General features: G+C 35.2%; 2 protein-coding genes across 2 annotated transcripts; both read right to left on the bottom strand.

Moving 5' to 3' along the window:
• Nucleotides 1–29,161: 29,161 nt before the first annotated feature.
• Nucleotides 29,162–30,621, bottom strand: LOC131875483 (uncharacterized). Its single transcript, XM_059219915.1, has 3 exons — nucleotides 30,512–30,621; nucleotides 29,912–30,192; nucleotides 29,162–29,808 (listed from the first exon to the last, which is right to left on the bottom strand). Exons 1-3 carry the CDS (start codon nucleotides 30,555–30,557, stop codon nucleotides 29,308–29,310), a joined length of 828 nt encoding a protein of 275 aa, XP_059075898.1. The 5' UTR covers nucleotides 30,558–30,621; the 3' UTR covers nucleotides 29,162–29,307.
• On the bottom strand, nucleotides 30,511–51,310 carry LOC131053463 (uncharacterized). The gene is made up of 10 exons (XM_057988074.2): nucleotides 51,284–51,310; nucleotides 51,127–51,187; nucleotides 33,057–37,694; nucleotides 32,917–32,982; nucleotides 32,691–32,809; nucleotides 32,355–32,603; nucleotides 32,045–32,149; nucleotides 31,148–31,891; nucleotides 30,749–31,022; nucleotides 30,511–30,634 (listed from the first exon to the last, which is right to left on the bottom strand). Exons 1-10 carry the CDS (start codon nucleotides 51,308–51,310, stop codon nucleotides 30,621–30,623), a joined length of 6,297 nt encoding a protein of 2,098 aa, XP_057844057.2. The 3' UTR covers nucleotides 30,511–30,620.
• Between the last annotated feature and the right edge of the window lie 20,779 nt (nucleotides 51,311–72,089).

The following is a 72,089-nucleotide window of genomic DNA, read 5'->3' as shown; positions in this document are numbered from 1 at the left end:
AAACTTGATGCCCTCCATTGGAAGACCAGTTGCCTCCACAATCATAGTTTCGGTCACCTTGACCTTCCTATTTCCAATGGTTAACATCCCTTCGTTCTAGCCCTTCTTGAAGATTCTCTTGATTTCGAGCCATTTCTCCTACATATTTTCCATAAAATCCATCATCTTGGCCGCTTGAAGGATAGCCCAGAATTGAGGATGACTCTTCCATTTCTCAATGGTGGTAACCTCCATTCTCTTTCATTTACCCCCATGATCCTATTGATATCAATAATTTGCAGCTCCCACCTGGTTCCTTTCTTCACAATAGACTCTCTGTGATGACCAGTTCGTATTTTGTAGTACTTTCTGATGCTATTGTTGAAGAGGGATAAAAATGCCCATAAAGCATTCAAAGTTAAACCTACAATGATTTTTGTACTTCCTTCTCGGTAGCCTACAGAACCAGTGCCTGCTGCCATGATGTCTACTTACACTTCTGGAAATGTAATCAATTTTGTCCCTGCTTACCATGCAATCTTTCATAAATTAAGATGTCATGTGTTGCACTTGGTAGCTCCTCTTCGTCTTTCCAGGTAATAATTATCTCTCTCTGTACCGCCACATTGGGAGCCCAGTCAACACTCTGGTTAGCCTCTTTGTAGACATGTGTGATGTGGCTTTTTTGAAACCCCTGAATCATCTCTCTAGCTGACTTAATGATGTTCTTGATAGTCCATGAAGGTTGATGATTACCGAGAAGGCAGTTAATGATGTTTTCAGATTTGCCTTCCAACCAAAGCATTTTGACCCCTAAATTAGAAACCAACTTAATAGATTGAAATGCCCCCATATCTTTCACCATATGATTGGTTTGAATACCTAAGGGATAGGCCACTGCTCCAATGTAAAAGCCAACCACATTTTGAATGACACCAAAGCAACCGGCTGGACCTGGATTTCCTTTTTCCGCCCCATCAAAGTTTGCCTTGAACCACTCATTGGGGGGAAACGACCAACAACACAAGCTTCTATTAATTTGGTTGATGTTGGAGCCCAAAGAGGCTGGGATATTGCATCTTTTGAGAACATCAAAGTCCTCCTTGTTAGTACAATTATGCACTCCCCTGACCATTACATTCTCAACACAGTTATTTTTTATCTCGACCCAAACCACTTCAGAGGTGTTAATATCATTCCAGAATATTCTATTATATCTCTCTTTCCATATCCCCCAGAGGATATGGGCAAAAGAAAAATTCCAAAGATTTCTTATGGTGATGTTATTGGTGGAATAATGCCAGCTTCTAAAACAATCCTGCATCTCCTCCTGGAAAACCCAATTCAGCCCCCACATTTGAGAAAACACCCCCCAAATAGGAGTAGTATAAGGACAGTGTAAAAAGATGTGGTCCACAAATTCCTCATTATTAAGACTAAGGTAGCAACAATTAGGGAAACAAAATCCCCATTTTCTTAAGTTGTCAGTAGTAAGAATCTTATTTTGCAAAAGGATCCACAAAAAGATGTTGATTTTGGGAGTCAACCCTAGATACCAAGCCTTGGCCCAACACAGAATAGGATCTTGGGACTATGCCAGTAAAAGGATAGTAGAGGAGACAATAATTTCCAGATGAAGTTCCACATGACACAATATGGTCTTCCCTTCTGGAATTCAAGATCACATGGTTGATCATTAAGTTACCTGCTTGAGTTTGGGATCAATGGGTCTGAGGTCCACCCAAATTTGATATTTCCAATAATCAGCCACTATGGTACCTATCTTCTCCTTGCAATTATGGATGAGTGTATGAGAAACCAACTTATTAAGAGGGGCTCCTCCAATCCAAGCATCATCCCAAAATTCCACCTTCCCGCCATCACCAATGGCCCAGACATTGTCGAGACTAGCAATACCATTAGCCTAGATAACACTATTCCAAATGAAAGACCCACTTGGTATCTGATCTGAGACTAGGAATTCCTCAATGGTGGGAGCTTTCCTTAAGTACTTATCCTTCTAGATATCATTCCATTCTCCTTTTCACTGATAAGTTCTGCAGATTTGTTTTGCCAAGAGAGTTTTGTTCAAAGTTTTGATATTCCTAAGACCCAAGCCCCCCTTCTTTTTAGGTTTACAAACATTTTCCCAGGCTATGAGAGCCATTTTCTTCTTCTCCTCCACCCCTGACCATAGGAAGGCTTTCTGGATTTTCTCAATGGCATCAACAAATTTTCTAGGTATTTTAAATAGGCTTAGAGCATACACTGGGAGACTCTGGAGGGAATATTTTGAGAGTTGGACTTTTCCAACTTGACTACGAAGGGTCCCTTTCCAACCAGCCACCTTTCTGATGAATCTATCAACAAGACTATTCCAGAACAACTCCAAGGGTTTCAATCACAAGGGGAGGCCTAGGTAAATAGCTGAAGGCTTACCAATTTGGCATCCAAGGATCCTAGCCATTCTAATTTTTTTGTCTTCCGGGGTATTGAAGAAAATAAAACTTTTCTCCCAATTGGTGGTTTGACCAGTTGCCTTACTATAAGTGTTGAGAAGGTTCTTCATATTGGAAGCTTATTTGATAGTGGATGATCCCATTAAAATGGTATCATCAACAAATTGTTGATGAGTGCAAGCTCTAAAACTAGAAGAATGTGAAATACAAAAGAGGAGCCCCTCAGAAATAGAGTTGCTAATAAATCTACCCATACATTCAGCCAAGATGATGAAGCGTATGGGGGATATAGGATACCCCTTCCTAATATCCCTAGAAGTTTTGAAGAATATGGAAGGCACCCCATTGATAATGATAGAAAAAGAAGGGGTCGAGATGAGTTGTTCAATCATCTTAATGAATCTCACTCCAAACCCAAAAGCACCTAGCACCTTACTCAAGAAACTCCAGTCCACCTGGTCATAGGCTTTACACAAATCCAGCTTCATCAGCAATCCTTGTTTTTTCAAGTCCACTAGTGAATGAATGTTTTCATCGATAGCAATGATGGGGTCAAGGATTTGTTTGCCTGGAACAAATCCACTCTATTGGGGAGAAATGATCAGAGGAAGAATCCTTAACAACCTGCTAGTAACCACTTTAGAAATTATTCATTATTACACTTACTATCTTCGTAGTGAAGAAAACTTTGTTTAACTTTTTTGTTTTGTTTTGTAAATCAACAGTTTGCAAACTTCTATGATAAGCTTAGTTTTTTAGTTTTAGTTTTAGTTTTTTTCTTTATTTCTAATTGTCGTGTGTGTGAAGTAGCGTACCTGCAACTACAACAAAAATACTCAATAGATCATTACAAGCATGGTTAGCAAAGTGAAATTACAAAGCGACCTATCGCCTCCTAAGAGATGTAAATGTGGATTTTCTCTCAAATTTGGATGAGCAATCCCAGTGACTCGACTACACCTATATGAAGGATTTAAAAGGATGTGATATGCAAGCTAGATAAGTGTATGATTATGCTACATTGATCCAAGAAGCTAATTAAGCTAATTGTATGCATGATTAAGCCAGATGAGAGATGGATTAGGCTATATGATTAGACAACTATGCTATAATATGATCAAATTAAGCTACACCTAAGATGCAAAACATGATAACAATGCTAAACTAGAATGCTAGAAACGATATGCCTATAATAGAAATGCTCTAAAATGATATGAGATGGGATGTGCCTATAATAACAATGCATGCGATGAAAATGAGATGGGATGCTTTGTACTCCAAAATGGGGCATATTTATAGGAATTCCAAGGCTAGGTGTGAGGTGGCAAAAATCAACAGTCAAGATTGAGTCTAAAGATATCAAGGACCAAATTGGAGGAGGTTGGAGAAGAGGTTGGAGGGAGCGACACTTATCATCTCTGTGGTGACAAGTGTCAAGGAGCCTTGCTCATAAGAGGGCAAGTGTCCAAGGGAGGAGACATGTGGCATAAGTGCCATGTGTCTCAAGGGGAGAATATCCAACCCATAGGAGGCTAGGATAAGGAGGTTAGGATGTGCAAGAGGATAGGATTAGTTAAACCCAAGGTTAGGGGATGGTTAGGTTAGGTGGTTAGAAGCTAGGAGGCATGTGAGAAATTTGAATTTAAAAATTAAAATAATAGGAAAACGCTAATTAACTTTCAACAATTCATAAATTGATTTGTTTTAATTAATAAGGGGATTAGAAGAAATGAATTAAATGAGGGATGATTAATTAATTTAGATTAATTAATCAAAGGGGACTATTGAAATGAACTTATTAAAAAAATCTTTAGATTTACTAATAAGTAGATGAATGGGGAAATTCAATCAAATTGCTAATAAATTCAATTAAATTGGGAAGGAGGATTAGTTAAATAATTGCTTATTTAATTAATTATCTTCAGACCATTTTTAGGTGTATACATTTTGCCCTTGTTTGAATCGAAGTGTGATGACGTGTTGATTCAAAGAATATTCTCATTTTGATGATGTTGATGTGATATTGGTTCGATAGGATGCCCCAGACATTGATTCATAAATTGCAATACGATGATGCCCCCTTGGGAAATAAATTGAGATAATTGACCTTTGGAATGTTTGGATCATTGTGAAATTGATTTCTCAATTAGAAATGATTTAACTTCTGCAACATTGATTGATGAAAGTGTGATTTCTTTGATTACTATGATGTGGTTCTTGATGTGATGATTGATAGAGTTTGATTGAATTGATAAGATTGATTATATTGACAAGATCGAGATCTAGTCTGGTTTCAGGAATGACACCTCCTGTATAAGACAAAGATGATCAAAGCGTCTGGTTTCAGGAATGATATATCCTATATAAGACTTGATCAAAACAACTGGTTCCAGGAAAGATACATCATGTATAAGACATGATAGAATGGATTGGATGCTATGGATTGATATAATTGATAAGATTGATTGGATAAATAACTACCATTTTGTTGATATCATGTTGTAGGAAGTGTATATGGTGAAAATGGATAACAATAATAATGATATTGAAAGGCTAAATGAATTCAACCACAAAAACCCTAGCCTAAAAACAACAAAGATCCACCATAACAAATGAAGATTACCTAAGACAATGCAAATCAAACGAAATCACAAAGATTATACCATCACATGTCCAATAGGGTTTTGATCTCCATTCTTCCTATCTCCATTGATCTTGCTTGATATATTTGCTCTCAGATTTTATATGCACAAGAGTTCAACAAAGAACGGAATGTGGTTGCAAGTAGGATCGTAGTGTAGTCAAGTGCATAAAAATTATTAGTTAGCTAGTTAGGGTTTGATAATGAAGGAAGCATCTCCTTATATAGAAGACACTATATGAAATGGAGGGATAAGATTGAGAAGTGTAAAAAGGAGGTCGGCTAGGATTAGAGGGTAGGTAAAAGAAAATAATAAAAATAATGAAAGGGGTAGGTAGTGTATGAATTAAGAGATGAATGACATGTGTCATGGGTAGAAAAGGTTAATGAATTAATTAAATAAATAAAGATTTATTTAATTAATAGAAGAAGTGGGATCAATTAAATAAATAAAATATTTATTTAATTTAGGAAAGGGATAATTTAAATAAATAAATGTATTTATTTAAATGAGAAATAAGGCTAGAAGAGGATAAATGAATTAATTAAATAAATAAAGATTTATTTAATTAATAGAAGAATTAAGCTTAGATAATTAAATAAATAAAATATTTATTTAATTAAACTGGACAATTTTAGGTGTCTACATTTTGCCCCTCTTTGAGACAATGCGGCTTGTCGCGTTGTTTCAAAGAAGATAAGATGAACTGATACAGAGTTGCCCCAAGATGGGAATGATATGCCCCCTCGAGAGATTGGATGAAAATGTCTGAAAAGATTGCAGACAATCTCTCGATAAGAAAGAAAGGCTAGAATGGATTGACTGGATAAAGTGACAGAGTCATGGGATAATGAAGACTGACTCGAGAAACGAGGGCTAGGGCCAGGGTAGTCTATAAGATAGATCACGGGGGAAAATACATCCTCATTGTCATCCACACATCCACGAGAGCAAAGTGCAGAGCGAAAATAGAGTAGCAATAGTCAGAAGCGATGGTAATGGCTCATAGATTCGATCGCGTTTGCCGATTCCAGAGGCCAGCAGAGGTAGGAGAGCCAGTAAGTACCACAAAACCTCCTTGTACTTTGATGCATTTATTGTTGTCATTAATGGATACTAGGTAATGTAATAAATGCGTGTTTATGTCAAGAAAGCGCATTTGTGTCCAAAAATGTGAATTTGTGTCTCCTAGGTCAAATCGACAGTTCTGTAATGAACATATGCTGTCGATTGGATAAGCTGCTGAGAGGATACACTCAAGCAGGTCCTCTAGGGAAGAATAGGATAACAAATAGGGCTAGGATTGACAATTCTGTGATAGAACATACATTGCCAATTAGGAAACTACTCAAGAGGATTCACTCAAGCATAGGCCCTAGGATAAGATAGATCAAGGCACTTTGTGATGAACAGTGAGTACCAAGATATAGTACTTTGTGATGAACAATGAGTACTAAAATATGAGCAGCACTTTGTGATGAATAGTGAGTGCAAATGTGAGCAACACTTTGTGATGAACAGTGAGTGCAAATGTGAGCAGCACTTTGTGATGAACAAGGAGTGCAAATGTGAGCAGCACTTTGTAATGAACAGGGAGTGCCAAACACGTAGTACTTTGTGATGAACAGGGAGTACCACTAGAATAGAAGCAACACTTTGTGATGAACAGTGAGTGTCACTAGGATAGATAGCCATTTGCATTTAGATAAAAAGTAGCATTTTGTGATGAACAACAAATGCCACTATGACTGACATGATTGATTTGCTTGACTGCAGGAGTATTTGCCGATGTTGGAGTCACGGGAGAGATTCCCATCGACACAGAGATTGTGACCTGAGTTGACATTCGAGGACTGAGCTGCTATTGAGGCTATGGGTCTGATACATGTTCTATATGTGCCTGATTTTTGGGTGAACATGGGATTGCTGACTGCATTGGAGGAGAAGTGGCACTCCGAGACATGTACATTTCATTGGTCAATGGGTGAGATGACAGTCACCCTTAAGGATGTATATAGGATCCTAAGGATACCAATCGACGAGGAGCTGATTCCGTACGATCGAGATGGAGATAGGGAGGCCCTAAGATGAGTATTTCAGGATCTGGGACTAGAGATGAGGGTAGGGCATGTGGCTTGGGACACTATGACTGTGACAGGATTGGCGCTTCCAGCAGTGATAGGAGGAGCGATCAGTGGGTTCCTGTGTCCTGATAGAGCGACACGGGGGTTGGTTGTGGGCTGGGGAGGTGCACTGGAGACATTGGTGACATAGCACACCAGATATGCCTGGGGACCATGTGTGTTGGCACACCTTTACTATGAGCTACATCAGTTTGTATACCACGGGTCAGTGGGATTGGGCTATGGGGTGACATTGTTATAGGTGTGGGCCTATGAGCATCTGCCAGTTACGAGACCGATCCATTTCAGAGGCAGAGGTCACAGGCGCAGTTTTGTTCACTTGTATGACATGATCACGTAGCAGCCACGGATTGGTAGGTTAGAGCATTGGCGATGTGTGATTGATGATATTGACATGGTCATATGGAAGCCATACCTGGGATGCGAGCAGTGGGAGGATGATGCTGTAGAGCTTCCCTACATCTTCCAGAGCAGGTACCTAATTGGGCGGATGCCCTATGTGCTGGAGAGACAGCTAGTGGACAGGGTGGGCAGGCAGTTTGGCAAGATTCAGCGGATGCCACGGGGTTCAGGCATGTATGCACGGACAGTCAGGGATCAGGCGTAGTTTGGACCCTTGCTATCATATGATCAGGCTGTGACGCAGCTAGTAGAGATGATGCCCCTACCTTGGGACATGTGGCCAGAGATTGAGGATGCTGGCATGGATGCCGACTACACAGCTTACTGGGCAGAGCATCCATTCCCATGCTTGATAGATCCAGGAGAGCCATTAGATGGAGATGGTGGTGGGAATGATGATGATGATGGAGTTGATGGAGGCAGAGGCCGATGGAAGAGGGGAGCAGTTGGAGAGAGCAGGGTTGCACCGCGGAGGGAGCGTGGAGAGGAGAGACAAGCTCGGGTGGTGAGGGGTCGTGGTGGATTATCACTATAAGTGCCAGCAGCACAGGGTCCTAGACAGGTGTAGGTACAGGGAAAGGTACAGGGGCAGGTACCAGTATAGGCACTAGGACAGGCATAGGCACAGGGGCAGGCACCTGTACAGGGAGAGCCACAGCAGAGCCACAGGGGGCCAAGGCAGAGGAGGATGAGCTGACTGAGCTGAAGGAGATCTACCAGGGACAGGCAGATGAGATCCAGGACCTAGAGAGGGAGAGGAATAGACTCAGGAGGCAGCTCAGAGATACTGAGCGGGAGCAAGATCAGGCCAATCAGCGCTACACAGAGGCTGAGACAATACTGAGGGCTGGAAGACAAGCAGCAGAGGATACAGGGGCCAGATACGCCTATGTCCTGCGGGCAGGGGAGGAGATTGCCTACTGGCGGGATCTCTATTATGGTGCAGTGCCAGCGGATCAGCGGGTGAGGAGCTTCCATAGACCATCGCGGACAGCGACAGCTATGGGAGGGAGCCGAAGGAGACAGGCATCTAGTGGTGGGGTTATGGGTCCTCCACCACCACCAGATAGAGGAGGCAGGAGGGATGATCCTAGGGTGGGTCCTTCGGGGGCTCAGATTCCATCGAGGCTAGGCGGCTCCGAGGGAGGGAGTTCATCATAGCCATAGAGGGCTCCCTATGTATCAGTATTGTACCATTTTTGTATGATGATGTAGACACCTTCGGGTGATTGTAGCCATATATTTTTGACATCATTGTGTCATGACACTTTATATATATATGAGATGATTCATCTTTATGTGGCAGCTATATGCATGTGTACCTATGTGATGAGATGTTCTTATGATATATGTTGTATGTGATGCTTATGACATAGATGTATATGATGCAATGCAATATAGTTTTTTTCTTTTATGTTTTATATGTGTATGCATGATGCAAATATGAATGTATGTAATGCAGATGAATATGACAATGCAAATAACTATGTACATGATGAGAATATAAAATGTGCTAACATGTGTTGTGTGCAGGATGTGATGCAGTTGTGGTATCTATATGTATGTATGGAATGCTAACATGTGGTAATGCAGGTGCAACTACATGAAATGCAAATGTTTTTGGCATGTCATTATACTCAGTCATGTGATAGTAGGTTATGCAGATTCAAGAAGGACGGTGGAAGTCAATCAAGAAAGGTGGATGAAAGATAGAAGATATGAAAGTGAAAGAGCTTCTTGTGCATTATTATCATTGAGCTTTATAATGGCAAGTAGGTTATGACAATCAAGGCATATGTTTGAACCAGAAAGTCATTGTACCTATTTGCATGGAGATAAGACAGTCACAAACAAGGAATGCCCCAGTTCATACTAGACTCACAGTGTCCTCATATCCTTGGACAAGTCATAGCATTACTAAAAGACAATCCACAGACAACAAATACAAATAGGTGACGATACCCCATCCTCGCCTTTCTAGTCAAAGACATCCTGGAGATAGAATCTCTAGTTAGAGACATCCTGGAAAAGCTAAAAGACATGTCACCAAAAAAGATGAAATCAAAAGAAAACCAAGACTCGACACCAACATCCACTGTAGTCCTCCAGTTTAGTGTCTCTTGTCACTTGTATAAGTCTTATTTGACTGTGGTCACAATGTTTACTTTCACAAAAATGATAGATAGCACTGAACCATATGTTGTCTGAGTCTGTTGAAAGATTTGATTTGTTGAAGCCCATTGTTGTTGCTATGTCTCATCTGAAACTGACTGAATCCATGAAACTGATACTTTATTGCGGAGAAGATGAAATTTTATTGCAGATCTGTGATGCAAATGTTGCTTTATTGCGGAGTGTGCGCGGATAGACTGAAGGAAGCTGGAAGAAACTGTACTCCTCGAAACATGTGATGTTCTTAGTTCCACACCCATTACTAGACGTAGGATTTGCCTTAGCCACAGATAGGATCTGATTTATTATGGATGGAAAGGGAGTGAAAAGGGAGGTTTATTATGAATGGCTAACCAATCTTGGGTAGATCAATAACAAGCCATGATGGGAATGGGTAAGTTTACTATGAACGAATAGGTTGTGAGTGTGTGTAAAGTGAAAGGATGAAATGGAATCCTGAAGGAGGGAGGAGCAATGTCTCTACACATGGCGCTGGTGACCTATTTTTCACCATGGTACTTGCCCAGGGCGCCACCAAAGTGGTTTTCACCATTGGACGAAATTATTTCTCTTTACTTTTTTCGATTTTTCAATGTTTTTTGTGTCACAAGGTGCTTCTTTGCCAGGTTTTCACCAAGTAACGATTTTCATGTTTTTATAAATTTTTTTTGTATTTTTTATTATTTTTTGTATTTTTGAAATTTTTTTTTTTTTTTTTGGATTTTTGAAATTTTTGATTTTTTTGTATTTTTTGAATTTTTTTATTTTTTTGTATTTTTGAAATTTTTGATTTTTTTTGTATTTTTTGAATTAGGATATTCCAAAGAGCTATGTGTAGAACTTGTGAAGGTGCATGCTGTTGATAGGATCCTCCAAAGGTTCACCCTCTGTAGTTGAGAGCTGATATGCCCCAGATCCATACGCTGCTATAATGATGTAAGGACCAAGCCAATTTGATTCGAACTTGCCCTTCTCTCTGTCTTGCTAATTTTTAGGATTTTCTCTGAGAACCAAATCACCTACCTCAAATGTGTGAGGCTTGACCTTATGATTGTAGCTGCATTGTTGCTTGACTGAATGACGTGCATCTCGAGTGATTGTCTTCCTTGATAAAGGAACTGAGATAGAATTACTAGTGTGTGGACTACATAGGTCCATATGCATGTCACCTAAAGAAGTTTGGGCACCTTTGATAACAAAGTCCCTTGAGGAAGCTCCATTAAAGGTCCATGATGTATCTCCAGAAGGGAAAGGATGTGTGGAACAAGTGGATGAGTGATGAAGGCTTATGATTGCGAAAAGAAGTGAAAGTAGGATAGCACGATGGAGACTTAGGATCAACAAGTATACTTTTTGACTTGAAATTTTAGAACTTTTGCCCCCAGTTATTTTGGTATTAGGGGAGATCGTCTCAATTCTTTTTGCTTCATAGGATTTTTATCCTTGACTTTGATCTTTGCAGAGTCCAATAACTTTTGATTTTGATATGGACTAAAGGACTTTCCTTTATTTTTGAGTTTTATATTTTTCTTTTCATAGCTTGATTTTTGATCCCCAATGAGTAAGGGCTTTTGTAATTCTTGTTGATCCAAGTCTGGAAGTGGAGTGGAAATGGAATGAGTGGATGATATGGTAAGGCTATTTGATTTCTCAAGAGGGCTAGCAATATGCTCAATAGATTCTTTGCTAGAACCACTCTTAGGACTATTGATATCAAAAGTTGCTTGCACCACTAGAGGAGATTTGCATTCAAACTTAGTAGCCACAACACTAGGTGGTTCACACCCAATTCTTTTGCATTGCAAATTGTTTATAGATTGTTCCTATCAACTGAATGTCTTAGAAGATAGTGGGAGTTGATCAACATGAAAGATATACTCACCACATCCCATGTCTTTAAACTTGAAATTTTCTTTGTGCTTTGCTTGTTTTGATGTAGAAGCTTTCAAGGATTCTGGATCCACATATGCCGATGAAGGAATAGCTTCTCGATTGACTGGGATTGTTATTTCTGATCTAGGTAGCAAATTGTTACAATATATGAATGGATTTGGGTCAGCTTTGATGGTTACTTCAACTCCATTGTGTGGAAACCTGATGAATCGATGATATGTAGATGGGACTGCACTCATCTCATGAATCCATGGACTTCCTAGCAATATGTTGTATGTGAGATCAAGGTCTAGGACTTGAAAAACCACATCTTTTGTAACTGGCCCAACTCTGAGAGGTAAGGTGACTGTGCCCTTGGATGAGCGCTCTTCATCATCATATGCCTTGATGGTGATTTTGTTTGTAGAATTCATAGCTTTATCAGAATATCCCAATTGTTAATAGTGCTCAATGTAGAAATGTTTAGACCTGCTCCTCCATCTATCAGGACTCGTTTGATTCTATGTTTGTGTATGAAGGCTTCAATGTGTAATGGTGCATTATGTGGTTGACTTATGGAGGCGTCATCAACTTTTGTGAATGTAAGGGAGTGTGGAACAAAAAGGTATCCCACCATGGCTTGAAACTAGTCCACGTTCAGATCAGTAGGAATGGAGGTGTCTCTCAAGATTTTGTCAAGAATGGCTTTATGTGCAGGGGATATGCGTAAGAGCTCAAGGATGGAGATGAGCGTGGGTGTCTTCCCTAACTGTTCTATAAGGTCATACTCAAGCTTAGTTGATGAAGAAGCGATGTTCTTGGCTGGAGCACCTTGCAAAGTGATTTTACCTCGACGGGTTGTAACATGACATTCAGAGGTAGGTTTAGAAGAAGATCCAACACCTTTTAGGATGATCTTGGGTCTTTGGGTAGAATTCTCAGGGGTTTTGTCCTTGATGATAATGGTAGAGACATAATTGTCCATCGAGATGTGATTGATGGTTAAATCATAGTTATAAGATGCTCTAGTATAGTTGGTCTGGTCATCTGTGGCTGCAGCTTTTCCCTTGTCATGCTTTGGGAATGGTTCCTTAAACATCTCATGTTCTTGATTGGAGGAATGTCCCTCAATCTCAATGTCACCTCTATCAATGAGATCTTGTATGATGTTCTTCAGTCGATGGCAATTTCCTGTCTTATGACCCTTGCTCTTATGAAATTCACAATACTCATCATCATTCCACCAATTTGGCTTAACCTTTGGTTCATATGGAGGAAAATCCGGAATAGTGATTACCTTGTTTGCCACTAGCTTTTTGAAAATGGACTCAAGTGGTTCTCCCAATGGGGTGTACTTCCTTCGTGATCTGGAAGTTGTTTGAGTATTCACTTGATTGTTTGTAGAACTTGATCTTGAAAAGATGAATTTGGGTCGCATTGTGTTGGCATCAACAACACCATCATTGACTGTGTTCTTGTTTTTATTCCAAAATCTTGTCTTGTCTTTTCCTTTAAAGTCATCTTTGTTTTCCTTGAATATCTTAATGACTCCTTGTTCAATTAGAACCTTTTCTATCGCTAAGCCCTTTTCAATGACATCCTTGAAGGTGGACAAAAAATCTTTCCTTAAATCATAACCAATCTTTTTGTTAACATTTTGAGTGAACATTTCTACCATTTGTTTTTGTGGAATTTCACAAGAGCATCTGCTAGCTAGATTCCTCCATCTTTGTAAAAATGATGCAAAAGAATCTCCCTCTTTTTGCTTGGTGTTGCACAAAGTAGTGACTGATATGTCTGTCTCTATGTTATAGGAGAAATGTTGAATAAATGCCTCTGCTAAGTCACCCCATGACTTAATACCAGGTGGAAGTTGGGAGAACCATTCCATAGCTTGATCACCTAGGCTTTGTGGGAATAATCTCATCAAATATGTCTCTTCTGCTGCTACCTCAATGCAAGCTATGAAAAACTATCTTATGTGTGCCTTAGGATCCCCTTTTCCTCTATACTTATCAAATTTAGGCATCACAAAGTGTGTAGGAAAAGGAGGCATTGGAATGCTTTTGTCAAATGGATAGGGACATATGTCTCTCATTGTGTATGTTGGCTTTGGTGTATTTATGTCCTCCATTTTCTTTTGTAAGTCCCTAATTTGTTGCTCCAAATTGCTCTTAGGTGGAGATTGACTTCTTGGACCATACCCTATGCTTGAGGCACCAATTGGAGGAGGAGCATGTTGCATATATGGATGATATTGATCATACACATGTTCATATGGAGGAGGTCTATAGTGATGCTGCGTATATGGACCACTTGGTATAGATTCATATTGAGGAACGCCATATCTATTTTGTGCATGTATACCATATTCTACAGGCATGTCATGTTCTAATGTGTTGCCCCCAAATTTGACACGGGGTTTCCTTGTGTCCAAATTTTGAACATGCCTTTGAATATCCAATTGCTTTGGTGGTTGATCTTTAGCATTGTTATGTGATTGAGCATGTATTTTTGCATAAGACTTCCATAATGGTCTGCGAAGGTGAGTATCAGATGCTTGACCATGTGTATGTGGGACCTCTGGTTTTTGAAACAAAGATGATGGTGATTCAGGCACCATATGTGGTCCTCTATTGCCTCCACTATTAGGCCTTCTTTGATCCATGTTGGAGTGAGTTTGTTGCAAAGGTCTATGTTCCATTATTTGAGACATGTCGAAATCATAAGGGATCTTGGCTCCACTTTGTACCATCATTTGTAGGAAGTATTGTCTATCCCTCCTCATTATTTCCTCAACCAATCGATTGAAATGGGGATTCATAATGGATTCTTCCACATCTGCTGAATGTACTGAAAAGTTGTCCATATCATCATTGTGTGTATCATTGTTGTTTGTAGTCTCCGTGTTCTCAACATTTGGAATGTTTCTATAGGCATCCATGTCATGTAATGTGTTATGATCAGAATTGAAAAAGACATCATTATCATACTCATAGACACTCATGTTTGCGGACTCTTGAGCCTCTTTAGTTTCTCTCCTAGATTTTTGAAGACGGGTTTAAACCATGAACTAGGTATTGACTGAGATGTGCGAGACTAGATGAAAATGGAAAAAGTATGGAAGACCAAGAGTTGGATGGAATGTAAATGAATCTGAGGTGTACTTGAAATGTCCAAAGTGTAAGACCAAGTATGTATGTAGTAGAGTAGGTGTGGCTTCCAAAGAGAGGATAGTTTCTCTTGATGAGGTAAGTTGATCTTGACTCTAAGTAAGACCAAATGAGACCCAAAGGTAAGAGACCTTAATGAGGGACCACTTAGCAAAGTATTGTTGTATTTAGTGTGTTGACAAAGTATGATGAGGACAAGAAAGTGACCTTTTGACTCAAGTTTAGACAAATGTAAATGTAATGTGAGATGTAAAGCAATGATGGACTTTGTGAGACCCAAAGATAGGTTGAATGCTAGATGAAACCTGGAAAAATAACCTAGGAAGCTCAAGAATTTTGAAACTGACTGTGTTTGTTTGTTGGACTGTAAAAGTTTTTTTTTTTTCAATTCTGATCACAGACGCGCCTGTATACTTCATAGACGCGATTTCCTGACACATACATGGTTCTGTTTAACACAGACGCGGTTCTGAGATTTTTGCAAAATGCACTATTGATTCTGGGAACACAGACGCGTTTTTGCCTTTCACAGACGCGGTTTAGTGACATAGACACGGTTCTGTTTGACACAGACGCGCTTCTAAGGTTGTTGTAAAATGCAATGTTGATCTTGGGAACACAGACGCGTTTCTACCCTTCATAGATGCATTTATACAACACAAACGCTATTATGTCAGACACAGACATGTTTCTGCAAAATTTGTGCAATTTCTTCAAATCTGTGAAGTTGCTTTGTTGTGACCAAATCTAACTGTTTGACTATTTTTCGTGACAAGAGGACACAATGTTGATGAAGACCCAATGTTTGTAAGTGTCTAAACTCCAAAAATGACTCAAAAAAAAAAAGTGTGTTGTTTGATGTAAAAATGTTTTGCATACACTTGAAGACACAAAAGACACAATGTTTTGTTGTTTGGTTTTGAATGTTTGAATGTTTAACATAAGTCAAGCACAATTCTTATGGCTGGCCAAGACAATAGTTACTGATCCCACATGGGGTTTTACCCCCAAGGCTACGCTATTTAGAGCGGATACTTAGATGCCTGACCTCACTGGCTCCACCCTCGGCACACACTTCTCGAGTCAGCCAAGCATCAGTCCCCACGAAAACTCCCCATGGCGAACTTTGTATCTTTACTAAGAACCGTATGTGTGTGGGCTGCTACCAGAGGTCCGACCTCCTGCCCCAACAACTAGAAGGATTTGAGCTTCTAAAACAAAAAGGTGCTAGTAAGGGCATCCGCTCATGTGGCCATACATGTGGCACTTTCAACTCTGTAAATACAGAAGGCTCCCAGCCAGTAGGGGTTACGCCTACAAATGATCAAATAAATTTGATCAAACGGGTTTATGGGGAGACATAGTGTCGGTATGAACTAATCAGCACACGTTATGCATAGTTTTCACCATGAATACAATTGTTTATAGTGGTTCAGAAGAGGTGGGTTTTCCTCGCTACCACTTGGGTCGTTCTCTTCTCACTAGTGGTCCTAATGACCACACAGGAAGACAGGCCCTCTAAAGATTAAACAAAAAGAGCCTATTGCTCAAGACACAAAAGACAGTGATTCAATTTTAGTGCACCAATTGAAGTGTTTGCTAGTCTATGAAAACAAGGCACACAATAAAAAAATAAAATCCAAAAACCCTTGCCAAGGACCTGCAACAAAGAGTTGTTAGTAGTTTGGATTGCTTCAAATAAATCACCCCTTCCTGCAAGAACACAAGTTAGGTAAATTTTAAACCCAAAAGACTTTGTGAAATAGGGGCCTTCAACCAAATGATTTTGCTTACAAAACAAGCTACACCAATTTCATTAGCTAGATCTGAAAATGTTAGCTCAAAATAAACTAGATCTAAAACCCGAAATGTAAAAACCCAAAACTAAATCAATAACTTCAAAAAATGAAACTAGTAAACACAGATGTGGTTACCCTAGACACAGACGCGCCTTCGTGATGCAGATGCAGTTTTGTGAGTCATAGACATGGCTCCAGAACACAGACGTGACTTCTGGACACAGACGTGACTTCTGGACACAGACGTGATTCAAGATCTCGCAGACGCGATTTGGAAACATAGACGTGATTCCCAAAACTTGCAAAATAAAATACTACCAATAACACAGATGCGGTTAGGAGGTTCACAGACACGATTTGGGAACACAGACGCGGTCCGAAAGTTCACAGACGTGACAAAAAGCCAAAAACGTGATCTGAAAATGCGCAAACGCGAAAAATATCAAAATGCCGTCAAAAATGTCGAATCTACAACTTCAAAACACAAAATCTGCAACAAGGATGTTAAATGCAAAAAGGGACAAGAGTCCCACCGAGCATGCCAAAATGTATATGGTGAAAATGGATAACAATAATAACAATATTGAAAGGCTAAATGAATTCAACCACAAAAACCCTAGCCTAACAACAACAAAGATCCACCATAACATATGAAGATTACCTAAGATAATGCAAATCAAACAAAATCACAAAGATTATACCATCACATGTCCAATAGGGTTTTGATCTCCATTCTTCCTATCTCCATTGATCTTGCTTGATATATTTGCTCTCAGATTTTATATGCACACGAGCTCAACAAAGAACAGAATGTGGTTGCAAGTAGGATCGTAGTGTAGTCAAGTGCATAAAAATTATTAGTTAGCTAGTTAGGGTTTGATAATGAAGGAAGCATCTCCTTATATAGAAGACACTATATGAAATGGAGGGATAAGATTGAAAGGTGTAAAAAGGAGGTCAGCTAAGATTAGAGGGTAGGTAAAAGAAAATAATAAAAATAATGAAAGGGGTAGGTAGTGTATGAATTAAGAGATGAATGACATGTGTCATGGGTAGAAAAGGTTAATGAATTAATTAAATAAATAAAGATTTATTTAATTAATAGAAGAAGTGGGATCAATTAAATAAATAAAATATTTATTTAATTTAGGAAAGGGATAATTTAAATAAATAAATGTATTTATTTAAATGAGAAATAAGGCTAGAAGAGGATAAATGAATTAATTAAATAAATAAAGATTTATTTAATTAATAGAAGAATTAAGCTTAGATAATTAAATAAATAAAATATTTATTTAATTAGACTGGACAATTTTGGGTGTCTACAGGGAGATTCAGATGTGTTGATGTTGGTATATTTGAGGGAGGCGCATAAGATTCATGTTGGGTCGACAACATCTTAATAGAGATGAGTCATCATTCTTATTGTATATACACTTATGATGATACATTGATTATTCATGCGATAGATTTGGCCTTGGATAAGATGAGCTTTGTGATTCTATGCAAGAATGAAATGCAAGCTAAATGATAATGCAAATGCAAATGAAATGCAATACAGCGATCGGACCAGTCACTAGGTTATTGCATTTGTCATCATTGATCTTTTTAAAATGTGGGAAGTGAGTGCAAACATCGATGGTATAATTGAACCATGATGACCTGAGCACTACTTTCCTAGATTTTGATACTGTAAGTTAGCACAAGCATCAAGGTATAATTAAACCAAGATGACCTAAGTGTTGCTTGCATAAAATAGGCAGTATTAATCATTTCTATATGCAAATCAGAAATGTCTTCGATGATACTTCGATGATCATGTCCTGATATATTTTTACATAGTAATGATTAATTTACAAATAGCAAACAAGAAAATATCATGTTTCATCCTTGTTCCTCTAGTCAGAGACATCCTCGAGTCACTTAGAAATCATGATAGTGAAAATGAAGATATAAAAGTTGAACCAAACTGTTAAAATCATTAGTCAAAATATATCATCTATTGAAAAGTGTGTGATGTGCATAGATTGACACGTGATTATTGATGGTTTACAAAATTGATCTTGTGTTAACATTGGATGTGTCTCAGTTTTTGTTGGACAAGAGTTGTCTGACTATTGTTCTACCTTTTTGATGAAGCTCAAAATAATGGAAAATTTTGCCCCCCAGCTAGGTGCAAGATTTTGCCCCAAGCCTAGAAACAAACTTATTATGATATACCCAATGATCCAAACAATGGTGAGAAACCAACTGCAATGCCTGCGTATGTACAAAGGCTTTATTGGTGGATATAAACAACACTGATGGAAAAATGAATGCAAGTGAAATGATGCATGAACTAATAGATGGAAGAGCTAGTTGACAAATAATGTTTGTTTGCCAGGTTTTCACCATCTGTTTTTATTGCACTTTTTCTCATATTTGATTTTTTTTTCTTTGTTTTCGCTATTTTTGTATTTTCTATTTTTTCATTGTTTTTTAATTTTTTCTACCTTTTCAATATTTTTTATTTTTCACTGTTTTTTATTTTTCTGCTTTTTCATTGTTTTTTATTTTTTCTAATTTTTCACTATTTTTTATTTTTCTAATTTTTCTAAGTTTTCATTGCTTTTTATTTTTCTGCTTTATCACTGTTTTTTGGATTTTGCTAATTTTTCAAACATAAAAGTTCTTCAGATGCATGTATTGATGGGTTCCTCGAGCTAATCACTATCATGTGTTGATAGGTGATATGCTCCTGACCCAAATACTATTGTGACCACAAACGGACCCAACCAATTTGGTTCAAACTTCCCTTTCTTTTCTCAATCTGCCTATTTGTGTGGATTTTTCTTTAGTACTAGTTCTCCAACTTGAAAGGCTCGTGGTTTGACCTTGTGATTATAAATTAAGCACATTCTTTGTTGACACACCTTCAAATGATCAAAGGAATTTTGTCTTTGTTCATGGATCAATTCTAACTCTTGCAATCTAGACACTCATTGTTTTTCATTGAGGATAATTTCTTATAATGATACTCGTAGAGAAGGTATCTCTACTTCTATTGGCAGTATTGCTTTTGATCCATAGACAAGAGTGAAAGGTGTGGCGCCTATTCATTTGTGGATACTGATACGGTAGGCCCATAGAGAAGGGTTCAATTGAATATGTCAATCTCTGCCAGCATCATCCACTACCTTTTTGAGGATTTTCAGAATAGTTTTGTTTGATTCTTCTTCTTGCCCATTCCCTTGTGGATAGTATGGTGTGGAAAATCTGTGTTGGATCTTGAATCTCTCACATAGCTCTTGTACATCTTGATTCTTGAACGACTGCCCATTATCAGTGATAATGGTCAATGGTATGCCATAGCAACATATGATGTAGTTCAAGATAAATGTAGCAAGTTGTTTTCTTATGATATTTATGAGAGGTACTGCCTCAATCCCTTTTGTGAAATATTATGTAGCTACAAGGATGAATTTGTGACCATTAGATGGAGGGGTTATTTTTCCTACTAGATAAAGACCCCATTGGCAAAAAGGCCAAGAGGTTGCCAAAGCATGAAGTTCTTGTGCTGGTGCATGAATTGAATTTCCATGGATCTGACATTGTTTGCATGTTTTAGCTATTTGAAAAGAATTGCATTCCATGGTTGGCCAATAATAGCCCAAGTGTATGAGTATTTTGAAAGGGTAGGACCACTTGAATGAGTGCCACAAATTCCATTATGGACTTTATTTAAGGCCTTAGATCAGATTCTTCTTTATCGATACATCTTAAGAGTGTACTGTCTAGATCGCATTAAAAAGAGTCTACGACAAGAGTATAATGGGAGGATTGGTGGATAAAATTTCTCTTTTGATTCTTTGACAAGTCAGGACGGAGGAAATTATCTTTTAAATATGTATAATTTTGGCCATAGCAGGAGGAATCATGCCCAACAAGGTGACAAATAGTTTGGGAATTAGGACAACTATGTGCAGGGTAAAATAACTCTTCCACTAGGAATTTGTAACGCTCTTGATTTTCCTGTGTCTGAAGGAGAGAAGCAAGTGTTTCCATGGCATCTGTTTCTTTTTTGTCATTCCTCAGAATCCTCAAAAGTTATTTCGAAAAAGTATTTCTTGAAATCATCAACCATCTTCTTATAAGCCATTAGCTTTGCATCATTTGTTTGATAATTTTCATTGATTTGATTGATGAGGAGTTGAGAGTCTCCAAAGACCTGAAGTTGTGTAATGTTTTATTCTATAGCCATCTTTATTCCTGTGACCAAAGCTTCATATTCTGTTGTGTTATTGGTGCATGGAAAGCTCAATTTGTACTCTTTTGGAATTATGTGACCTTGTGGCGTGATGAATAGAATGTCTTCTCCTGATTCATGTTGTGTATATGAACCATAAAAATATAATTTCCATGTCTTTGTGGTGACCGTTCGGATATCAGCATCTAGGAATTCAGTGTGTAAAGGACGATCATCATGAAGCGGTGCCTCTGCTAGTTGGTCTGCAATGAGTTGTCCTTTGATATAGTTTCTGTCCACATACTCAATATGAAACTCATTTAGGATCATGATCCATTTTTCTAATCTTCCTATTAATGTCGCCTTGCTAAGCAAATACTCCAATGGATCAATTTTAGCAATCAAATTGATGGAATGAGATAGTACATAGTGTCTCAGGTTTTGAGAGGCAAACACTACCACCAAGCATACTTTTTCTGTTGATGAATAATTGAGCTCATATCCCACTAATGTTCTGCTGATGTATTAGATGGCTAATTCTTTTCCTTCATTATCTTGTTGTGTAAGCAGAACTCCTAATGATACTTTTGTGGTTGATACATATAGTAACAATGACTTTCCTCGAATTGGTGACATTAGGATTGGTGGTTGCATGAGATAGGCCTTGATCTTGTTGAATGCATCTTCACATTGAAGGTCCCACTTGAAAATAACATTTTTATGCAAGAGATGAGTAAATGTTTGACATTTATCCACTAGCCGAGCAAAAACTATTTTGATTGACTGTAGTCTTCCTTAGAGTGATCTGGGTTGACTGATATTTCTGGGAAATGTCATTTCCATAGTTGCTTTGACCTTGGCTGGATCTACTTCGATACCCCTAGCTGAAACAATGTATCTCAATAAGTTACTTGAAGTAACACCAAAGACACATTTCTTGGGATTTAGTTGAAGCTTGTACTATTCTAACCGATCAAGGATATTTTCCAGTACTCCCATATGTTCTTCTGCTATATGATTTGGCCAATATGTCATCCACATAGTCTTCCATGAACATATGCATCATGTCATGGAATATAGTTGGCATAGCTCTCTAATATGTAGCACCTATGATCTTTAGTCCAAACGGCATGACGTTCCAGCAAAAAGTACCCCATGGACATGTAAAAGTTGTCTTTTCTTGATCTTCAAGTGCTATTTTAATCTAATTGTACCTGAAGAAACCATCCATTAGAGAAAACATGGAGTGTCCAGCAGTTAAATCCACAATGGTATCAATGTTAGGCAAAGGAAAGTCATCCTTTGGACATCCATTATTAAGATCTTTGAAGTTTTTGCATACTCTGATACTTTTATCTGGTTTGGAAATAGGAACAATGTTTGATACCCATTACAGATATGCTACAGGTCTAATGAATCCTACATCCAGTAATTTCTTTAGTTCTGGTTTGACAAGAAGAGCGATATGAGGATGCATCTTCCTTAATTTTTGTTTAACTAGTTTGGCTCCTGGACTGACATTTATGTGATGCATAATAAGCTCTGGATCCAATCCTGGCATGTCAGCATATGACCAGGCAAAATTGATTTGTCATCATTTGAAGAAATCCCTATATTGCTGCATTTCTAGTTCTGATAGAGAAGTCGTTGGATGTAGAATCCTTGGTTGCTCTGTTGTCCCAATGTTAACTGCCTTTGTTGGTTCCATCAAAATGGACGACCTTTCTTGATAGCATTCAAGTAAAATGTCAAATCTCCCATCTTCCGGTGCCTCGAGGAGGTTTTCACCATTAGATGCATCCTTTCTTTTTACTTTTTCTCAGTCTAATGTTGCCAGTAAATGGTCTTTCAGCATTAGACCTGATATTGTTTTCTTTATTTTCACTTTTGTGACTGGGAGATTTGGCACCCACTTGATTGGAAGATGCATTATTGAAATTATTGGTGAAAGTTGTTGTGGGTTCAATTGAATTAAGATATAAGGATATGGCATGGTCACTAGGAAAGGTATTGATGGTAGTATGTCTTTAATTTTCCCAGTCAATAAGTTTAGGATGGATTAGAGGTAAGGGGTCCTCAGGTTGAGATGCTTCAAGGGTATTTAGGGTCATGATAGAGATGTCAGTGTTTTTGATATATATTTCAATGTCTAGAACAATACTCTCATTAGAATGACCTCTCGCAAGTAGCTCCTAATTGTCCTCAATTAAGTCCAAGTTAACTGAATGTGATTCTAATTCAAGTGACCTAGTTCCTAATGTTTTCCCCACATACGCATGAACCACATCGATACTTACATATTCTTCAAAGAAATTTTCTTCAATTGAGTCTTTAGAATCATAGGAATCTCATTCCCATTCATTAGAATCTGTGTCACTTGCTGCTTGCAATCTGAAAATTTGTTCATATAGCGTTTGATTTGTGTCTTCTATTTTTCTTTCTATATCTTTTCTTCTCTCATATTCAACTTCTTCTAGACTGAGATTGAGTTTTGTCAACCTTGCTATGAGCTCTCCTTGATTTGTAGCACCTTCTTATTTGATTTGATTAGGAATTAATGTTGTTTGAGAGGTGTTATAGTTTGTTTTTCCTATTGAGTAGAAACTTTCTTCATTTTCCATTTCATGTTTATTTGTGCTTGTTGTGTAGCATATGTTTCTCCCTTTTAATTGCAAGTTGTTCTTGTCTTTTTTCATGTTCATCTTGTTGTGGGCTAGAAGATGCATCCTCTAGTAGAGTAACTTGTCCATACCCTAAGCTGGATTTATCTGTAGCCTCCTGAGTATGAGGTTGGATAGGTTCTGAGATACCTTCTTTTCTTTTTCCTACAAGACCTATTCCATTGTATCCCATTTTATGAAGAATGTTGAATCCTTTTCCATATTTTTTAGTGGGTATTCTGACATTGTTGATCTTTTGTTGGACTTCTTCGTCCTTGTATAGCTTTTGGAGCACATCTTTGTCTTTTGTTTCCTATGATAAGGTCCTAGCACTAACAAATGCTCCATCAAATATTGGAAGATGTTTCACAGTTGGTTGTTGTTTAGAGTTTGATGGTTTTCTATAGGATTTAGGAGAAAGTGGTAATTGTGATAGTGAATATTCTTTGTTCCCTCAATCTCTTAGATGTGTTTGTTTTTCCATACTTGACAAAATTGAGGCAAATGATTGTTCTTTGGATTGTATGTTTGAAGATGATGCCTCCCTATTATGAGGAACAATGACCTCTTGAGCTGGCTTTAGATTACTACAGTATTGAAATGGATTTGAGTTTGTTGAGATCATGATTTCCTACCCGTTGTAGGGAAATTTCAGGCACTGATGATATGTTGATGGAATAGCTTGTATGTCATGTATCCAAGGTTATCCCAAGAGTATGTTGTATGATAAATCCAAGTCTAGAACTTGGCATGCTATGTCTTTCTGCAAAGGTCCCACTCTGATGGGTAATATCACAATTCCTTTAGAGGAACACTCTTCTTCATCATATTCTTTGATTGTTATCTTTTTTCGGGGATCCACTGCCTCTTCAGAATAACATAGAGCATGGACACGACTCATCATAGCAAATGTTTAAGCCATCTCCCCCATCTATTAGGACATGTTTAACGTGCATCTTGTGAATGAGGACTTCGATATGTAAGGGAGTGTTATGGGGATGTTGTAAGGATATGTCATCTTCTTCAGTGAATGATAGGCAGTGAGGAGTTGTGAGATGTGCCACCATGGTTTGGAATTGATCTATATCAAGATCTTTGGACACTGTGGTATCTACTAGTGCTCTTTCAAGAATTTATTTGTGTGCAAGTGAAATCTTTAAAAGTTCTAAGATGGATATTTGCATAGAAGTTTTTTGTAGTTGATCCACTAGACTGTATTGTTTTGCAGTGGATGACATGTTAGTTGTAGGACCCGACAAAACAACTTTGGCTTTGCTTCTTGTGATAGCATGAGCAGGTTCTTGATGTTGTTTTTCTTTAACCACAATCACATTTACCACATTGGCATATGCATGAGCATAGTTCACCTTTGCTTTCCCCTTACCATTATGTGTTGTTGATGATTCACCCTTCTCATAGTTAGGAAGCGGAGTTTTGAAATTTGTATGAGATTCATTTGTCGTATGTCCATCCACAATTATCACTCCATTATCAATCAAATCTTGGATGACATGTTTCCACTGCTGACAATTATCTGTGTTGTGTCCCTTATTTCGATGAAAATCATAATAATGGTTATCATTTCACAAAGAGGGTTTCACTTGGGGTTCAAAGTTTCTTCCTTCTGGCAAAGTAATCAACTTGTTTGCGAGAAGCATCTTTAATGCTAACCCAAGTGGTTCACTAATGTTTGTAAATTTCCTTCGAAAGAAATTGTTGAAAGTTGATTTTTGGTGATTGTTGTTTTGTTGAGCCGTTGCTGAGCAAGTGGATAAATTGAAAACTAGTTGCTTTGGTTTTACATTGTTGTTATCCACTATCCCATTGTTGATGAAATTTTGATTTCTATTCCAAAATTTTGGCTTATTATTTTTGTCGTTAACATTGTTGTTAGGAGGATTAACTCCTTCTTTGTATAGCTTCAACCCACCCTTCTTTACCATGGCTTCCTCCATTCTGATTCCATTATCAATCATCTTTCTAAAAATTTGATGGCATTGCATTTTTAGATGATAACTCATTTTATCCTTTAGGTTGTCGATGAATATGTCCATTTTCTCGTATTCTGGCACTGTGCAAGGATATCATGAAGCTAACCATTTCCATCTCTGTAGAAATGTCATGAAAGGTTCTCCAGTCTTTTGTTTAGCATTACATAGGTCAAGCATTGTAACCTCATGTTGTATGTTGTAAGAGTATTGTGAAACAAACTTATCCACTAATTCTGAGAATGATATAATTCCAGGTGGAAGTTTGGAGAACCATTCCATAGCTAGTCCACTTAAGCTTTTTGGAAATAATCTCATCAGGTACGTATCTTCATGTGCAAACTCCATACTCATCATGTAAAATTATTTTATATGATCCTGGGGATTAGTTCTTCCATCCTATTTATCATATCTAGGAGTTTCACAACTTATAGGAAAAGGTATCATGTTTAGATTTTTGTCAAATGGGTAAGGACAGATTTCTTGAAGCAAATATCTTCAAGTAGTTTCTCTCTACATATCTTGAATCTATGTTTGTAGCGTTTATATTTGTTGTGTAAGAGTTGTGATAGGATTATCAACATGATTTGTTCTTGTATAACCATGAGATTGTGTTCTAGAATGATCTTCATCTCTTCTTATATCATCTCGACTCTTTCTTGTGTCCTCATTAGATTTAGCCTTGTTGAGTATTTCTACATCATCCTTTTTGGGAACAGAAATTTCCCCATCAGTTCTTGTATTATCAGGGGTTGATGTATCATCCTTTTTGTGACTAGAAATCTCCTCATGACATTCATTATCATGGAAAGGGTCACTTCTCTTTTGTCCTAATTTTCTCACATCAAAATCTTGGGGGAGTGTAGCACCAGATTTTGCTAACATTACAAAGTATTTTTCTTTTTATCCCTCCAATATTTTCTCCATAAATTTATCAAATTTAGTATCTTGTTTGATTTCTCTCATATGTTGTTTTGTTGTGTCTTCTTCTTGTATTTCACTTTGGTGTTCCATGTCCCTATAATCTTCAGTCATTTCAAATGTTTCTATTTTTGCTTCTGTGATCTTTCATCTCTACACTCTAGTTAAAACGGGCATACATGTGTGTTGAATGTTGTGCAATGATTCAATTGTCTAAGATGTGCTTTGATAAGTGACCAATTGTCAATGTAGATATGATAGAGTGATATGACACGAAAAGATAATTCAAGTATTTGTAAGATTTGTAAGTTTTTCGATCTTCGGTTTTGGAGTGCAATGATGATGATTTTGATAAAACCAAGTCCAATAGGAATGATATATCCTATGGTGTGGAACAATGTTGTCCTGACCAAATATTTTACTTTCATGATAAAGGATGATATATCCTAATGAGAAATTATGTTTTGAGTGATCAGTTTATCAAAGAGGTGATGATGCACTTTGAGATGTTTAGATCTTGAACTTATTGAGGATGAATACTTGAAAATCTTGGGGTGTCTAGTTCTAGAATCAGATTTGACAGAAAATAACTTGACAATGCGAACCAAGAAGACAATCTAAGCACAGAATGACAAATATCAAGTGTTTATGCTCACTATAAATTGACCAAGCAAACATGACAGATCTGGAAAAAACATGCAGTAAGACAACTCTGGACTGAAAGAGATAGAAATTCGTACGACAGTTTACACAGTCCTAGATGACAATTTAGATAGTTCCATATGACAAAGGCATAATCTCGTATGACACTTCCCACAGAACCATACGACAACTGATAACAAAAATCTTACATCAATTTACACTGAACAGGGTGATAAACTAGATTTCCCATAAGACAAACTAGAAAGCTCATACGACTGAGGACAGAACGGAGATAAAAATTGACTTTGACAGAATTTTTATCAATGATGCTTGATATTTTGGTTCTATTTTCCAGTTTTAGATGTCTGCATTTCTATTTCAAGGATGAAAACACAACAAACACATGATATGATAAGTGACCTCAAGCACAACATGCTAAATCCTAAGGAAGTTGGCTGAGAGAGAAAACTTTTGCTTGCAAACTTACATAAACACCCAATAGCTAATCAAAATATGGCTGCTGAGTCTCACGCAATGGATTCTGAATGCCATATTATCCGACTCCAAATACTAATGGGGGGGTACGATATGGCAAGTGTCTTGGGAGAGTTACTATCTCTCTTGAACAAAGATTATCCCCCTTTCAAAGGTGAATCGGGTACCTTCTATCTTAGGGTTCATAGTACGGATTTTCGTTTGGAATTAGCCCTTGCAGTTGTGCAAGCGCGATTGACGCCTATAGCCCAACAAGGTATTGAAACAAGAAGTAGTCACGCAAGTGTGATTGAAACCGCGAAGACCTACTAAATGTATGATATGAGAGATATCAAAAAAGAAAACTCAAATAATCCCATCCTCCAAGACTTTAATCTCGAGAGGCCTATTTTTTAGAGTGAGTCAGAAAGCTTAGGTCTAGTTGTACTCACTTGGGTCATTCTCATAGGGTGCTTACCTTTTCCCACTGTGATAGGCTCACTAAAGGTATTCAAATCTCAAACATAGAAGCACTTCAAGGGTCGAGATTTCTGATTGTCCAAATGCACAAGAGCATACTCTCCTACCTTTTAGACACCTTCTCAAGCATAGAAAACAAGATATTCATTAACCATTAGAAAATTAAGTGTTCCTAGAAAACTTTAAGAATAAACAAAGTCTTGTTCATTTTCCTTAGGCAACTTGCAAAACAAATACATTAGTAATCATGTTGTTTTGATGAATTGAATCTCTTTGCCAAGCGTAATCTTTAACAATCGTCCTACAAAAACCAATTAGGTTGCTCGAAAACTCAAAATCAGGCAAGGGTTAGCATTAGTAATTTTAAATTTCAAGCACAAAAACCCTTAAAATGCAAACTGTTTTGAAAACCTAGAAGCAGAAAATTATACGAGTTTTCTCACCTGCTAGTACGAGTATTCCCACATACCCATACGAGTGTACAAATAAACTTGTACGATAATGTAAAGGTACTCGTATGAGATTTTGAAGAAGGTCCGACTAGAAACCCATGAGATTGAAGATTGGAAGATGCAAGAGGCCAATAACATATATTTTCAGCCCCACAGTGGGTGCCAAAATTTCATGTGTGTGAAGTAGGGTACCTACAACTACAACACAAACACTCAATAGATCATTACAAGCATGGGTAGCAAATTGAAATCAAGTGAAAGATAAACCATGATAAGGCAACCTATCACCTCCTAAGAGATGCGAGTGTGGATTTTCTCTTAAATCTGGATGATCAATCCCATGGACTTGACTACACCTAGATGGAGGATTTAAAAGGATATGATATGCAAGATAGATAAGTCTATGATTATGCTAGATTGATCCAAGAAGCTAACTAAGCTAATAATATGCATGATTAAGCTAGATGAGAGAAGGATTAGGCTATATGATTAAACAATTATGCTATAATATGATCAAAGCAAGCTAGATCTAAGATGTGAAACATTATATCAATGCTAAACGAGAATGCTAGAAATGATATGCCTATAATAACAATACTCTAAAATGACATGAGATGGGATGTGCCTATAATAACAATGCATGAGATGAAAATAAGATGGGATGCTTTGTGCTCCAAAATAGGGGATATATATAGGAATTCCAAGGCCAAGGGTGAAGTGGCAAGAATCAACAGTCAAGATTGATTCTGAAGATATCAAGGATCAAATTGAAGGAGGTTGGAGAAGAGGCTATACAATAGAGCCTAAACCATCCCAATCTTCTTCAAATGTTACCATGTTCACTCTGCTGACCAATCCGTGGGAGATAACCAGCTATACAATAGAGCCTAAACCTTTGAAAAGCCTGAATACCATCCATTGACACATCGTACTTCTCTAGTGTTGATTTCATTCTCTCCCAGTTTTCACGCAACTGTCTGTTCTTTTCATTCCATTTTTCTTCTTTCTTCCGACTTTTCATTTCGGCTATCCGCTCTTTGCCTGCTTTTATATCTTCTTTCATCTCATCGGACACGTGTTTCTCTAATTCTTTCATTTCTTTCTTCAACTCATCAGACACGACTTCTAATTCTTTCATTTTTTTCTTCAGCTCACACAACGATTTCTGTAATGCATCAAGTTTCTGTTCCATGGAATTGGCCAGTTTCTCTGCGCTACCATTCTCACTATTTTCATAGCTAGCCGCCTTCGTATTCATTAAATGATTTACGATCACTAGCAGTGAAGGTGCGTTTGTTTTAAGATCACCAATCTGTTTCCACTTCTGCAAAACATGGGATAAAGATGCCTTTTATCATCTCTATTGTCGATACGATTTTAAATATTAATTTCGCATAAAACATAAGTAAAATTGCAGACTAGCATACCTTTATGACAACATTCATGTTATCCTGCCATTCCCAACAAATAAAAATCCAGGTGATCAACTGTACTTGCCATCCAACCAAATTCTTCGCTTCTTTGCTTGCAGAGAAAATGTACCAGACCAATCTGTGGTAATTGAGAAGGCGCTTCCACTCGCGAGGATGTTTTCTGCAGTCTGTAGCCAACCCCTGAAAGTACAAAAAGGCATCCTCCTCTCCTTTGCTATTATACCTTACGAATAACATCTCTCTAACAAGAATAGATGAGCTGGTTTTTTCTTTCCCTGGATTAACATGTGAGTTCAAACTTAATATCATTTATTGTTGAATGGCTAGAAACAAAATGAGTATGAAAGCAATATAAAATATGGAAGCAGTTATTCAATTTTTAAAATGTAACCATACATAAACTATGATATATGAAAATAACTTCATCATTGATACATTCTAAAGACCAGATAACTATTTCCATAAAACACTGCCAGTCAATCTCATTAGTCTTTTTTTTCATCTGCTTTTGCACAGAGGATATCACGCACTCCTACTCACTAGCAATAGTTGCCATTTATAACTTCAAGCAATACGTAATTGTCAGATTCAAACCTAAAGCTTCAAATCTCATGCTTGCGAATTCCGATGAAGTCTGCATATTTATAGTGGCTTGTTCTGCATTGTTTTGTTGTACAGCTTCTTCTGCCCCGCCACCGTTGCTTTAGCTCCCATCCTCTGGGATTAGAATTACGGATTAGATATTTATAAGAGTAGCAACCTAAGATAAAAAGCAAAGTTACAGCATTTCCGAGAAATTATCTTGGTAATTGTACAAGAATCTGTCCTCACCGTTCGTAAGAGCTACATTTTCATTATCTAATACACCCAACTCTCCTCTCAGAAAACTCCTTGATTCCTCGTTGCGAGGATCAGGAAGGTCCAGTGGCAGTTGTATGATCTTTTGTAAATACATGTCTGCGAATTCTTGATTAGCTTTCACAGATTTCTTAACATTTATGTCTTTATATTTCTTTATTATTGCTCTTTCTATTAATCTTTTGTCCATTCCTATCACCACATTGATTTCGCACACTGCTAATACAAGATTAACAGCTGACAGAACCTGTAAAAAGTATAAAACGTGTTAAAAGGGAACGGGAATAAAAGATAATTTATCAATTGAACACTAACAAATTTCACTCAACACGAATACAAGAGTGAGAAATGAACAAATTATAGTTAATATACCTGCAAGATCACAGATTCCTGGCATCTATCCAAATCGTCCACAAAAACGATTATTCGAAGATTGCTTCCTGGTGCAGGGGCTATCTTTGGAGCTTGTATAGCCTTTTCATGGCTTCTATCATGTAATAGCAGTGATTTTATGAATGATTTACTAATGAGGTCCCATAGGACTGTGAAGGCCGTAAAGACCCAAGAAAAGACAATGAACACCCAACAAGCTTTTCTACCAATTTCATCTTTCAAAAAAGAAATGTCTGAGATCACCCGTTCCTGATAACCCAGCTTGTTGCTGTGATCTGGGAATGAAATATACTGCATTAGTTGAGTACTGACAGGCTTTAAAATGCCCATTGCTGACTTTGTTAGGGTCCACACTATTATGACTAAGGCTGCTGGAGGCCATGCATATTTTGCTTTTCCCCATTCCTTTAACTTGTCACTATCGAACACCACCCATGCAATCCAAGTAAAGGAACTTGCCAGAACCAGTGCGAGGAGAGAGGGAAAGAAAATTTCAATCCATAGAGTATACTTCTTCTTTTTCCATGAATTCCGCCAACAGGTGTTGAGCCATTGAGCCTGCGTCATGATTCCTTCCAACTCTTTGGTAATCTCAACTGCTATACCTGCCAAAGCTTCTGTATCGTTCCTATACTTCCATGCATTATACTGAACAGTTAAAACTGCGGGCACGTTTTCCTCTACTGAAAGATCTGCTTTTGGCCGCGAGGCATAGCTTTGCAACTGCCAATGACAATGAGAGGCGAAGAAAATATAGCTCTTTAAAAATAAAATGCTTAAAAACTCTTTTGAAATGAGGTTGAGTAAAATTTTGGTTCACCTTGAAGGGTAGTAAATAAAGCTAATATACATAAATAAATTCGCGCCAACTCTTACCATGTCACCACTGTCCATAGCAGCGAGAGCTTTAAAAACCTTTAAATACTTAATGTCGTACTGGTTTAGAAATTTCTTCTCATACTCGTTTAGCAATTTCTTCATCTAGTAGACAAACATTTCATTTAATATTTAGTTGCAAATATTTTTATCTATACATTAGACATTTGATTAAAAATAGAAACGTTATACCGAGATACGGATTAACCTGTTCTTAAATTTTCTGTTCGCCATGGTTACGGATAATTCTTATCTATATACTAGACGCCTGATCAAAACAAGAAAGCAATATACTGAGATAAAAATTTACCTTTTTCTGAATTTTCTCTTCGTTGGTTTGTTTTAGTTTGCTTCTAATGTAATCCCACAAGATTATAAATATGTTTCTATTAGCTCGTTCTCCACGCTTTAGCTGTCTGTAAATGTGTTCACATTTACTTATCCCCCTGTTTGATAGTTTACATGGTTTAATATCAGGCAATTGTGAAGCTGAGCGTGATAATTTTGAGGATGGCAACAATGCCATTTGAGCTGCCGTTGTCATTAAAATGCGCTCAGTCTGCATTATGCAGAAAGAAAATACAATTTAATGTCCTTCACCTTAAAGAAATATTCGTTACAAGTTAAAAATCGAGTTAGATGATACCTGGAGCATCAGGCTAGATTTTCCCGTACCCCAAGAACCTGTGATACCGACGGCTATGGGGGGCTTTATGTAAGGATTCAAAAATAATGCAGCAAGGCCTTGAGCATAGTCCAATCTCCCTGTTTTTTATATATGAATGAATAAATAGTAATAAAAGATTTCTATAACATCACTAAATTTATGATCAGTAGCTTCTCAGCAAAAGGAGTAGAAACCATTTACTTACCAAGACTATCAAATATAGTCGGTTTGTCATTTCCTTGCTCTTTTATCATCTTAATCTGTCTTAAAACTGCAAAGATAGTTGGCGCATCATCAATAAATGAAATCTATGATGTAAATATGCAGGTGGAATTGATAGATTACCTCTATTCACTGTCTCATTTACACTCTCTTTGTTTGATTCTGGTAATCTTGGATCACAAATGTCCCCAATTTGATAACCTCTGCTAATCAGCTCTTTGGTCATTTCAACGTTTTCGAGGGAAACAGCTATTTTCAACAAATTACCTTTTTTCAACCTTTCCCTTTCATCTAAAAGAAATTTGTGAACTTCTTCATCTTCTGGATTTCGTAGATCTAGATCTTGGTCAGCAGTGCCTAAGCCTGCGGCAGAGGCCCATAAAAGGAGCAATTTCTCTTCGCCTAATTCACATCCCTGGAGAATCTTACGGACCAATTCCATTTTGTCTTCAGTTTTTACTCGGACTGCGTAATGAAGAGTCGTTCTGCCATCACGATCATGTTCTCTGAGAGGGTGGGCACCGTGCTTCAATAGAATTTCTACTGTATCTATGTGTCCATTGCTTACTGCCTTATGGAGTGCTGTCTGTTCGAGGAAATCTCCTCTGCTCAAGTATTTTTGTCTGATTTTATCCCTGGAAAGGAGCTCTTCAAGAATCTGGACATTTCCTTGTGAAGCAGCAACATGCAATGGAGTTAGACCGCTGCGGTCCATCAGATCATCATTTGGCCTATCCTTTTTCAAATATGCTGTTAACAATTGCTTACACAGAACTTTGCCCTTCCATTTTCCTTCAACTGCATCGTATAATGGGTTTCGGCCGTCTCTATCTTTGGCATATATTAGATCAGAATTAATGTTAAGAAGACCTAGGCAGAGCTCCTTATGCCCATTCAAAGCCGCGTCATGGAGTACAGTCCTATCTGCTTTGTCGCGCTTGGCGATCATGGTTTTAACATCCAGCGAAAATTTTTCGCCTATTATGACATAAATAATTTTAATTGCTTTATTTTGATCATTGCACATAGCGGCCAAATGCAAAGCTGTTTTCCCATCTTCATCGGCAGCTGGCTGCTTTATTCCCTGTGTAAACAGCTTATTGACGATATTTACGGAACCAAGAATTAGAGAGTTGCGTAGGAGTTGTTCCTGATCCACTTTATTAAAATAAGCTTCTGGCTTTTTTAACTTTGATAGCAACTTCGCTGTTGACACAGAATCCATTTGGGGAAGAGCTATATCCAAATAAGCTTCTGGCTCTTCCGGCTTCAATAACAACTTCGCCGTTGTCTCATAATTCATGTTGGTAAGAGCTTTACCTAAATCAGCTTCTGGCTCTTTTGATTGCAATAACAACTTCACTGTTGACTTATGATCCATATTGGTAAGAGCTACACCTAAAGGAGTGTACCCTCTATTGTCTTTCAAATTAAGTGATTTAGTAGCATGCGAACTTTTCAGCAGTGCGTCTATGACTTCATCAAACCTTCCATCAAGTGCGTAGTGCAGGGGTGTCATATTCCTTTCGTCTTGAACCGTCACTGAAGCACCGTGATCAACAAGCAGTCCACAAATGCGTGCGTTTCCTTTCTCTGAAGCACTGTGAAGAGCAGTCCTCCCTCTCTTATCTACCGCATTGACAAATTCATATAGATTTTGCTCATTACAACTGCGTAGCAAAGCTCCTGCGATATCTATCCCAACATCTATATCTTTATCAAAACCTCCTTCAAATGCATAGTGCAGGGCTGTCATACCCTTTTCGTCTTGAGCAGTCGCTAAAGCACTACTACCAAGCAGCAGTTCACAGATACATGCGTTTCCTTTCTCTGAAGCTCTGTGGAGAGCAGTCCTCCATCTCACATCTGTAGCATTAACAAATTCATAAATACTTTCAGCGGGACACTTGCCTAGCAAAGCTTGTGCAATTTCTGTAGCCACATCTATATCTTTATCAATCCCTCCTTCAAATGCATAGTGCAGGGTGGTCATACCATCTTTGTCTTGAGCAGTTACCGAAGCACCACGATCAACAAGCAGTTCACAGATAACTGCCTTTCCATTCTCTGAAGCACTATGAAGAGCAGTCTTTCCGCTCTCGTCCACGGCATTTACAAACTCATATACACTTTGCTCGTCACACCTACTTAGCAAAGTTTGTGCAATCTCGATACCGACATCTAATACTTTATCAATCCGTCCTTCGAATGCATAGTGCAGGGCTGTCTTACCATTTTTGTCTTTAGCAGTCAATGAAACACCGCAATCAACAAGCAGTTGACAAATATATGTGCTTCCATTCAATGAAGCGAGGTGAAGAGAAGTCCTCCGTCTATTATCTGCGGCATTGACAAATTCATATATACTTTGCTCATTACAACTACTTAGCAAAGCTTGCGCAATCTCCTCCACCACATTTTTAAATTTACCAATCCCTTTTTCAAATGCACAGTGCAGGGCTGTCATACTATTTTTGTCTTGACGAATCACTAAAGTTCCGCTATGAAGCAGCAATGCCAAGATACGTGTGTTTCGTATGTGTGAAGCCCAATGAAGAGCAGTCCTCCCTCGAATGTCTGCGGCATTGACAAATCCATATATACTTGCCTCATCACACCTGTTTAACAAAACTTGTGCAATCTCTATACTTCCTGCTTTTACTGCATAGTGCAGGGCTGTCATACCCTTTTCGTCCTGAGTAATCACTGAAGCGCCACGATCAGCAAGAAGTCCACATATTTGTGCATTTGCTTTCTCTGAAGCGCAGTGAAGAGCAGTCCTCCCTTTCTTATCTGCAACATTGACAAACTCATACATACTTGTGTCATCACACCTCCGTAGCAAAACTTGTGCAATCTCTATAATCCCTCCTTCAAGTGCATAGTGCAGGGCTGTCGTATCCTCTTTGTCTTTAGCAGTTACTGAAGCACCACGATCAAGAAGCTCTTCACAGATACGTTTGTTTCCTTTCTCTGAAGCGCCGTGAAGAGCTGTCCTTCCTCTATGACTTGACGCATTGACGAACTCATACATACTGTGCTCATCACATCTGCGTAGCAAAGCTTGCGCAATCTCTATTCCTACACCTTTAACTTTTTCAATCTTTCCTTCAAATGCATAATGCAGGGCTGTCATATTCTTATTGTCTTGAGCAGTCACTGAGGCACCATGACCAGTAAGCAGTTCACAGATACGTGCGTTCCCTTTTTCTGAAGCACCGTGAAGAGCAGTCCTCCCACTCTTATCAGTGGCATTGACAAACTCGTATACACTTTGCTTATCACACCTTCGTAGCAAAGTTTGTGCAATCTCTATGCCCACACCTATAACTTTATCGATCCTTCCTTCAAATGCATAGTGCAGAGCTGTCATACCCTTTTTGTCTTGAGCAATCACTGAAGCACCCTGATCAACAAGCAGTTCACAGCTACGAACGTTTCCTTTCTCTGAAGCGATGTGAAGTGCAGTTCTCCCACTCTCATCTGCGGCATTTGCAAACTCATTTATAGTTTCCTCATCGCCCCAGCATAGCAAAACTTGTGCAATCTCTGTCCACACATCTTTAATATTATCAATCCTTCCCTCAAATGCACAGTGCAGGGCTGTCTTACCTTTCTTGTCTTGAGCATTCACTGAAGTACCGCGATCAACAAGCAGTCTACAGATACGTGCGTTTCCTTTCTCTGAAGCGCTATGAAGAGCAGTCCTTCCTCTCTCATCTTTAGCATTGACAAAGTCATATACACTTCGGTCCTTACACATGCATAGCAAAGCTTCTGCAACCTCTGTTCCCACATCTTCGTTTCGAAATTTCGCAACTGAGTGTAAGACCGTTTTGTTTTTGTACTTACCAATTGCATCGCATCTTGCAGGCTGGGCACCGCATTGCAATAGGATGTCTACAACAGCTAATTTCTCTTCTTCTTCAATATCATAATATTTCTGCTTTGCTACAATAACTAAAAGCTTGTCTAGGACACCGTAATTACGCGTTTCATCGCTGTAATTACGCGTCTCATCATAGCACCTACACATTGCGTTATTTTTCAGCATCTCGTTAAACTTTTGTGGGTTGTCAGCCGCCGTATCCGCAGCATGACGTAGAATATGATTGGCGCAACTGCCCTTGCAATCATGCGCAAGTGGTTCGTGTATGATATCTGTTCGGAAATCGGAGAGATGTAACAGAATGGAGGTGGCAATCATCAAGGCATTCTGACTGGTGCTTTTTGCCTGCATCTCACGTATGTCTAGAAGGCTTGTAAGAGCACAGGTTTCTACAGCATAGCCCGCAAAACTGTCGCACACAAAACACCAGAATGGCTCAGCAACATCTCCCATCTTTGCAGAAACCGGAAGAAAATATTCGTCACCTTCATAGTATGTAAACTTCCACTTAGCACTACCCATGAATTGCACGACGTCCTCTTCTTCTGTTACAATTTTAATCATGCCTGATAGCACTTCTTTGACTGAATCTTTCCCATAATACTTCGTCTTTCCTGAATTTTCAAGTGCTTTTCCTCCCTCTTCCCCAAGTCTTCTCGCTAAATGACCCATCATTTTGTTCATTTCTTCAAAATTGGCCACATCACTGATAGGTATGTTTCCTCTTCTCACATCCCCGACGTTCATGGTCTCATAATTTGTCCAAGAGTTTAGCAGCCAGTAAACTACTTCATAATTCCAATCATCCACGCACAAAAATAATGCTACTTCTTTTTCTCGTTCGCTGAGAATAACGCCAGCGTACGGATCACCTGGAAACACTTCTAAATATTGTTAAAAATAAACGGAATTGTATGCAACACTTGAAAACACGTCTTGAGTAATACTTGCACGTAATACCGTCTCTAGGTATTAGATGATGAGCTTTATATTTGCGAAAGTTTTGTTGAATTCAAATTTAGATGTTTTATTTCCCAAAGGTATTTTAGATTTAATTTGTGTTAGGTTCATCATTATTTTTATTAGAGATGATTTCTAGTTAATTTATTGTTCACTGAATTATGCAAGTGAATCTTGATAAAATGTCATAAATATTTATTCCAATCATCTTTCGTTTAGACAATAATGACAAGTGACTGTAATTGTGGTGTTGTGATTCTTGTCACTAAGATTCAAACTCCTACTAGGGTGTTACTGTTGAGTGTGCTTGTCTAGAATGAGGTCCTCTGTATATGGTCTCATCTATTCATTGCTGCAATCAAAAGCCCTCAATTTAACAATAATAATAACCTTCTTTTATTAATGAATTAATATGTAAATGTGAGGACTGTGAAATTAAATTTATAATAGGTTAATGCACTTAAGTATGAATGTTTCAATATTTCATCTACATCATTCTACTCTTTCGTGTTTCAAAATCCAAATAATTTCTAAAAGAGTATTGATAAACATAAAATTGAAATTGAAATCAGGATGGTTACTAATGACCACAAATATCCACAAAGGGTAATAGGACTAAAGATAAAATCTATTATATTAGCGTTGATGAAAATACCTAAAAAATCTCTAAATAAAAAAATAAAACAAACTTTATAGGAATAAAGATAAAAAATTAAGTTAGTTGTGAAAGAAATCCATAGGCAATTTTGTGAGGAAAACTATGTCATACTATGCATCTGCTTAATTTTGACACCTTGTGTTCATTGTCACTAGCATGTGAGAGCCTCATTTTTTGGTGAGGTCTAGGTATGTGAAGAACTATAAGATGCATACTTCAAGCCAAAAAAATGCTTGGTTGAAATGAAGAAATAGGTTATTGTGAGCTACCATCAAAAAGGAGTAGAATGTCCTCTGGCATCAATGATTTGAAAGGAGAGCTTCTATTAAAAAAAAAGGAATTTTCTTTAAGTTTTTCAATAAAATGGATCTTCTAAAATGAAGAACCCTACTGAAGAGAATTATTAGAACCTCTTGAAGAAGAAACATCTAACTTTGATGCAATAGGAAAGGAAGAAGGAATCGGGTTTACCTCCAAATACGATGGGGCATCAATGATATCCAATTAATCGGGAATCGACACCAACGCCAATTAATTCCCCCCAAAAATTGCATTTTCCCCGTAAACATTTTTCAATGAGATTTAGTGGGGAAATAATCGCGAACCCTAAAACCCAATGATATGGCATGAAAAGCAAGAAAAAAACCGCGAAAATGAAATAAAATGTCGGGAGAACTCCATAAATCCCGTCGCATGGCCAGGAATTTATGCTACGCGACCCGAACAGACCACCATTAGCCAAGTATAAATGCTATGCCATCACCAACTGCAAATTTAATATCATTTTTTAAAAAAAAAATTGCAAATGTTAGAATTTTTTTTGAGAAATTGCATATTATTGAGTTCTGTTATAAACATATTTGTGATTTTTTTTTTTTTTTTTAATTTCATTTTTATATACGGTATATTCATATTAACAGTTAATATACAATATACTGTGAATTTTGTTAATATACTGTTAATATACAATATTACAATATACTATTAATTGTTAACTTACTGTTAATTTAGTGATTGTATATTAACAGTATATTAACTATTAACATGTGTTGTTATACAATATACTGTTAAGTTGTCAACTTAATAGTTAATATACAATATATATATATTGTATTTACTATTAATATTAACATATATTTATAGTATATACTATATATATTGTATATGATATTTATAGTATAATAACAGTAATATTACTGTATTTTTTTAAATTTAATTATTAACAGTAGTATTACTGTATTTTTGTAAATTTAATTATTATTATAAATTTACTGTTAATAATTATTAGCAATAGTATTACTGTAATTTAATTCACTGTATTACTGTAATTTAATTTACTATTATTTAAATTTAAATGTCATTCTTTCTGAAGTTATTAACATTTAATATTCAAAAAAATGAAAATCTAAAATAAATGTGTTCAAGTGTCTATTTTATTTGCGTACAATATCGCTATTTTATGAAAATGCCCTAAATTATTTTTAAAAATAGTTTTTGATTGTTTTTATGCAATTTTTTACGTTTTTTGTAAATCCGATTTTTTGCCAATTTTTTGAAAAAATCCTATTATTCTATTTTGCTGAATAATTCCCCAAATGATTATTTCTTCTTTGCTCCATACAACTATTGGAAGATAGTCAAAGAAGTGAATGGTCATTCTATTTCATCTACATGCATTATTTTATTCATAGCCACTTAACTTAGGAACAAGTCCAAGGAGGTAGAGTAGTATATTTTACTCAAGGTAGTGATTCTTTATCCATTATTTAGAGTATAATTAGTTCTTTTAGTTTAGACTTATAATATAATTATTGAATTTAATTATAGAATATATCATGAAAACCCATAAAATGGAGATTTAATTTAGTTCTTGATTACAACAACCCTATCCCATCAACCCTCTTTCCAATCAATATCTAGAATCCATCAATCCATGCACCCACCTCCAAATTCAAAGCTATTAATTCACCAATTAAAATCCCAACCCTTACCTGCAATATTACAAATTCATACACATTTATCCTAAATCCAACTTGACACCTATAATCCATTGCATCCTAACAAAAACACATTACCACAATAGTCATAATGGTATTTTATCAAGATATTTATATTGAGACAAGAGGAACCTAACTATCAAAGAGAATCATCATATTTGTATATTGTATACCAATGCAAATATCCTAGCAAATAAACTTTACAAGGCTATGAGAATATCATGACTAAATAATCTAGTTTGGATACATCATATGTTCATTTGCACGATACCTAAAGTAAAATAATTCAAGATTCACCCAAGAAAATAAAAAATTCTAAAAAACAAATTTAAAAAAAATCCATAAAATAATAAATATAATTACCATCCAATGGAAAATCCCATTTCTTATGGTGCTTTGTTCAAGCACCCTTATCAAAAAATCATTCATGGACATCATATGAAAGTTAATTAGCTATGTGAATCTTACAATTGGGGTCAAGTTATCTCATCTAGTCCACCATATCCACACTACCCAAACTAATTATCTTGGATCAAAACAGGTTAATCCTAATATGGTGTATTTCTTAAAAATATCTCTTTAAATAATTTGGTAAATATATACCCTCTCTACACCATCAAATTCATCAACCATTTAATTCAACCCACCTTATCATTGTCACTAGGTTTGGTTCATCCTCAAAATGACAAATTAAATCAAACCATTGTCCAAGCAAATTATCAATATATAGAATGTTCCCAAAGAACTCCATCCATATGGAGGAACACAGATTCTAAAATTCCTTAGTTATAATATTTCATCCATATAAAAACATCCATTATATTTGTTTCTTATCTTTCTATAATTATTGTATCTCAAATCAGTCCAATCAATCATATTCGGGATATGTCTTTCTCAATCCTCTCATTATTCTTTGTGATGCATCTTTTCCACATCAACAATTCTATCATCATAAAAAATTCAATCCTCATCATTAATCCCTGGGTCCCCACCAACCAATTCCACCCACCATCCCATCTTCCCACACACCCTTAGCTTCAACATTTCATTGGATACCAACTTGTTTTTTGTGAATGTTTTATTTCTTGTATGTAATATTGTTTTGTGTTTTATTTCCTCTAGTCCTCTAGCACTCAATCCGTCACATTGTCACAGTCTCCCTCATCCTTCATATGATAGAATGCCTTAACAATGTGTCTATTGGATAACTCAAATTATTTAAATGTTTTTGTGTGTATAAGCCTATGCACATAATGCATCATTTTTATGATCCATTATGTCATAGTACATAACAGTAAATATTAGATCAAACTAAAAGGTTTTTTCTTGCATGCGAAGTTACTCTATCAAAACTTTATCCATCATCTATTTTCATAATTTATTATCATTTATTCACAGTCCAAATTTCATGTCATTTGCTTGTATCATATTCTTGTGAGGTTTCATCGTCCAACATGTAAATCCTAAAATCTAGAATCCTTTCATCCAATTCTCCAAGTGGCATCAATCAATGCCCTATACTTATCTATCATCATATCTATATACATGGCATGTACAACATAATCCCAACATGGTTTCTCTCAAGTTATATTTTATTACTCTCGGCACATCTTTTTATCATCCTTTATCTTTTTGGAGACCTCTTGAAGGTTGTTTTTTATACCATCTCTCTTGAGGGAGCATCACTTTCATCATCATCCCTAAGCAACTCAGGTAACCTCCCACCAAACCTTTACTTCACCCTAATTTGTATTCTTCATGGACATGACATTTTTCCAACATTATACAAAAGAGGGGCAAAATATAGAGACCAAAATATTTCCTTAGTGTTCCTAGTCCTAATCAATCAATTACATCAGTAAGGCCAAATGCCCTTCACTCAGGGTCTTCCACACTTAATGAAATAATGGTATTATCTAATTATCCTAATTTTCCATTCCATCTCATAAATAAGTAAATAATTTTTATTTTTGAACTATTTTCCATCTCAAAAAATGATTAAAAAAATTAATATTGTTAATATCTAATTATGTCAATGTTCCATTAACCTATTCCAAGAATAAAGAGAACCTAAAAAAATTATCCTTGTGATTTGATTAAGCTATACACCAAACCAAATAATAAACTCCTCCTAGATGTGTAAATGTCCCTCATTGCCCTCATTGTCACAACCACTTACTAAATTTAATAAGTCTATCCTAGCCATTCATAATCCAAAATTTCTATCTCAATCCTCCATTCTCTTCCTGATCTTGGGAAAATCCTTTCAAGCATCCTCCAACGTTTATCTAACCACTATATCTCAACCATCTATTGTCCTCTCAAAAGTTTTATAAATTAAGGTACATCCTCATCCATTTCATATCCATCATCACTTGAGCTAAGTAAATGTTGTCAAATAAAGATACTCTTAGAAAATGAACATCTACGAACCAACTAGCTATTGGAGCAAATCTTTAAAAATTATATTCATTTGTAAAACTTGGTTTCGTTTTGACATTTCTAACTAAAGTAAAGTAGGCTTTTGATAGTGCCCAAAACTTGGTATAGAAAAAGGAGGTTATGAAAGGGGTACCTATGACAAACAAAAGAGAATCTAAAATAGAAGCATTAATTGCAAGAAAAAAATAAAACTACATAGAAAGCAAACTAACTACAACAACTATGGAAGATCAATTGAAATCAAAGTTGGAACTAAAATTAACCCTAAGAGGAGCAATTGGGAGGGAGAGACCTTTAAAGAATGACGTTTTCATGTGACAAAAACCATCCAAGGAGAAAAACTTTTACAAATAGAAAGTTTAGGAATAGGGGAGGAGGCATCATTAGAACAAACCAATAGTGGCTCCACTCAAATGGGAGGTAGTTTTTGAGGGAACAACATCATACAAGCAGGACTAAGAATCTATAACAATTGAAGAACGAGGAGAGCCACTTGAAACATAGGAAGCTTGGGAAATAGAAGAAGAAACAATACCCATGGTCATCAATCCAACCAAATCACACACTTGAGACTGAGAGTTATAGATGACTGAAGGGGGAGGAGAGTTTCTCAAGTGGCAATAATTTTTGGTATTAGAAGAAGAAGAAACATCCAGGGCCACCAAACTAATTGAAGCAAGTGGGGAGGGAGATACCAATTTGGTTGAATTGTCCAGATTATCATCTAAGTTGTCAGGGAAAATTGTGAGATGGATCAAAAGAGCACTCTTCTACTAGGTAGAGGAAGACTTGAGATGAGAACCACAAAGACACATATAGGCCACATATCCTTTATCAAAATAGAAACTATAGATGAATTCATAATAAATAATTTAAGTTCAAGGATGCTCATTCCAATATAGAATACTCTCACTCAACAAGGGCTTTAATAAATAAATATCCATGAGTATACAAGCATATGAGGTACAAGAGAAGTTATTGGTATTTAGGTCCACCTTAAGAAAATAGACTAGCACATTACCAATAGAATCATAGGATGACATACACCAAAATTGAAGGGGGAGATAGGGAAGTTTTTCCTAAACAAAGGAAATATCAATAGATTATTATAATAAGTTAAAGGAGAGTTACCAAGGATGAATAGAGAGTGGATGAGGACTCCATTTTCAATATTTCATGATTAGGATGACATCATGATCTTTAGGAGAGGCAAAACTTACAAAAAATAAATTATGAGCACAAGGGTAAATATCAATCTTACCTTAAATCGTAGGGGCCTAATTCTAAAAAATCTATTTATGCAAGTCTGATAGAGTTGTTCATAAGTGATAGAAGCTACAAAACAATCATTTACTTTTAGAACAAGGGATAGTACCAATCACCTCCTAACTGAGAACCACCACAAGGGCTATGGAGGCAATGGGAAGGCATTTTTTGGTAGCACATTTTATTGTCTAATGAAAACCACTATAAGGGTTATGTAGTAGCTCAAGAGAGGAAGTTGTAATTGTAAGGGGGATACCAACCTAGGCAGAACAATTGAATTATAGAATCAGTGTCTAAGAGAGCAGCAACCATAGTAGGGTTAAACAACACTTTCATGAGGGAAGTATTCTCCGTAGGACAAGAAGAAGGTGTTGTAGAGGTGACCACACTAAAACGAAAATCAAGAAGATTCACCACTGGGTTGCAAGTAGGGGCATTGAGTGGGAGACAACAACTTGAATGGGGAGAGAGTGGATAGCCATCAAGAGATTATTTCCTATAATTTGGTTTTGATGTTATTGTGTTTGTTTGCACTTCATTTTTGAGATCTGTTTAGAAACATTTCATCTTGGCTTTTAGATAGGAACTTGCTTGCTTGTTTGCTTCCATTGGCATTTCCAAGCATAAGCAATATAGTCCCCATAAAAATATTTGAAATTTTCCCTTAACTCTTTCTCATCATCTTCTCACCTCTACTCTTCATAATGAAACTATTTATGCAAAAATATTGATAATTTATTTCTATTGAAAAAATATTGATCTTTATTAAAGTATAGATGCAAATTTAATAATATAAAAAAATTAAAAGATGAATTTTCTACAATGTCATTGGTAGAATACTTTTCCTAGACACAATAAATTAATAAGGAAAAATCAAGTTTTTGAATTATGATAACTTTAATATTTATTTGAAATATTATTTGAAATTAATATTAAAAAATGGGAATACGGGAATTCATTGAGTTGGTGGAAATTATTTTGGGGTTGTCTATTTCTATGTTTCTTTGTATAAAGTATGGCATACTAACAACCTTATGGAAGCCCTTGTTATCCTTTATGATTTGGAGAGAAGTTGAGCTCTTGGATGGAGAAGAATCATAGGCGAATCTGATTCAAATATTGTGAATAATATGATGAATAAGTGGCAATTAGAGGGATCAAATTGGAAATTGGCTTTTGTGGTCAAATAGATTGTGAGAATTTGTACATTTTTGGACTATTACATTTCTCCATGTTCCTTGAGAGTGGAACAAGATAGCAAATTATTTGGTGAAATGAGCTTCCGAGCAAATGGGGTTGTGGAATGTCAACAACTAGGGACACTTGTGCTTAGAATACTCTCAAATTTTATAAAAGCTTGTTATGGAGGACATGAGTGATTATTTGGGGTTTCTAAGTGAGCCACGATTGGTTTGTTCTTCTTTGTTTTATTGTTTGGATAATTGTTGAGATTGCCAGCTCTTGCTATTTTTTATTGTTCTTAGTTGATTATTGTTGAGATATCCACTTTTTTAGAAGAAAAATACATTTGAAAATTTTATTCAAAAAAAAAAACCAAATTCATTTTCAAAAATTTGATAAAATTTTAATTAAAATAATTATAATAGAAATTATTCTTGATTATTCTAATTATTTTATAAAATATTTGTAATGATAATAGATCAAAAATTTAGTGTTCCTTAAAAGTATAGATACAAATATTTTAACAAAACATATTTTAATTTTTTTTGTAATTTTATTGTATTTGTCCAAAATGTTAAGTTACATGGGATACATGCTTGTGGTATGTTCTCTTGTATTTCATTCTCAACATTGTGTAATGCTTACAATAGCCACTTGCCCTATAATTTTTTATGTGACAAGGATACAATTGACTAATTAATTGCCCATTTCTCATGTTTCTTGTAATCTAAAGATATTTAAACTTAAACAGAAATTTGATATGATTTTCAATGTTGCTACATTCATGACATATACTTTAACATGTTCAAAATAAAATCATTTGTATATAACATAGACATTTGTCTAACTCTTTTTGACTACTATTTTCACATAGCACGTTAACTTACAAGGACATCTATTCTCACCTATACAGAAAAAGAGGCCCAATATTTGAATACCTACTTAGGTGATAGCTCCTTTTTCTCTCCTCATGTGGATGATGAGTGGATCTAGTGGTTCAACCCCTCTTGGGTCTTCTCAATAAAGATGGTTTATCACAACTTGGTTTAAGATCCTAAGGACAACTTCTGTTGGAAAAGAATTTGGAGTAAAGGCTTCCTACCTAAGATCAATTTCTTATGGTGGGCCATTTCTCATGGAAGAATTTTGACAATCGACAATCTAGATAGAAGGGGTTTCTCATTGGTAAATAGATGTGTTTTATTCTATAAAGACCTTGAAAGCATTACCCATTTGTTCCTGCACTGTCAATTAGCTAAGAAGATTTGGAATGAGTTGCTTGAGGATGTTGGGATGTGCTAGACCTTCCTAAAGAATATGAAAGACTTTATTGAGAAATGGTACCTCAATCCCTACACCCACCCAACTATCAGAAATATTTGGCTTCAAATTCCACTTTTCATGGCCTAGAATTTATGGAAGGAACAAAATAACAAGGTGTTTAGAGATGAAGCAAGGACTAAGGTGTTATTTCACATCATAAAGCATTAGTTTAAGGAGAACATAAATGCGACTCAAGTGGGGAACTCTAAAGTGATGCCAAGCTCACTAAACCTAAGACTAAAGTAGAGATGGTGAATTAAGCACAGTCTTCTCAGAGTGAATTGGTAAAATTTGATCTTAAAGAAAAGATGCATCTAGAATCCTCCAGATGAAGGCTAGCTAAAGTGTAATTTTGATGGTTGTTCAAAAGGAAACCCTAGTTTATCTAGTATAGGTGGTATCATAAGAGACTCCAAGGGCTTTATGTTAGAAGGTTATTGTGTTAATCTGGGGAAAGGATCAACTAATAGAGCGAAGGCAATGGTTGCTTATAAGGCTCTCTCGTGCCTCCATTTTCACAATGGATAAAATGTTATCCTTGAAGGAGATTCAAAACTTGTTGTGGATTGCTTGAAAGGTAATACAAAGGCTCCTTAGGAGATAAAAGGCATAATAGAAAAATGCAAAAGATTATTGGGCCTTTTTAGAAAAATCAAAATTCAACATACTTTCAAGGAAGGAAATTGAGACTCACATGAAGCCGCTAATTTGGGCTTAACTCATACAGACTAGTGTTTCTTTAACTATAGAGAGAGCTTAGTTGGATTAAAAAATATTCTGGCCAAGGAATGGGTTAAACCTTTCTTGTGTGACTCAGTCAATTACTTGAGGACTTAATGACTCTGTGGCTACCTCCCCCTTACCCATTTGTAATGCATGCCAATATTTTTCAAATTCAAATTTTTGGCCTGATAATGTATGAGAGGGTGACTAGGGTGTTGATAGGTTGGATGATTCGGATGATGTGTTGGATAACAATTAGTCAAAGTAGTAATGAGTATGTCATTAATTCAATGTGCAAAGTTGAAATTACGGTGCCTTTTCCTTCTCGCCTTATTTTAATTATGAAAGAGTAAAATTATTCATTGGAAAGGCGACAAGCTAGCTTCTCAATGTGGCATAATTTACCATAATGTGACAATGAAATCTATCAAGCCAAAGATAGCCTTTTTAATGTATATCTTTTAACGAATAAGGAAGGTTCTAAAATTTGTAGTTTGTTTCTCAATTGCTTTCAAAATTTCAATTTTTTCACTATGGAGAATACTACCAATATGGGTGACCCTCTAAAGAGAACAAAACCGAAAAGTTACAAAGAGGTGTAGAAGAATGAAGAGGTTTCAGATCTCTTTCATAGAGCGAGCATTACTTCCTTATTTTTGGCAATGAAAGGCTACAACATGGCTTTATCAGTGAGATTCTATAATTCCTGGCCGAATGGCGAGGTTTCTATTGGTTGTATCTCCTTTGTTGTGTCACCTGAGCTCATTGTTAAGCTTACTGGATTGCAAAACGAAGGAGAGAAAGTGGAATGAAGAATTTCTGGAGATTACAAACCCTACATGAAGAAATTCTTTAAGGAAGGTGAGCAACCAGTGGTGGTTCAAAATGGGGGTGGTCGTTATGTCATCCCTAAGCCCTATCTTATTACTAGCTACTTTTTAATGAAATGTTTCACTTTGGAGGTTCGCTATACTTTTGTGAATCCTACCATTTTTCCATTTTGAATCATATCAGGCATGGTGATAGAATTAATTTATCCTATTATCTTTTTACTTCTTTGGAGTATAGAATTGCTAATGGTGCAAATCCTTTGCTGCACCAAGGGCTCATCTATATCATGCAAAAGGATGCCTTTGACCACTCCCCTAAAAGCAACCATTTACTCTCCCTTCCTATTAAATCTAAACACGAGGAAGAAATTTGTGGGTCCTCTATAAAAATTGAGTTAATTGAGACCGATCCCCTGTGCTTGCCTGATAGTACTCCTACGACCAACTCTAAGGGAAAGAAACCCACAAAGGAACATGAAGTAGAAACCTTAAGGTTTCTCTTCTCAAAATTAACCCTGATAATACGAAATTTGAAACCCTTGAGAAAAGACCTATTAAAGCTAGAAAGATTGACAAAGACTCTGTCAAGAAAAGCATTACTATTGACCTTGACCTACAAGACTCAAAGAAGGATGAGGAGAGGTTGAATGAAAGAGAGAAATAGGAAATTATCTCTAGATACAAAAGGTTTTCTCGGCTATTGGCCAAGGATAAAAAGGTTCAAATTGAACCTAAAGTGCCTACCTATGAACTGGTGGAAGAATTCAAACTTGAGGAGGACGATGAATCTTCAAATGAGGATACAGATGATAAGGAATATAATGTAGAAGAGTAAGAATAGCAGGAGCAATATAAGGAGGAGATGGAAGCAAGGAGTTATTCCTCAAAGGATAGGGATGATTTTGAGAAGGCTTCCCTGCCTCTAAATTCCCAGGATGATATTGATATGGTACCCTTCTCGTAGGAGTTGCTTCTTGATGTGGACAAGGACAACAATAAGAAGCTGCAAAATCAAATTATGGAGCTGCAAGTGAGGATTCTAAACCTGGAAGCAAAAATTGAAGACTATAGGCAACAATACAACCAAATAGGTGACTCTTTTTTCTCTTTGTGCACCATCAGTGATGGCATTACCAGTAAGGTGGCAATGGGGTTTGTTTTTGAACAAAGCAAGATGAAAAAGAAGGCCAAGAAGATATTAAAGGAGGGGAAACTAGACAAGGAGAATGAAAAGGAGATCACAGTAGTGGAGATCTGGTATGAACAAGTGCAAAGGCTGAAGTATAATTGCAATCTTATCAAGAATGATTGAGCAATTTGGTCTATTTTTGTGGTTTTTGATTATCCTTAGTATAGTGAGTAGTAGGTATTTTATGCATCACTTAAGGAATTGTCCCGCATGTTGTAAGCATCAAACTCTTATTACCATTGGTTATATTGTTAAGGTTTAAAACTTTTTATATCATCTTACTACTAGCAATATGTTAGGTAGATGGTGGTTAGCTCAAGCTAGTATGTTTAGTTACATGAACATGATGATTTTTTACTATTTTTTAGGGAGGTTGGATGGTGTTCTTATGTTGGTTGTTTGAGGCCAAACCATATGTCGTTGCTCTCTAATTATGCTATGTTGTAGGATTCAAAGCATTCTTTCTACTATCTTAATAAATAAAAAAATTGTGTCTTTTAGACATTTTCTTCCTACAACTATAGATTAGGCCTCAAAGTAACTATTTAGTGTTAGAAATAGATTTTCCAATTAACAAATAGCGAGTTTTTCTATAAAAGACCTTAGTGTGTCTGCCTTGTTAAGGAAATTTATTGGTGTTTGTCACCTTAAACCTAAGAACTTTATATATTATACTCCAATAAATCATAGTGCTCAACAATAGGTCCTTGTTCACTTTTACGAATTATGGATTAGGATAATTATAAAAGGTTCATTATTATTCCCAACACATGTTTTTATTGAAGATTCATGTGTTGAATTTTGAGTAAGATATAGACTTGTGTAATAAGTATGCATGTAGTAGATGGCTTAGTTTTCACCAATCAAACTATAATCAAGCCTTTCCAAAACTCTAAACTTTTTATTTTACTAGACCTAAGCACTTATTTGTCATTTATACATCTAGAGTCTAGTTACAAAGCAGGATGAGAAACTACATGTAATTTCTACAATTGTCTAAAGAATTTTTCTCCTAAAAAATGAAATGAATTATTCAAGGGGAAGGATTATTTTGAAGTATTCTTTCCATTAAAATTTATTTCATTTCTAAAAGATCTTGAACAACTATCATTTTAGCTTTTGAAATAATTTAATAATGAAATTAAATTAAAATGAAATTTCAAATACAAGATATACAAATAGACATAATAAATAAAAGATACGTAAAAATATATTAACTTCTTTCCAAATACAAACATATAAATTATTAATAATACAAATATTTATTATTACTTACTTTCTAAAATATATATTAATATTTAATTAAATTAATATTATTTATTTTTCCTGCTTTACCAAACTGAACTATATCAATATAACAAAGATTCTTATTGTTATGCATCCTTGATCTAGGTAATAATTGTGTTCTATTATTTTAGAAATTAGTAGCTTAACAATTAACTAATAATTTTAAAAAAACCAGATGCATGTTTTCATAGAAAATTAGTCTTAAAGAAAGAAAGAGTACCAGAAATTTCAGTTTGAATGAGAAGCATGTACCCCAGACACCCTTTGAAGTTATTTCCCATTTCATAATTATAACCCAGACCAGTCATCCGACCATCCAGCAGACGCACTCTGTCCCATCTTTTTAAGAGATTTTTCTTCTTGATCGTCCCCAGTCCATTCTTAGCTTCCTCATAAGTTGCCAGGCGCCAACCATTTGGAGTACTATGATAACTCCTTTCAACCTACCTACTTTCTCCAAAGACTTGGCAGTTCCCAGGTCGCCTTGCTTGGCTGGATCAAAATCCATCTGAGAGCTAAACGTTGAAATTGTAGGAACCAAAAAGAAAAATTAAGATAAAATACACGTAAAGAGAAACAAATCCAACTTTGTTGTAATACAAACAGCAACAGCATATTCTGAAACAAGCATGTCGTAATTGATATCATTCTATTGGTTCAAAGGCATCTTTTTATTATAAATTCGAAGTTGTAAGTCTATTAAACTCTCATTCAACCAAATTTGAGTTATATAACAAAACAGTCAAATGAAAGTAGAAGATAATGTAATACACCGTGATACGTAAAATTTAAATAAGAAAGATTAGTGCTTTGAACTTCTTTTTGTCTACCTTTCTATGGATGCGATTATTCAAAATAAAGAGGTGCTTAATAAGCTATAGGTAAATGATTTCATCTATTTTCTCTTTTTCATTTTTATGTTATTCTTTAAAGTATTTACTTTTACTAAAATTTAATATCTTTTATTGTTTTTCAATGGGATATATTTAATATATATTTTTTAGATACTATTTTATTAGTAAATATAAGTAATGGTGAAACTAGTATATTTACATCTATTATCATTTCTCTTTATATTTATTTTAATCAATTAATTTAATATTATTATATATTGGTAAGTGATAAATTCATATGTTAAGTTTGATCCATCTCTTTATTTTTATTTGTTTCCACTCATTCTTATACTTAACATCTCATCAATTTTACACCTATCTTCATATATTCATCACACAATTTCAAACATCTATTCTCAACCAAACTCCCATAACATTGATTATCATTTCTTTGTCCCTAACTCAAGATTGACGTTAAACTCCCAATATCATTTCTCTACCCCTAACTCAAAATTGGCCCCAAACACCCAAATTTTGGTCCATTTTTACTAGCCATTTGTGAATTGACATGCTACACATTTGTGCAACTTGATGGGATATTTTGTATTTAAAGACATGTACTTGTACAATTGGTTCCTCTGTAAACACAAAGAATAAAGGTCAAGTTTTCTTCTTTTAAATCTACTAAATATCTAATTTTATTATTTTTGTTATAGAACATTATTTTCCAATCAAATCTTCCTATGACCATTTTCACTAGCAATGAGACATCTTTCAAAAGTCATAAATATTTTATTCTAGAAATTTCATAATGAACAATATTTCTTCTCTCAATACCATCCACAAAGTATTGAAAAAATTAGAAAACGCATAACAAATTAAACAAATATAAAAAAAAATCTAGTTGCTTCACATTTTTTCTTGGCTTACTATACAAGAATTCATTTGGTCACAAAGCATTTTCTTTCTATATTACAATAGTTTTTTGAAGGCATAATGCCTCTATATTTAGAAATGCATTCCTTACACTTATTTATTCTTAGTATGATTGTTTATAATACAATTTATTTCTAATATGGTTGATTATAATACATAGTAGAAATTACGAGAAATGGAATCACTAGATGAATGATGTGAGAATATGTTGGAAAAATTAGGGTCTATAAGAATCAATTAAAAGGAACAATTCCTCAACACAATTTAGTCCTAAAATAGAATCTAAAAATTCTATTTAGAAAAAATAAGGTTGAAGACATATCTTATCCTAATTTCTTGGCACTTTAGTTATTAAATACTAAGGACTCATTCTTGGGTTGGATGTTTCTCTAATTTTATTAGTTTTTATATGTATTGTTAAACTCTTCTTATGATGCTTTTTTTAAGGTTTGTTCTCTAAATCATGTGATAATTTTTCTATTTTTTTATATAAATGTATAATAGATTGGAAGCCCTTGTAATATACTTAAAAACAATAACTAAACAATGAAACCCCTAGAAAAGTGGAGTAGGTACCTATTATGTCTTCAATGAAGATATGTCCTCAAGATCTTAAACTGAACGGTGAAAACCCAACTTCTTTTTTGTTTTGTTTTGGTTAGAACTGAACCATGAAAACTCAACTTTAAAGTGACTCCCTTTGCATTGCTTTTATGAAGAGTACTATGAAATCAGAATACATTATTTTTATAATATTACTGGTATACTATTTATTTTAACAACCTCATCGCTTGGATGAAGTCTATTTGTAGCCATTCTCGGGCCTCTGCCATCAATCACGGCCTGCGCCTCAGCGTGACAACACACAACTCATTTTGGACTGACTCATGCCCTTTCCTTCTTGTTCAGACTTTGAAAGGTATTGTTTTCGGGCATTTGCTGAAAAACGGAATCCATTACAGAGCTTTCCTACTAACTCTCGTTTTGCCAAATTATCTCAAATCCAATTATCGCTTCTAATTTCTTTTGATATTTTCTCGATCGCCCAATTTGGAAATCAGCTTAAGTTTCTCTCAGCTAACGACTCAGTTATTTATTTATTTATTCTTATCAGAAGAGAAGAAGCGTTGCAAAATTTAAAAGATCTCATTTCTAATTTAACTCTAATGTAGGGATTTACAGTAGAGAAATAGACATGTGATGAGTTTTATATTTCACTTATGGCATAAATCATACATATTAAGTTTTGTTTTTTCCGTTTAAAAGTGTTAAACATTCAGAATTGACTGACATTCTTTAGACTTAATATGTTGTTTAATGTCTCTGATTTAAGGCTGGTTCAAATAAGATAGGCCTAAAGAAAAAAACTGAAATTAAATTAGACATAATAAGATGACTGGATGGACTTAATGAATTCCCTAAGTGGATATCAAGAGAAATAGTAAAAAACTGTCAAAAATTTGGAGATTGTTCTAATTTCGTAGTTTAAAATGAATGTTGTGAGATTGCATGTGTCAAGATGTCAAGAAGTTGCTGAAAGTTATGAAGAAAGATTGTTGTTGTGAAAAGGCAATTTGAAGGAGGAGGAATCGGGTATAGAAAAATAATTAAAGAAGGTTAATCAAGTTTACAAGGTGAGTTAAAGTTGTTTGTTTCAATGGGAAAATTAGGTAAAAGAGTGTTGAAGGAAATTATAAATTTAATTTCTGAAATAGATCTTTTAAGAGAAGAATTAATAAAAGTGAATAAAAGTAAAGCACAAATACAAACAGAAAAATATAAGTTTTCAAATAAAATTAGTAATTATAAAGAGCAAATTGAAGATCTAGAGGAAAAATTAAAGTGGTTGGAAGAAGAACATATCTTGCACATGAAAGAGTTGATTAAATTTGGTGAAAAAAATAAAGAGTTAGTACAAAAGTTAAAACTGTTTGATGAGATTAAGAAAAGGAATGAAGAACTAGAATAATGTCACGAACTGTATTTTTGATAATGTGTTATTAAGAGATATAATGTAGGTTTTTATTTATGAATTGAAATTGAAACATATATGAGCATTCATTTTGATGATAATTCAATTGTATACAAATAATAAGAAATGATGTATGCATTTTACTCATGCAATATGTAATTCGATATTTAGTATTATCTTAATTGGGGATTGTCAGTGCTGACGAATTATTGAGTGCAAGTGATGTAGAGGCAGGTGAACAAAGTTGAAGGCGACAACACGACTCAGGTCGAGTTGTTTTTAACTTATGACTTCGGTAGACTAGGGGAATCTCACACACCACAATAGAAAAATTGTTTGTGCAAATATGACTTCGTCAATGCATCATTGTTTGAATTGTGACTTCATCAATGCTTATTTTTAAATTTAAATGATTTGAGTAAAAATTAGTCGTTACGTTGATTTCATATTTGAAAATGTCTGAAAGTTGGAAATTTAGGGTTAATTACTTAGCGACTTAACATTTTTATTTAAATTTGATTTAGGATGTAAACTTTATGTCGACATGATTTCAATAGTATGAAGTTGATTATTGTTTTGTTCATTGGAAAATGAGTATTATGGTCTTGTCGATTAAGTAATTGTATGGAGTTTGTGTGCATTAAATTTGATGATTGTTTATAAGTTATGTTATATTTGAAAGTGAATGAAATGATCATGTTAATTCAAAGTAATAGTTTATAATTATATATTAGCATATTTATTTTAAACCTTTTCATAAATGAAATCGAACGTTATATATATATATTATTAATTTATTAAATATCTTAAAAGTTTTAATTAGTTTTTCTTTGTATTTAACATTTAATAATTAAATGCAATGTTTATATTGTTAAATATAATAACTTGTTTAGGCGTTATATATCAAAGTTTATGCAAAAAGGTCACAGATTGGTTATCGACTGTTAGAACTCGATAGTCGATTTGCAGTCAACTCCACCACACGGTGGCTCATGACCTTTGGGGGAGGAAGGCAACTTGACACGTAGTGCCATGGCAAAATAAAACCTACAGATTCCTTCACTATCTCACGGTGACAGTAGTCGATGTGGCACGTAGTGTTATCTGTAAGAAAAGATTGCAGTTAACTCCTTGTTTCCACGATGATAGTTGTGAAGTCCTTCCACGATCTATGGATTGTAATTGCGGGAGGGAGGAGTTAATAGGCACATGGTGCCATGGAGATTAGAATTGTAGATTGTCCGTGATCCATGGAGTTAAGTTAGAAAACTGCAAACTCCATGATGATGGAGGAGAAGACCAACGATTTCTCCACTATTCGAGGTCGATCACTGTAGAAGATATTACTTAGCCTTCCACCTCTCCAAGACATGTAGACAAGAGAGATCAGTAAACTGGTAGCACTATGGGAAAAGGAAGACATGGAATACTTAAATCTTTAGACCTGTCGATAATGCATAAAAGACTTCAAATTGATAACAATAACCGAGCCTTAGACGTAGCAAATATCATAGGGAAATATAGAATAAATACAGGCATAGGTTCAATAGGTAGGGGAGGAGAAAAGATAGAAAATACCAAGTGGAGCAGATAGAAAGATATTAAGTTAGAAGAGAAATTACAGAGAGAGAGCAATTTTAGAGCAGAGATAGAAGGAGAATAGAAGATCTGTGAGAGAACTTTTGAGACTTCAAGGAAGAAGTAGACCAATTTAGAGGAGGCATGAAAGAGTTCATTCCAAACCAATCTCAAGCATAAGGAGGTAGGAATTTTATTTCATGTTTGTTATTTTGCAATAAGGAAGGTTAGTGAAATAAAGCTATGGTTGTAACATAAGATTTCATTTATGATATTCCATGTTTTGTTTGTTTTATTGAATATGTTTTATTATTCCTTGAATAGATAAAGAAAGAAATCATTAGGTGGAATATATATTGAAATAGTTAATATATGCAATTTTATTGTTTAAAAATAATGAATAATGTCAATGGGTTAGGATAGATTTTCAATTAAAGAATGTGTACTCAAATTTTACTGATTTATATGAAAGAAAATCATACTTGCATTACACCTTCTTATTTTATATTTATTCAAATATTTTTGGATGAAAATATATTGGCTTATCAAATTACGAAAGATTGTATTCATTTAGGTGAAAGTAATGAAATAGTGTTTAATTTATGAAAGTGATAGGGAAGATGTTATATCAATTAGTCAAAATATTGTATTCTTAAAATGTATTCTCATTTGTGAGAACCAAGCTATAGATAGTCTTGTGTATAGAGAGTTACCTTTCGAGACAGGTGCCGAATATGGAATCTTAGAGAGAATAGTTACTTTTTCCAACTATTTATTTTTGCTATGAATTGCATTATACTCAGTCGAGTAATGAATTGAATTATCCATTGAAATAGATGGAATTCTTTATTTTATGCTCTCTACCATATCCTTGAATGATAATGCTTGTTTCTTAAAAGAATTAGAAAAATGAAAATGTTTGTATCATCTAGGCACGCACCAGATTCCCTCTTGTCTTTCAAATTCTTTGGTTAAAATAATTCGTGCAGGGTTAGGTATTCTTGATTGACCAAGAATTTCGGGGAAGCATAAGCTTCAAGGTTGGGTGGGAAAAGCGCCTGAATCTTGTTCTCGTCTTCATTCGATGGACTTAAAGGAAGCCATTCAGATTGGAGATCGATGGATAGATCTCACCTTCTTTATGTTTGTATAATACTTAAGGCAATATGAAAGCCTAAGTAGGGTATAATGATATGTAATGAGAAATTTGTACCTTCCAGTGTATATGAAAATTGTATTTAACTCTTTGATATCTATGATTGTTTTATCAATTTATTAAACTTGTTTTATATTATGTATGAAATAGACTTCTTAATTGACCTATGAGTTTATTTATGATTAAAGAGTAGATTATGTGTTATAGATTAATTTACGTCTTTATAGTTTGGTATCAGAGCCACAGGTTGTATAACACTAGGACCTATGAGTCACTTCGCAAGTTGAGTATAGAGAATAATAGTTTTGTGTTGAAACTTACAGAGATGGTGCAAACAAAAAAGATGGCTCATAAGTTAGTAGTTGGGTATGCTCACTATCTAAGGGTCAAGAAGGATCCTATATCTCCTGTCATGCCTATTATGGGTAACCATCCAAGTGGAGGATGGATTAGTGAAGAGGAAAATGTAACTCCCGTAGTGAAACCAGTTTCTGAAGAGAAAGAAAGTGCTGAGATAGGAGTAGGCCCTACTGAACCCCTCGATGAAAAGATTATCCCTATAGAGGAAATGGAGCCTGAGTTAGAATATTCTTTGATTAGGCCAACTGTGATTAGCTCCAATGAGTCAAAGGAATATTCTCCACTCAGTGATAATGAATCTGAGGGATATACCCCACTCAGTGATGATGAGTTTGAAGGTTATACCCCCCTAAGTTGTAGTGAGTCTGAAGGATATACTCCCATGACTCCGCCAGAAGAGTGATGTATTATATAATAACACTTTTATTATCAATAAATAAAGATGTCTTTCTTTCTATAATAAATTTGAGTTGAATGTTATGTTTTTGTATGATTCCTATGATGATAAATATGCACTTTGGACCTTAGTTTATATTATAAACTTGGATGAAATAGATTTGCAAATTATCTAACTATGTCTTATTATAGTTCTATATTGTTTCCTTCCAGTAGTAAATATGGATATTAATCTCTATAGTTATATTGTAAGGGTAGATTTTAGGAAGCATTGATTAAATATAAGTTATGGAAATCATAACTTTGCAAATATTCTTCTTTTTCGCTAAGAAATATTAACATTTCCCTGATGCAGAAATTGTTGAATAACAATGGCCTCAAGGACCACAAGGGCTGGGTCTAGTAACGGAAATGAAAGACTGGACCAAATCCTTGATTTATTGAACCAGCAGAGTGCTAGAATGAATGAACTCGAGCAGGGGGTTGGAAGGGTTAGAGAAGTCCAACATGAAGCTCCAAGGGTTGAAAAACAACCTGATAACCAAGCAAGGATTGAAGAAGAGCTGGCTAAGGAATTGAAAAGAATATCCCCACCAAAGTTTGATGGAAAAACTATTGGTGATAGTGCAAAGGCATGGGTGATAGAAATGGAAAAGTATTTTGGTCTCTGCAACATGTCCAATGAAACCAAGGTAGTTTGGGCTGCTTACCAACTTTCTAACGAAGCTGCTACTTGGTGGGATAATGAAAAGTCCAAAAGGAAGTTGCAACCAAGAGATATCACTTGGGAATTATTCTTGCAATCCTTTAGGAAGAGGTGGCTTCCTCAATTATTCTTCGATAAAAAGATGACTGAATTTCAGAACCTCACACAAGGTGGCATGTCGGTAACTCAATACTAGGAGAAGTTTACCAACCTCCTTAAGTATGTTCCACAATATCATATGGATGAGCGATTTCGCATCCGAAAGTTCATCTTGGGTTTGAGAACTCATATAGGAGCAGAAGTGGATATTCATAATCCACTGACCATGGAAGAGGTATTTGATAAAGCAACCAAGCAAGAGTAGAAGTTGCAGTAGTTGGGGAACTTCTGTAAAAATGTGAATAACAGACTGAATTTTGGAAATAAGAATTTCCAAAGGAACAACAATGGCAACAATCGATAAATAAGGAATCTAAAGAGGTGACCCAACACTTAGGAAAGAGGAAGAGTGAATCAGGATGGTAAAAAGGGAGCAAATAGTAACACCAACTTCAATGCCCAACATAACATGGATAGAGGTAGGTCAAGTGGCCATTCCGGACCTAGGGACGGGTGTTGCAATTGTGGAGGAAGTCATTATGCCTCAAATTTTCTGCAATGTACCCCTGCACAAAGAGGAGCAAATCAGCAAGGAGCCTCTCAACACCAGATTCATACTGCAGTCGACAACCGTCAAACTGATTTCCAAGCCTCACCTATTCAGATGACGGGTAAGCTTTTTGGGCAATCAATTTCTATTTTAATAGATATAGGAGCTACTAAATTATTTATTGATCCTAAAGTAGTTTCTAGAATATATGTTAGACCTGGTTATATTTCAAATGCATGGATGGTCCAATATGGAAATCAAGCAGAAGAGAGGGTAGATACTTGTCTATTTTGCAGTGAACTAGAACTTTCTAGTTTCCAAACCCAGGTTAACCTTTATGTGGCACCATTAGGATCATATGATGTGATCTTAGGTATCAACTAGTTAACTGAGCATAAAGCCATAGTAAACTGTGAGGATAAGGTCATTAGTTGTATTGATGATTTTGGGAATTCAGTTGAAATTTTTGGGTCTCAAAAGCTTCTTGAATTAATACACATTTCAGCAATGCAACTCAAGAAGTCCCAAAGGAAAGGATATTCCATAATTGTTGTCATGGTAAATGATTTGGATAGTGTTGAGAAAAATGCTAAGGATTATCCTATCCTTGCAGAGTTCGTGGATGTCTTTCTAGAAGACCTTACTAAGTTACCACCTAAGAGAGAGTTTGATTTTTCTACAGAACTCTTACCGTGAACGGAGCCGCAATCTAAGGCTCCATATAGAATGATAACAACAGAATTGCATGAGCTTAAGGCTCAATTGCAAGAATTGCTCACGCAAGGATTTACTAGACCAAGTGTATCCCCGTGGGGTGCACCGGTGATCTCCGTAAAGAAGAAAGATGGCAATTTAAGGTTATGCATTAATTATAGGATGTTGAATAAAGTGACTATCAAAAATTTAGATATCCTTTACCAAGGATAGATGAATTGTTTAACCAAATGAATGGTGCAACGGTATTCTCCAAGATTGATCTTTGATTAGGATATCACCAGTTAAGGATTAAAGATGAGAATATTCCTAAGACTGCATTCCGAACACGGTATGGGCATTATGAATTCACAATCATGCCATTTGGTTTAACCAATGCCCCAGCAGCATTCATGAACCTCATGAACAGTATTTTTAGACAATACTTGGCTGATTTTGTTCTAATCTTCATTGATGACATTTTGATCTATTCTAAGAATGAAGAAGAACATAAGAAGCACCTAAGGATAGTTTTGCAATGATTGAGAGATCATAAGCTTTATGGGAAATTTTCTAAGTGTTCCTTCTTCCAAGAAAAGGTGCATTACTTAGGTCATATCATATCTACTGAAGGAATTTTATTTGATCCTACAAAGATAGAAGCAATAGTAGATTGGCCAACACCTCAGAATGTTTCAAAAGTTCAGAGTTTTATGGGACTTGCAGGATATTATAGAAAGTATGTGGAAGGATTTTCTAGGATAGAAGTACCTATTACTTTACTTCAGAAAAAGGAAAAAAGGTTTGAATGGACTGAGAAGTGTGAGGAGTAGGTTTCAACTTTTGAAGCAGAAATTGACAACAACACCAGTCTTAACTATACTAGATCCCAATGGACATTTTATAGTAATTACAAATGCCTCAGGTGAAGGTGTAGGAGCAGTGTTGATACAGGAAGGAAAGGTGAAAGCTGAAGCAATATGAGATGAATTATGCACTGCATGAATTAGAGCTTCTAGCTATTGTACATGCATTACAAATGTGGAGGCATTACCTTTTAGGGAAGCCTTTTGAGCTAAAAACGGATCATTTAGGATTGAAGTATATCTTTACACAACCTAACCTTAATAGAAGACAAAGAAGGTGGCTTGAATTCCTAAGTGAGTATGATTTTGGTATTGAATATATCAAAGGGAAGGAAAATAGAGTAGTTGATGTTCTCAGTAGAAGAAGACACCTATTTGCTATGGTGACAACTAGAACAAACTTGAAACAACAAGTGTTGGCAAACCTTCCAGAAGATGAGCATTACCTAAGGGTTAAACATGCCTTGGAAAAAGATTCTTAAGATCATCGTTATGATGGATATGAAATAGAACCAGAGGGTATTTTAAGGTACCAAGGAAGGATGTACATACCTGAAGGGGGAGAGTTGAGGAAGTTAATACTGCATGAGATGCACAATACACCTTATTCAGGACACCCTAGAATAACAAAGATGGTAGCTGATATGAGATCTTTGTATTTCTGGCTTAAACTCATAAAGGAAGTGATTGAGTATGTGGCACAATGTTTGGAATGTCAGCGAGTGAAAGTTGAACATGTTCATCCAGCAGGACTTTTATTCCAACATGTTATACCAAAATACAAGTGGTAGGTAATCAGTATGGATTTTATCCAAGGATTACCAATGCGCAAAAATAAACATGACACTATCTTAGTAGTGGTGGATAAGTCAACTAAAGTTGCACATTTTATACCTGGGAATCTCAAGGATGGATCATTTGTTCTTGCCAAGAAAATTGTGCAAAAAAAATTTCGGTTACATAGTGTTCCAAAAACCATAATATCAGATAGGGATACCAGGATGACTTCTAGATTCTGGACAACTTTAAATGCAACATTGGGAACAAGACTAAATTTTAGCTCAGCATATCATCCTCAAACTAACGGCCAAACATAAAGGGTTAATCAGGTAGTGGAAGATCTTTTACAAATGTATTGCATGGATCAACAATACAAATGGGAGGAGTACTTTCCTTTGGTTGAATTTGCCTATAACAACTCCTTTCACGCATCCTTAGGGATGGTGCCTTTTGAAGCACTCTATGGGCGAAAGTGTTGCACACCTATCAATTGGGATATACTGGAGGATAGGATCATCATTGCTCCTGATTTACTTAAGGAAATGGATGAGCAAATGGTGCTGATAAAGAGTAGGTTGAAAGAAACGGCTGACTGACAGAAGAGTTATGCAGACCGAAATAGGACTTACAGACAATTTTCTGCAAGAGATAAAGTATTTTTGAGAGACAAACCTCATAAGAGCTCTATCTCGTTTGGAAAATCATCAAAGTTGGCACAAAGATATGTGGGACCCTTTGATGTACTGGAGGTTATCAATCCAGTTGCTTATAGATTAGCGTTACCCCCTACTCTAGCTCGAATCCACAATGTGTTTCATGTTTATTTATTGAAACCTTATCATGCCGATGCATCTCATATTCTTGATTGGCAATATTTACAGGTACATGATCTAGGGGTGGTGCTAGTGGAGCCCATCTGAATCCTAGATCAGTGTAGCGTGAAGCTACGTAGAAGAGATTTCACTCAGTATAAGGTTCAGTGGGACCAATATTCTGAGGATAGTGCTACATGGGAGGATGCTGAGATGATTGACCGCCATTTTCCTCATTTACTTTCTTAGGAAATAGTTGCTTATCGTTTGAGATATCTTTGAAACAATGCTTTTAATTTTATGATGTGAACTTGGATAGCATGTATGCTACTGTTATTATTTATATTTGAAACTTGATATATGGTTAACATTTTATGAGATAGAATTGATATGTGATTATTAATGAGTAGTAAGACATCGAGATGATGCCTCTTCCAAGAGGGGAAGGATGTCATGAACTGTATTTTTGATAATGTGTTATTAAGAGATATAATGTAGGTTTCTTTTTATGAATTGAAATTGAAACAGATATAAGCATTCATTTTGATGATAATTCAATTGTATACAAACAATAGGAAATGATGTATGCATTTTACTCATGCAATATGTAATTCGATATTTAGTATTATCTTAATTGGGCATCTCAGTACTGATGAATTATTGAGTGCAAGTGATGTAGGGACAGGTGAACAAAGTTGAAGGCGAGAACATGACTCAACTAGACTTGCTTTTAACTTATGACTTCGGTAGACTAGGGGGATCTCACACACCACAATAGAAAAATTGTTTGTGCAAATATGACTTCGTCAATGCATCATTGTTTGAATTGTGACTTCATCAATGCTTATTTTATATTTTTTTGATTTTAGTAAAAATTAGTCATTACGTTGATTTCATATTTGAAAATGTCTAAAAGTTGGAAAATTAGGGTTAATTACTTAGCAACTTAACATTTTTATTTGAATCTGATTTAGAATGTAAACTTTATGTCGACATGATTGCAATAGTATGAAGTTGATTATTGTTTTGCTTGTTGGAAAATGAGTATTATGGTCTCGTTGATTAAGTAATTGTATGGAGTTCGTAAGCATAAAATTTGATGATTGTTTATAAGTTATGTTATATTTGAAAGTGAATAAAATGATCATTTTAATTCGAAGTAATAGTTTATAAGTATATATTAGCATATTTATTTTAAACCTTTTTATAAATGAAATCAAACATGTTATATATATATTATTAATTTATTAAATATCTTAAAAGTTTTAATTAGGTTTTCTTTTTATTTAACATTTAATAATTAAATGCAATGTTTATATTGTTAAATATAATAACTTGTTTAGGCATTATATATTAAAGTTTATGCAAAAAGGTGGTCGATTGGTTATCGACTATTAGAAGTCGATAGTCGATCTACAGTCAACTCCTCCACATGGTGGCTCGCGACCTTTGCGGGAGGAAGGCAACTTGGTAATTAAATGCAATGTTTATATTGTTAAATATAATAACTTGTTTAGGCTTTATATATTAAAGTTTATGCAAAAAGGTGGCCGATTGGTTATCGACTATTAGAAGTCGATAGTCGATCTGCAGTCAACTCCTCCACACGGTGGCTCGTGACCTTTGTGGGAGGAAAGCAACTTGGCATGTAGTGCCATGGCAAAATAAAACCTGCAGATTACTTCACTATCTCACAATGATAGTAGTCGATGTGGCACTTAGTGTTCTCTGCAAGAAAACACTGCAGTTAACTCCTTGCTTCCACGGTGATAGCCGTGAAGTCGTTCCACGATCTATGGCTTGTAACCATGGGAGGGAGGAGTTAATAGGCACGTGGTGCCATGGAGATCAGAATTGCAAATTGTCCCTGATCCATGGAGTTAAGTTAGAAAACAACAGACTCCACGATGATGGAGGAGAAGACCAATGATTTCTCCACTATTTGAGGTCGATCACTGCAGAAGATATTACTTAGCCTTCCACCTCTCCAAGACGTGTAGATGAGAGAGATCGCTAAACTAGTAGCACTATGGGAAAAGGAAGACGTGGAATAGTTAAATCTTTAGACCTGTCAATAATGCAGAAAAGACTTCAAATTGATAACAATAACTGAGTCTTAGACGTAGCAGATATCATAGGGAAATATAGAATAAATACAGGCATAGGTCGATAGGTAGGGGAGGAGAAAAGATAGAAAAAAGCAAGTAAAGTAGACAAAAAGATATTAGGTTAGAAGTGAAATTACAAAGAGAGAGCAGTTTTAGAGCAAAGATAGAAGGAGAATAGAAGGTCTGTGAGAGAACTTTTGAGCCATCAAGGTAGATGTAGATCAATTTAGAGGAGGCATGAAAGAGTTCATTCCAAACCAGTCTCAAGCGTAAGGAGGTAGGAATTTTATTTCATGTTGGTTATTTTCCAATAAGGAAGCTTAGTGAAATAAAGCTATGGTTGTAGCATAAGATTTCATTTATGATATTCCATGTTTTGTTTGTTTTATTGAATATGTTTTATTATTCCTTGAATAGATAAAGAAAGAAATCATTAGGTGGAATATATATTGAAACAGTTAAGATATGCAATTTTATTGTTTAAAAATAGTGAATAATGTCAATGGGTTATGATAGATTTTCAATTAAAGAATGTGTACTCAAATTGTACTTATTTATATGAAAGAAAATCATACTTGCGTTACACATTCTTACTTTGTATTTATTCGAATATTTTTTAATGAAAATATATTGGCTTATCAAATTACGAAAGATTGTATTCATTTAGGTGAAAGTAATGAAATAGTGTTTAATTTATGAAAGTGATAGGGAAGATGTTATGTCAATTAGTCAAAAGATTGTATTCTTAAAATGTATTGTCGTTTGTGAGAACCAAGCTATAGATAGGCTTGTGTATAGAAAGTTACCTTCCGAGACGAGTGCTGAATATGGAATCTTAGAGAGAATAGTTGTTTTTTCCAACTAATTATTTTTGCTATGCATGGCATTATACTCGGCCAAGTAATGAATTGAATTATCCATTGAAATAGATGAAATTCTTTATTTTATGCTCTCTACCATAGCTTTGAATGATAATGCTTGTTTCTTAAAAGAATTAAAAAAATGAGAATGTTTGTATCATCTAGGCACACACCAGAGTCCCTCTTGTCTTTTGAATTCTTTGGTTAAAACAATTCATGTAGGTTCAGGTATTCTTGATTGACCAAGAATTTCGGGAAAACGTAAGCTTCAAGGTTGGGCAGAAAAAGCGCCTAAATCTTGTTCTCGTCTTCATTCGATGGACTAAAAGGAACCGATTTAGATTGGAGATCGACGGATGTATCTCACTTTCTTTATGTTTGTATAATACTTAAGGCAATATGAAAGCCTAAGTAGGGTATAGTGATATGTAATGAGAAATTTGTACCTTCCACTGTATATGAAAATTGTATTTAGCTCTTTGATATCTATGATTGTTTTATCAATTTATTAAACTTGTTTTATATTATGTATGAAATAGACTTCTTAATTGACCTATGAGTTTATTTATGATTAAAGAGTAGATTATGTCTTATAGATTAATTTACGTCTTTACAAATAAAGAGTGAAGTTGATTGATGATTTAGAAGAAAAGATGATGAAATTAAAATAAGAGAATGAATGTTTAAAAACAAAGTCAATGGTTCATGATGTTTCTTGTAATACAGAGGATTTAAGTTTGTCATTTGATGAGTGTATTTTTACTAAAGAAGTTTGTACTAAAGATTGTGAAAAAGAAAATGATAATGTGTTCAATTGTAATGGCAATGACAATAATATTGGTTTGAAAATTATGAAAAGAATGGGTTATAGAGGCAAAGGAGTAGGAAAGAATGAACAAGGAATGAAGGATCCAATTGAGCCAATAATGAGGCCCAAATATGAAGGCTTTGGGTATATGACAGGTAGTAGGAAGGAATGATACATATGTTTCAGGTTCAAGCAAATTAGCAGAAAGAATGCAAACTGTGAAGTGTTCACATTGTAATAGGAAATGACATATGAAAGAAAATTGTTGGGATTTACATGATCCTTGTACCCTATGTGGGTTAAGAAATCATTGTGAAAAGATGTGTTGGAATAGAGAATCAAATAATGAATATGTGACAGGTTCTATGAAGATGAATTGTGGATGGAGCTATGGGATGAGTTGGCAAAAACTTATATATGATCAAAAAGTTTTTTAAGTTTAGATGTTCATTTGTTGATTGCAATCAAGCAAGATTTTCAAAAGGCACCACAAATACTTTGGATCAATAGAAACTATTGTCTAGCAAGTTAAGTTGCAGGAAGATCAAGATTGATAGGTTGCCGCAGCAGTGGGAGAAGCCAAATGAATGACAATATTACTAAGCTCACACAAATGGTTTGAGGAAGTCTGAAGACTTTATTAGAGACAAGGCAAAGGAAAAGAATTTGGAAAGAATAATTGGCATAATTGACACAATTGGAATATTGAATGATTGTAAATGTGTACCTGACAAAGCTTTAAGCCGGGACTGATCTCTATTAGATCATGGCATATTCAAAGCAATTGATTTGCGGTCGAAATAGAGGGGGAGTGTTGGAGTGTAATTTCTCCATGTGAAAGTCTAGTCAGCCTGCCTTTGGTTCTACTATTTGCACCTCTAGTTACACCGATAATCTGCCACGCTGGAACTCTAAGTTAATTTCGTCAGTCATGCATCTACGGTCAGATCCAACATGCGTCTAAAGTCAGTTCCACCATGCATCTACAATTAGTTTGTCTGTTGTTAAACTCAATTAATTTCCTTTAATCATGCATCTACAGTACTTAACATGACCACCATTCATATTAGTTTACAAGCAGAGTGACTTTGGAAATAAATACAGATAACATATTTGTCAAAATATCTATAATCTGCACACATATAGGAGTAAAAAACCTAATATGAACTAAAGAGACAAAGAAATGCCCTTCAACACATCATAGTAGAGTGAGATTTATTGATAGACAGTTGAAAAACCAAATTCAAAAATATGCGTTTTCCTGGAGGCTTCTGCATCTGAATACCGTTAAGTCGAAAGCTGCGATTATAATCCCTGCAACTGGAGTTTACGATGCTTGAGTACTATACGTGGAACTGCACTTTCTACATAGCACGGCGTTGGTGGGTAGATCAGTAGAATAAATAATGTTGATGTTTTACTGCGACAAATACCCTATGTTCTACAGACTTTACCAGAGCTTTTTGTCAATTAAATACGACCAATAAATCTTACGATGCCAAACTTATCGGGGTTTGGGAGCTACTCATAGAAACGAACTCTGTAGCAACGTCTAGGTGGGTAGACAGGACGATAAATAACCCACATACTGGTTATGAGCTGTTCAAATATCGCTCTCATACTGAGTCAGAGATTAACCCACATACTTGTTATGAGCTGTTCAAATATCGCTCTCATACTGAGTCAGAGATTGAGATGAAATTGATAAATACAAGCTGATTAGCTACGATATTTTATCAGGGTGCATACAGTGCCGTAAATGCCTTCTTTTCAGATAGAAAACTTCAGCTAAGCTTGAAGATTACCTACTGTCGTATTAAATACGAGCAAAACATGTGCTACACGATGAAAGAAGACAGTGGAACAGCATCGGAAAGAGATGTGAATCTATCTAGATTCAATTATTGTGGGAAGAAGATTGACTATTCATTTTCGTTAGGAGGACGTTAATTTGCTGTGTCCAGTCCTACGATGTTAATGCATATAACGCGTAGAGGAAACAAAGCCTGGAATTTAAAAAATAATTATGACAGTTTGGTCATTTAAAATTTTTTATTTGATGTTCTATGAAAAATATAAATTATTAAAAAAAGAAGTTATGAAGAATTTTGTGGATAATTTTCTATGATCAAATTATTTATCAATTTTATTAATCATATATTTTAAATTTATATATATAAATTGTAATTTTTGTATTTTTTTTAATATTAATATTAATAATAAAAATAGTGTTTTTAAAATTAGAAAGTTTAACTAAAAACTTTAAAACAATATTATAGATTTCATTAACATTTATTATCTTTTTCTATTCTTCAAAAGAGACTAAATTAATAAGTTCAATTATACTATTCTATAAACATTTTCAAGTAGATACTTACACAACCCAACTAATAGACCGCTTCACCCTCCTTTTAAACTAGCTTAAAATCTGTTCCAAAACAACCACCCATTTTTCAGCATTAAACCTACGATTGGCTTCATGTAGAGGATTGATTTTTGAGATATAGGGCTTATATTCTACACAAAACACCATGATTGGCAATCCCTTTTGCTCATGGCTTGCTCAAACTAAATTTTGATAGTTCCTCCTTTGATAATCTAGGGTAGGCAAGTGAGGTTGGCGTGATAGGGGACTTTAAAGGAAAATTAATCTGCGCTAGTGCTATCAATTTGGGGGTATGAAATTAAACCATGCTCAGGTGAAGACATCATATCATGGGATTCAAATTGTCAAGGATAAAGTACTAGGTAAAATTATCTTTGAAGGGGACTCTTTTATTGTCATTAAAATGTTATTAAGAAAATTCTTTTCCAATGGTTCTGGCTATGGTTCCTTTCCTAATTGGTCTCTCGTGGACATGATTAGAGTAACTCGTAGCAATCTAACAACCTTGTAGAATCACATCATTTCTCATGTGTAGAGGGACGGTCACCAGGTGACACACTTGTTGGCCTAGGATAATCTTGGATGAGAATTGAAGATATACATTCAAAAAAAAATGATGCAACAAGAACAAGATTCTTTGTGCTCTAAATCTATGATTTAAACTACTAACTTTATTTTTTTATAATTTTGGATATTAAAGTATTCAACAAAGGGTAGCACACAAATTTTTCATGTTTACAAATTTATTCTAAAAAACATGAATATTGTTTTCTATTATTTATATTCGCTATATTTTTTTTCTTTTATTATATTCTTGTAGTTTGCAATTGGTTATTAGTAACTTTAAATGCAAGGCAATGCAATTAAAAATATTATATTAAAATTTTGGAGAAAAATCAGCCATACTCAATTGTATTCTCATTGGATTAACCTTAGAATTGACAGGAAAAAATAGATCATCAAAACTTATAGTTTTACCATTTGAAGCATATTTTTATTAATCAATTATTCTAATCGTAATGTATTTATGAAAAAAATGATGAATTTTAAATGCCAATAATTGTTGTTAAATATTCTCCTATAATTTAATATCTTATAACTTTCTTTGGAAGGGATCCAAACTCAAGAACTTATATGCAAATTTAATCTTTATAATGCTGATGTCCTACGCAAATTTCATTGAAGTGAATCATAACTGTAATTATAAAACTTGTTATTTTGTCGTCAACTATTATTGAAGTACCAGCATTTGTAACGTGCCTATAGGCAAGTTGAGTAAATGCTGTGCAGAGTTGTGATATGGATCAAACAGACATCATACTTGATGTAGTAAGACAAAAGTCACTAACATTATCTTTTCTTTGTGAATTCGAAGCCAGTGATTCTGCAAGCAATTTTGTCCCACAATACACAAAAACCAATTATGCATAAATAAGGGTCAATTAATGTTGAAGGGACTTTCAGCTTTCTCTTTCTCTTTCTAAGCAATTAAAATTTTGTCGTAGGAGGGAGGCGAGAAAAGTGTGTAGTGTACGTGTGTATGTACTATGAATTACCATACATTGCCCCATTAGTGACATGTCTGCTTACCTATCCAATCTCTTGTTTTTAGTTACGTATGAATGGATTTGTGTCTCTACACAACCAGAGAGAGAGCCACACATTATAATCAATGGTTGCTGAGTCTTTTTCATCTTCACCCTTTCTTTAACCCGGTCCTTTTTAGTTTAATTATTTTCACGTAAATTGTCCCCACAAATTGACAGATAAGAATGGAAATAATTAGCGGTCATAATTTCAATTGTTATTTTTCGAAACTGTTGGTTTTAATTCGACTTTTTTCCATGCGATTGTCTTTTTAGATGTCCGTTATTGGTTAGAAAGATTTGAAGTAAATAGAGAAGTAATTTCAATTGTATTTTCAATAAGTTTGAATTCAAGATTTGGATATTTTTATAACTTATTATATAATTATATTATTAGTTTCTATCACAGCATGATATTAATGTATTTAACAGACATTAAGTTTCCGTAATCTATAAGATATTAATATTAATGTATTTATTAAATTTAATATTAATATTAATATATTTATTAAATATAATTTTTTAATTATTTCAAACAATCATTTTATAAAATTAAATATTTTGAGTAACAATTCTATAGGATAGGTTTAATTTTTATTTAAAATGATTGAATAAATATTATTTTTCTTTCTTTCTATTGATTGATATTGAAAATAGTAACTATAAAATTTAACTTTTTCCTTCCTAAAAAGGGCACATTTTATGAATTCAATGCCATTCAATGTCAAACTATTAAATTTTTATTACATAACATACTCTTTCTACAATTTTATTTATTTATTTATATTTTTGAGATCATATTTCTATCTAATGTCACTACATTAAATAGATAGCTATTATTATTAATAATATAGAAGAATTCACACATTTGCATCCATTCATAGATTTTATTTGTTACAATATACTTGCCCAACATAACAAATGATTTTGTATTGTAAATTGCCTTTGCCTAAAGTCCATGGGAGAATTTTTTAGATTTTGTCTAGTATTATTCCATCTATAACAAACATCACATATGAATGCTCTTGTCGATAAGCCCATGTGCAAATTTATAATTCAACTTTACACTTCAACGGACTTTGTTTTGTCTTAGAATAAAACATTTTTTAGAGTATATTTTATAAGATGCTTTGCAAAAATTGTTTATTTTTAAAGATTTTTTAAACACTCTTAGAAAAGATTAAATAAATATGGTCATTTAAAATTAATTAATTATAGCAATAAAAGAGTGAATCTAAATGTATACACATAAATCTAGCTTGAATAATTATTTGGATGCAAAGGTTATTTAAATATTCCTCTATCATATAGTTTACTTCCCCAATTTAATTATATAATTCACTTTTTTTAAAATTCCTCTTAAAAATCCTATTCACTCTCACCCACTTGCATTTTCCTACAAATCCACATCTTTATGCCCTTTTCCACCTCATCAAACACGTCATCTTGTGTACACTAGTATTAATTATTCAAATTTAATAATTTAATTTTGTCATGTATAAGTGACCGTAATTATTATATTTTTAATAAATTTGGTTCAAAACTAAAATTAATGAGAAAAATAATTTTCTTTTTGATATTAGTGTCAAATACAATTAAGTTCAAAATTATCATGTATACAAAGAGTTACCTCACTACTAAGCATACTCAAAGAACTACTCTTATGATAAGAAAGTCTACATTTCCTAAAAGTTGACATAGATACTCAAATAACTATTATGTATATGGGCCAAAATACAATCAACATTGAATTCTATAAGGACAAATATGTATCAAAATATAAGTACTCCTATGAGAAGAGAGTCTACATTTCCCAAAAGTTGACATTGATACTCAAAGAACTATTCCCTATATAAGTGAAAATGCAATCAACATTGGGTTCTATATGGTCAAATATGAATCAAAATAGTTACAATTGCACCTTG

The sequence above is a fragment of the Cryptomeria japonica genome, chromosome 4 (genome assembly GCF_030272615.1).
Source record: "Cryptomeria japonica chromosome 4, Sugi_1.0, whole genome shotgun sequence".
Lineage (NCBI taxonomy): Eukaryota > Viridiplantae > Streptophyta > Pinopsida > Cupressales > Cupressaceae > Cryptomeria > Cryptomeria japonica.
Note: the sequence above shows the minus strand (reverse complement) of the source record. Positions and strands in the feature narration are given on the sequence as shown.

Excerpts from the sequence above, each read along its gene's own strand:
- LOC131875483 (XM_059219915.1), bottom strand. The coding sequence starts at position 30,557 with ATGCAGACTTCATCGGAATTCGCAAGCATGAGATTTGAAGCTTTAG. Across the intron at positions 30,193-30,511 it reads CATGAGATTTGAAGCTTTAG|GGAAAGAAAAAACCAGCTCA; the intron begins GTTTGAATCTGA and ends ATGTTAATCCAG. Across the intron at positions 29,809-29,911 it reads ACATGAATGTTGTCATAAAG|AAGTGGAAACAGATTGGTGA; the intron begins GTATGCTAGTCT and ends CATGTTTTGCAG.
- LOC131053463 (XM_057988074.2), bottom strand. The coding sequence starts at position 51,310 with ATGCTTGTTTCAGAATATGCTGTTGCT. Across the intron at positions 32,810-32,916 it reads GACTATATTTGATAGTCTTG|GGAGATTGGACTATGCTCAA; the intron begins GTAAGTAAATGG and ends TATAAAAAACAG. Across the intron at positions 31,892-32,044 it reads CTATGGACAGTGGTGACATG|TTGCAAAGCTATGCCTCGCG; the intron begins GTAAGAGTTGGC and ends TGTCATTGGCAG.